Source organism: Meles meles, chromosome 4, assembly GCF_922984935.1.
Source record: "Meles meles chromosome 4, mMelMel3.1 paternal haplotype, whole genome shotgun sequence".
Classification (NCBI taxonomy): Eukaryota; Metazoa; Chordata; class Mammalia; order Carnivora; family Mustelidae; genus Meles; species Meles meles.
Window position 1 is genome coordinate 110,940,849 of NC_060069.1, and position 72,089 is coordinate 111,012,937.

The following is a 72,089-nucleotide window of genomic DNA, read 5'->3' on the forward strand; positions in this document are numbered from 1 at the left end:
CCTTGTTGTCTCTTTTAAGTTCTTACATTGCCAAAATTGTGTGTCTGATACCAGAGTTGACCAGTGTCTCCTTGGTACATTCTGTTGCCTTATGTGAGTGACACTGATTTGCTTCTATTTCCCTTTCGTATCAATCTGGTCTTAATCTGATTTCCTATTTTACTCCCTTTCTCTACCTATGGCTGAAGTATATGATTCCCTAAAGTTATTTCTATGTCTCTTTGCTCTCCTTAAAGATTACATTCCTTCTGGAATCTAATTCACTTCTATTCTTTAATTATAGTTGCTTTGATAATGGCATTCAAATGTATCCTTTTGCCCAACCACTCACAGTGCTTCAAGCATGAATTCCATTTGTTTGCCTGACTTTATGCACTACTCTCTTGCTTGATCCTCAAACACAGCAATCCAAAATGAATTCCTTATTTCCAAAAAGTTCTGTACTACCCCAGATACTGCTGCTTCTTTGTTTCTGCTTAGTTGATGGTCCACTATTCATAGCTTTAAGTCAAACTCACTCACATATTTATTCCCTCAGTAAATGTTTTGTTCCAAGTACTAATCAATGGATCACGACTGCACATGAGGGAAAAGATACCTACTGTTTATCAAGATAAAAATTGCAGTACTTAATTGTAATATACTCTATGATAGAGAGTAGAAGCATGAACAAAGAACTACTGCAGTAAAGCAAAGCCAAAGTCATTCTGAATACGCTTGTGTGAAGTAGATACACCCTTTTATTCACTTGTGCTAGACATGCTATCTCACCAGCCACACAGTCTTATCTTGCATTTCTACATATCCAACTTATTTACATGATTATTGATAATTGATACAGTCTATTTAATGTTCAGTAAATGATAAGACCCTGATAATTGCTTTATAAATAATTTCATTTAATATTCAAAACAACCTGTGGAATATGTGTCATCATTTCTAGTTTACAGATGAGGATTTGGGGATTAGAAATATTGAGTAACATGTTTTAAGATCTCTCAGGTTTTTATTAGTAAACTTAAAGAAAAAAAATCTAAATTTGTCTGACTTCAAACCCATGATCTAGTATACTAAGTTGCCTTCCTGGGTATATTGTTTCACAGATTATTTTTAAAGACAAAATTACAGATATAAGTCAAAGCAAAATTCTTTATTCCTTAACTTATAATAAATGAAACAGATTAACATACATAGACGTTAAATAAAAATAAAGTATATTCAAGTTTCTTGTATAAAAATATATTAAAATGCCATCTGAATTCAGTTCAAAATATTTAAATAAATAAATGTCTGGAAATGCACTGTTATATATTTATGATTTTAAAATGTTCCATATTGAGACAAGAAGCAACTACCAGCAATTGCTGAGTATTGAAAAATTATTTGTACCACACAAGCTGTATGATATATTGAAGTTAATACAAGGGTTTTTCCACTTCATGCTTTTAATATTTAACAAGGTATGTCAGGAAATTCACAAGTAAATATGCAAGAAAGGATTTGGAAATTAGAGACTCTATCGATATAGAGAGTTTTCAAACCTATAAGAGGATAAAATTAGAGACCATATTGATATAGAGACTTTTCAAACATACAAGAGGATAAAACAGAATGACAATTTCTACTTTACACTTAGCGTAAAGAAAACTTCATTGACCATGATCATAGAAATAGTGAAAGAAATACTGCTTGATGAAAGATACCAATGATCTACATGTTTAGTGTATAATTGATAAATATAAAACATACTATTTGTTTAGCATAGAATTTTTTGATAGTTTAAGGATGGATTGTCAAAGTTTAACGTAATCAAATGGATAAAGACTATATTATATGTACAAATTCAGGATTATATATAAAAAAAAAAATCAACTGCCCCAATTAGTTTGGTAAAGGAAATATAGTCTTGTTATAAAATTCTAGGCAACCAAACTAATTGTGGTATATAACTTTTAGTAGAAAATACAAAACTGGATAAATTTGTTGTAGAATTAAAAGCGAAAAAGTAAGTAAAACCCAGGAAATTATAACACTTCAAAAAAAAAAAAGAATAACTTTGAACCATGCAAAGCAGTTAAATATAAAAATATTACATTTTAGCACTTCAGAGAAATTGCTTTTATTGTTCTCTTCCCCAAAAGGGCAATATTTCCAACATATTTATTTACCAAATTATAGCACATGTATTTTTTCCCATCCTTGATCAATCAATAACCTAAAATCATATGATCAGAAATCATATTACATGATAAAATTCAAGTTTTAAGTAATGAGACTTGATATATTCTTAGAAGACTTTAAAATATGAAAAATAATTCAAGATTCTTATTATTACAATGTCAATTTCTAAAAGATCAAGCTTCACAGATAAGCAGACTATTTAAACCAAAGCTCTCAAGTTATAAATAAAAAAAAAACGAAGACTCCAAAATTTTAAATAAACTTTGAAGGTCATGTGATGAAATTGTTATTCTATTTGTATCAGAGCTTAAACTTTCAAACCTTTAGTAGATTGATCATTTGATCATTCCATTATACAACAGTACTCTTTCTTCTAATGCCTGAGAATTTGAGGGTTTAAGAAGGCATATTTACACATATTCATGACAAACTCAGGAGGCTTTTCTCTCATAAAAGGTTTTTATCATTTGAATGGTGAGAACATTAATTTAAATAGAGTAACATATGAACTTGAATACTAACTCTATTCAAATACAATGAAACATTTCTGTACTTGAGCTCCCCTGGTACCCTCTTTGTTGAACATACAGTGTTGAACATATGCTTGGATTTTAATAGGTCTTTCTCTTCTATTTAAAATAAGTATCCTAATGTGTGGCTTGCTGATAATTATTTCAAAGTATGTAAGAATAAAAAAAATTTAAAAATAAATTACATTGAATATTTAATAAAGATAATAGTCCAGCTTTTAATTATTATTTTAAGAAATATTATTATGCTTAATTTAATGAAAAATATATATGGTGTGATGGGGAGGATTTTTTTTTTTTTTTTTTGCATAGTAGTTTTAACATCAGATTATGAGTAGCTACCAAGCCCTCTTCTAAATCCTTTTATTGTGTCCTCTTCATTGAGAGTGAAACTGGTGGTTTTGTAGATACTGGCATAACTAGCAAAAACAAATTCTATCACAAGGAATTTCCCCTTTGACCTTCAACTTCTTCTCTCACCCCTGCTGTGATATGCAGGTCTTGCTTTAAAAAGTTCAAAATTGCATTTTAGCATCAATTTGAGAAGTATATTCCTCAAATGTATAATAGTTGATAAAGCAGCCATCTCATTGAAAAGACAAGTTTATTTCCTAAAGCAGGTGGTTAAAGAGAAGTCATTTTTCTCATGTCCAAAGTGTCATGCTACTTACAAATCGTTGGCTAAATTTCTTCTTAATATTATAATGTTTATTTTCTTTTGTACTATTTATTTTATATTCTCCTTCCTCCCTCTTCTTTTCCTTCTTTTTGGTTGGCTGGAGTTTTGTTTCTCATAAGCTCTAAATACTAATCACCACAGTAACAAAATTTTGTAAGTTTCTTGCTCTTTTTATTTTTAACAATTAGAAGCAAAGAAAAAGTGAAAGATAACTAAGTAGGTCTTAAAAGTACGAACAAAAAGAAAATCTTTATCATCTATGCTAAATATATTTTAATATCCCTCTGGCTAAACATGCCTATTTACCTTTTCAGGTCATACATACACCAATCTGATCTTAGAATTGAAACTTCACCATGTCAACTACATGAAAATTTCATGAAATTCAGAAGAAATCAAGGAATAAATTTAGATGATGGCACCACTAAATGAGTTTGCTAGAATTGTTCCGGAAAGGTAAATGGTTTATTTTCAAGATGTGAAAAAAAATAATTTCCATCAAAAGTAATACCATCAAAAGTAATACCAAAATGAAATCACTGGTCAAAATATGGTGATTTCTGCAGATAAGAAACATTAATAGGGACTGCACAGATAATGAATATACAAAGGGTATTTTTTATTAAAAAGCATCTTGAATAAATATACACATTATATATTAGATATCAGGAGAGTTGAGTTAAACTTATCCATAGATACAACCTTTTAAAATTTAGTTTTAGCTTTATTTATTTCATCTTTACTTTTGCATTTTAATATTTAATAAATTTATGTCTGTGTATGGTAGGGATGGAAGAGAGATTGCTGATTCAACTTCTTAATTCTAACTGGAAACTAAAAGAAAAATAATAAAAAAAAGGATTGTTTTCCTATATTGTTTAAAACTCTTTCAGTCATTCTTTTACAACAAAAGACCTGAAAGTGCTTAGGGACTTTGCCCTACACTGTCAATTTTCCCATAGATAGAATTAAACATAATAAATGTGTACACTGAATAATGAAATGTCTAAAATTTTGATTGATGATGGAAGCCATAGCAAATCAGAATGCAATGAAAATATATATGCATGTATGTTTATATACATGTTTAAATATGTTTATGATTGTCTTATATATATGCCTATATAAATAGATGTATATAAATATATTTTTGTTTATTTATAAAACATCTGCACTAAAATTGGATTTTAGAAGCACAATTCATTGTCTTCAAACAGAAATATTTAGTATTATAGGCAACTTATCTTTTCTCCCTGGCAAAATCCTATGATTCTTTTAAGACTACCTAAATGTCATTATTCAGTGATAACATTCTGATGATTTTCTCCTATCTTTACTCTCATAAATTGTGTCTTTCCTTTACCTGTACCTTTTTCTTTTAAAATATAAAGGCACATTGTAATTATTTATTTGTGAGTCCATCCCCTCCAAGACAGTATGGGTTGACATTCCAGAAAATGTAAGTAAGTATGCTCTTCATGTAAAGTGGAAAAAGAAATATTAGCTAATTAATAATTAAGAAAATAAAAAGATGACTAAGTTAAAAATGAATGTGCTGGTGAGGAGGTTGTGCTCAGCCTCCACAATCCCTAATTCCCACTTCAGTGAGCTTTTCCTCTGCATTCAGATGATTCAAATGACTGGGTAATAAAGATTCACTGGTATGAAGAAAAGTGAACTATTTGGACTATGAAAAATTATCTGGCTTTTAAAAAATCATTATTTCACATTTATGAAATTTTGTAAATTAAAAATTTCAACTATATTTATATAGTGAGAACTTAATTTCCACACTTTTGCTGATATTTAAATATATATTAAAATATCTATTACATATTTTCATATGTCCTAGTTTCTCACTTTTAATCTTATCAATTTTTCATTATCCTGACATTCTCATTTCTGTAATTAGCACTTTCAAATTCATTTTACATATCACAAAATTTAAAAAAATAGAAAAATATTTAAGTGGACAAAATAATATATAATATGTATATGATAAATGACAAAACAAGTGTAACATTACAATTTTACCCATAAATCGACTTCAGGAATACATTACGTTTCTGATAAATGCCTAGAAAGCTTTCTCAGATTACATTTCTTTCATGCACTCACAAAATAATCATGAGTCTAAGATCTGAGGGAAAATTTTTGCCTAAGATTTACACTTACATGTAAGCAAATTTGCTTTAGCAGAATCTTAAATTTTGTAGATTTAAAACATACATGTCTAAGTAACTTTAACCAAATTTATATATAACTTGTTTCAATCATCTCCCTGCTTTCTGATTTCTTTTCTAATTCACCATTTATAAACTTTCATACTTACTGACAGACCCTTTGAAATTAAATTTATCTGGATATTATTTTTTATTAGTTCACTGAGACATTTTACTAAAAAATTGTAACTTGATGTCAATTAATAGTATTTTTCTCTCCCTTTTATCAATCATGATCCCACATTACTCTGTTTCACTTAATTTCCTAAGCAATCCTATATAGTATTATATATTTTTCTCATATCATCATCAAAATCATGTATTCATTTCTGTGAAAGTTTTACTACTAGAACTTTTTCTGAGATTACCTCTATTTTTCTATATTTCTCCATATTTCCATAACATTTAATCATATAAGAAATTGATTTAACAGAATGAAAAATCCAGATGTTAACAAAGAATTTCACATGTGTAAAATATGGATTATATATCACATACGTTCATTCTCATATATCCTACTAGGAAAGTCACTGCCTAGGGAATTCACAAGTATAGACAAAAAAAATGTTGTGAGGATTCAGAAACTTTTGAAACCTCTAAAATTTTACCAGAGAGCTGTGACAACTCTTATCAGCACCTAGGGATACCCCAACTGTGAGCAAATAGAAAATTTAGGATTTGAGTTTCAATAACAGTTCCCTTAACATCACAAGTACAAAATACACAACATCTCCAAAGAAAACCACCCCATATGGTCTTCATTTAATTTGTGCATCAGAACATCCAAGGTCAACATATTAACACCAGCAGTCACTGAATTTCATTAAAAGGTGTACTTTCAGAAGCAACAGAAATTTTTAAAAAGGAATGCTTTGGCTCTACCCAGTAAGAGATAAAGCAAAACTTGATTTAATGTTCCCATTTAATTAAACACCCTCCATTTGATTTCATAGGATCAAATGAGAAGAATAATTTGGCTTAACCTAGAAGATACCTGAAATTAATTGGAGTATAAGTACTTTCACCTTATATTTAGGGGATAAAATCAAAGTTCAAATCCAATGTCTCATTCTGGCTTTCAATGTTCTTAGTATTATAGCTTAATATAATGACTTCATCTTTTGTTTCCAACCTTCTCTACCATTATTGTCCAGTATTAAACTCCCAATCCCGTCAGGCAGAATTCCACAGTCATTCTAAATTTGGGATTGGCACACTATGGTCTATTGGCCAAATCTGACTATTCATGAACAGTTGACTATTTATGAACACTGACTATCATAAACTGTTATAAACACTGACTATAAACTATTATAAACTATTATAAACACTATTATAAACACTGACTATTTATAAAGAGTTCCACAGCAAAAAATGCGACTTCTTTCTCTTTTCTTTTTCTTTCTTTCTTTCTTTCTTTCTTTCTTTCTCCTTCCTTCCTTCCTTCCTTTTTTATATTTTTGTATGATTAAGGGTGAGAAGGAAAATATATGACAGAAGCTATATGTGGCAGCCTACAAACTTAAAATATTTATTTCTGGAACTTTACCTAACATGTATATTTCTTTACCTTCTTTATTATTCTTCCTAGGAAGATCATGGTTCTCTCCCACATCTGCCAAGCTCTAATTACAGTCATCCTTTAAGATCAACCGCCATTCTTATCTTTAATGATGAATAAAGGGAAAACTGTAAACATTTGGCACCTATTGCATAGTTGCTAGTATTACAAAATAGCCCTCTAGTATATGTCCATCCTTTCACATATATTAGCCTTGATTCTCCAAATAAATCATATGGTCCTCATGAATTAAGACTGTGCCTGCCCCAAGCAAACAGCAATAATTTCTTGAATACTTACTGATGGGTACTCACTGACTTTTAAAACCATGACTTTGCAAACATCATATAAGCTTACTTCATATATGCCTAACCCCTATCTTGTCTACTTAAGAACTAAAAACATCCTCTCTAGCACAGGGGTCCAAAATAGGTCACCCCAAAATGTGCTACAGTAGCATACTGATAACTCTGAATTGAAGCTACTTGGGAAACAGCTGGAACAGGGATTTTCAGATTCTCCTCTGCCCCTCTTAAAGCAAGAAATACATCTCCCATACGGAAAGTACTCTCTCTGTCCTAAGAAGTACAGATATCCTGGGGCACCTGGGTGGCTCAGTGGGTTAAAGCCTCTGCCTTTGGCTCAGGTCATGATCCCAGGGTCCTGGGATGGAGACCCACAGGTCTCTCTGCTCAGCAGGGAGCCTGGACCCTTCCTCTCTCTCTCTCTGCCTACTTTTGTTCTCTGTCAAATAAATAAAATCTTAAAAAAAAAATACAGATATCCTTACTACCAGAGATAAGGACTTTAAAGCTGAGAAAGCTGTAGAAACAAACCTTCTTACTTTTTACTAATCTACTACTTCAGCCTAAATTCTGCTTAGAATTCCTTACTAATTAAAGCTCGCAAAGATCTGTTTTCTTTATCGTATCAATTTCTCACAAATTTATTATCTCTTTGTTTAAAATGTATAAAAACTGTCTACTTTCAGAGGTGGTGGGGGAATGGATTAAATAGGTGATGAGGATTAAGGAGAGCATTTGTTGTGATGAGCACAGGGGGATGCATGCAAGTGTTAAATTACTATATCGTACACCTGAAATTAATATAACACTGTATGTTAACAAACTGGAATTAAATTAAAAACTTACAAAAAAGGACAAAAACCCAACATATTTTTGTAAGAAAAAAAATTATTCTAGTGCTATGTAGTTCTTTTGTATTTATGAAACTATGCTTAAATATCTTACATTTAAATAATTAAAGCTATTATGTAAATGAAAAAAGAAACTGCTTTTTCTTGATCATTCTTGGTCTCAATTTCATTGTTAGGTCTGTGTGCACTGGTAATAAAACTTTGGTTTGTTATCCTTTTAACCCGTCTCAGGTCAATTTAATTCCTAAACTAGATGGAAGAACCTTGAGGGGGAAAAGGAATTTTTCCCTTTTCCTGCACTAGTCTAAAGACACCCGAAAACGCTAAATAGATCTCAAGAAAATGTTGAATTTGCTAGGTAGAAACTACACCTGAGCACTGGAAGAAATGCCAGCAGGCAGAATCCCAAGTTCTTTTTTTTTTTTTTTAAGATTTTATTTATTTATTTGACAGCGAGAGAGAGATCACAAGTAGGCAGAGAGGCAGGCAGAGAGAGAGAGAGAGGGAAGCAGGCTCCCTGCCGAGCAGAGAGCCCGATGCGCGACTCGATCCCAGGACCCTGAGATAATGACCTGAGCCGAAGGCAGCGGCTTAACCCACTGAGCCACCCAGGCGCCCCCAGAGTCCCAAGTTCTTGAAGGGGAATGATAGAGACATGAGCTGGAGGCAAGGAAAGTGATTTTAAAAAGTTACATATAATAAGCCCAGGTGTTCAACATCTTGACCTTATAGCTTCCAAGACTTGGGACTGACAGATCAAGAGACACAGGTGCAGAACATATGCTGTCCTCCACCACTTCTGCCCCAGGGTAACCCCTAGACTAATTATAACACGTTTGCATTTTAATACAGCTGGGCTAATGGAGAAAGGCTGCCTTGACCTTCTGGTACAAAACTTTGTAGGGCCAAAAATTCCTTCTCCCAACCTGTGGGAGGAATTTCCCAAATGATTGAAAACAGCCATGATTAGAGACCACCCCAATGTATTTCACAGCCTCTCCCAGCCCAGAGAGACCCAATAATATCCAATTTCAAAACTACCCAAGGGGTCATTCCATCTTGACTAACCTGCCCTCTCTCCCATCTTGAAAGTATATTTTTGCTTCAATAAACTAATTTGTGCTTGCTACTTTGCTTCTGGCTATCTTTATTTGAGCTCAGATATCGACCTAAATCTTGTGGGGGATCCAAAAGACCTCCATTCACCCAATGCAGACTCACACCTATAACAAATCCATCAATTCTCCTTTCCTCAAGAAAGGTATTAAGTATAATGTAATAGTTACACAGAAAATAACAGTTCATAGTTTCAACTGAGTGTATAGTTGTTTCCTGTGTGTATTAATAGAAATAAGAGATGGCATTGATGATAGACACAAATAATCCCTATTCAATCCCCAATGGTTTTTACTGCACTGGTATTATTATTATTATTATTATTATTATTTTAATTTCAAGTCATATTTTCTTCAGGATCCTGTATAGATCCTCAAGAAGGATTTGAGTAAAAGAAATCAGGAGTTATCAACTAGCAGAATTTCTTGTACACAGGTAGGTTGGGGGGTCAATATTTGAGAAATTAAAGAGGGCTTTACTCTAAAAATGAAGCGGTTTAAGATATTTTTCTCCTTGGGGGTGCATGGGTGGCTCAGTAGGTTAAGCATCTGACTCTCAATGCTCGGGGCTCATCAGCTCAGGTCTTGATCTCAGGATCATAAGTTCAAGATCCATGTTGGGCTCCATGCCGGGCATGGAGCCTACTTAAACAAACAAAACAAAGTGTTTTCCTACTTGGAAGGACTGTTAGTTTTTCTCTATACCCTTTGAGAACTGCTTCCCATTTTTGCTCTGCTTCCCATTTATGACCCAGCAGGATAAGTACTTACTTTCCATAGTGAATTGCAATTAGCCTAGAGAACATAAATCATTGCTGATGTTGAATCTCCTTCAAGAGAGAAAGGGAGACTATTGACTAATTTTAAGACTTTCTAGGTTTGACCTAGGAATTGCTACAATTAACAACAATTCTTAGCCTGTACCTTCACATGTTTCTTCAACTCAAATCTGATAAAATCTTCTTTCTATAGTTTAGGAGTTCTTCAGGTTTTATTTTAGCTGGCTTTCGTATCCTCAGGCCTTTTGTGTTTTCATGTTTGCCTTTGGATGGATAAAAAAGTAGTTTAAATTTGTGGTTGGCCATTTTGAACTGAAAATACAAATCTGAAATTTAGACCATACTGATAGAAAATGTATAAATATGATAGAAAAGGGCTAATACCAGAAGCTGATAAATAAAAAGACTATTGTGTCAACCTAATTAAGAGACAATAAGAACCTGAGGTAAGGCAAAAGTACTATGGATAAATAAAAGAAAAGCTACACTTGGGAGACATCTGGAAGAAAATCACAGGGGATAAATGATTATTTTCCAAGTTACTTGCAACTGTTGCCTATAGGTGAAATACTCTAGGCATAGAATATAGGCTTCGAATAGAGCATGAATGAGATAATTTGTTAGTGGAGAAATGTATGAGTTAATTTCTGGAATTTCTTAGGCTATGTGTGATTTTAGACATACAGACATTGCTGTCCAGCGGTTGAATATGTGATAAACTCTAGTACGGTGATGGGAGAAATGAGTTTTAGCAAAAAGAAACACACAAGGATGTTATCTAAACTAAACAATTTGGTATGGCTTCTCTGACCCTTTTTAAGCTCATCAATATAAGTATTAGCTATTATTAGCTAGTAGGATTATTAAGATTTTGTCTGTTTGAACTTTATATAAACGACATCTACATTTTGTAATCTACTATGGCTTGTTTCTTTTGCTCAAAATATACTTGTAAAATTCATCCATGTGGTTGTAGGTGATTGTAATATATTCATTTCAGTATTATACAGTGTATGAATACAACAATCCATTCTTTTGTTTGTGCACTTTTGGGCAATTTTCAGTTTTCAAATATCATGAACAGTACCGTTGCGAAATTCTTTTATATGTTGTGGGGTAAACATCAGCACACATTTCTTTCTAGGTATTAATCTATTTGTGGAATTTTTAATCATAGGGCAAGCACATGTTCAGCTCTAGTTGATACTTCCTATGACTTTTCCACTGTGGCTATAATTTACTAACACCAGCAATGTTTGAAATATCCAGTTGCTTTACATCATTATCAAACCGAGCAAACACTTCCTTAAGGGTGATTATTCCCCATTACAAAGGCAAGACACTTTTGAATAATCTACTCAATGTCTTGTGAGTTATAAAGTTGTATTAGTAAACAGGAACTATCTCTGGGCTCTTGAAACTTTTCAAACACTGGTCCTACTGATCTTTTTGGGGGGTAGTTTTCCTTGCTTTAGAACGTTCTCTCAGATATGTGTATGGTATACTGCTGAATACTCCAATAGGATCCTCTGCACATCTCCAGATTTCTCTGTGTATGTGTTCTCTCTTCTCTGGCACTCTGTTTTGTGAAGTCTTGCCATCAAGGAGTCTTGCTATCCTTGGAGACACAGCTCTTTTACTTCTATTTAAGGAGTTGGCCAAGCTCAGCCTAGGTTCATCCTTTTTCCTCAGAGCATGAAAACCTCTTCAAGGCAGTGAGCTGGGGGAGTCTTAGAACATATCAGATTTGCTTTCTGTATTTCAGAGATCACTCTGTTTCCTTGCCTGAATTGTTGTGTGATCTCAGCTTATTGACAGCTCCGCTATTGGCTAGGAGTGCCAGAAAGCACTCACCTGGACCAGGTTCCTAGGTTCCCACTTTGAGACCAATATTGTGGTTGGACTGACCCTTATGGTTCTTATTATAATTGTAAGCCTCCTTAGTTATAACTATCAGGAAACTGAAAGAAACAAGGTTTATTACTCACAAGTCCTGTAGCATACATGCATGCATAGGACCCCAAAATGAGGCTGTTGGTTGTTGGGGAAGAGAGAGCAAATGAGCTAGCCTGGGATTCTGCTTTTACTGGGGTTGGGATTGGAAGGCCTAGAGTTCATGGGTTCAAATCTTTATTGGTGAAATTAAAACGTAAGAGTGGAAACTGAAACACAGGAATAAAAGGGGGAAAGAAAGTACCTAAATGGTCAGTTATCTAAATCAACCAAAAATTGTTAAAGGAGTATCAAGGGGGCACTCTGCCTGACTCTTTAACTGTTATGTGGATGGCAATGTGTTTATTTGAGATAACTGTCTTTAAAGTGGATACCTTGGCAGTTGAAGCCTAAGTAAGACACTTGCAATACAAAAAAGAAAAATCAGGGCTTACACTACATCTGACGTTCAGCATCTTCAAAACTGTTAAAGAAGAAAAAAAAAAAAAGGAAAGAAAGAAACAGATTCTTAACAATAGAGAATAAACTGATGGTTACCAGAGGGGAGATGGGTGGGGAGATAGGTGAAATAGGTGAAGGATATTAAGAGTACACTTACCATGATGAGCACCGAGTAAAGTACAAAACTGTTAAACCACTACATTGTATATCTGAAGCTAATATAACACTGTATGTTAACTATGCTAGAATTAAAACAAAAAAAACTTAAAAAAAAACCAAAAAACTATTGTTTCACATAGCTTGCCCAGTTTCTTAGTTTTTTCCTGCAGGAGGAGAAGTACAGACCCTGTTGCTCCATTTGGCCAGAAGCAAAAATTGGATATATTTTATAGTTATTATCAAACATTCCAACGTATGTTATAATATCTGCTATGAGTTTTTAAAATCTATGTTTACTTCCAAATAATTGTTTTCAATGTGGCTTTTTCTAGTATTTTTAAATGTTATTTGTTATTTCCATTTTTTGTTCATGTGTTGTTCAGAATGTTTATATCTTTATAATTTTTAAATTACTCCTTTGATCAACTTTTGAGAGAGGGATATTAATGTCTCCAAAATGGTTGTCAATTAGCCTATTTTTCTTTTTAAGTTTTGCTTTATATATTTTTGAAGCTGTTTTTGGGATGAATACTGACCTAGAATCCTACTGATGGATTAAGTTCACTATCATTGTAAAATACCCCCTGTATTAGTCAGGATTCTCTAATATATTACAAACATAAACATATGTGTGTGTGTGTATTTATTTATTTATGTATTTATTTATTCATTTATTTCAGGAATTAACTTACATAACTATGGTGGCCAAGAAGTCCCATGATCTGCTGTCTACAAGCCTGGGATCCAAGAAAGCCAGTGGTATCATTCAGTCTGAGTCTAAAGGCCTGAGAACCAGGGGAACTGATATAAATCCTAGTTGGAGGACCCGAGACAATGAGATGAGATGTCTCAACTCAAACATGCAGGCAGGAAACAAAAACTACCCCCATCAGTTTATTCTATGCAGGCCCCCAATAGATTCAATGGTACCTACCTATGTTGGGGAGAACAAACTGCTTTATTGAGTCCACCAATTCAGATGCTAATTCCATCTAGAAACACCCTCACAGACATGTCCAGAAATAATGTTTAGTTTGATATCTGGACCCCCTATGATGCAGTCAAGTTGACACATGAAATTAACGAAGACATCCCTTTTTTTCCAGTAGTAATGTTCCTTGCCTTATATTTCAATATGCCCAATGTCCTACTGGATTAATTTTCTATTTTATCTAGCATTACTATAGCTACTATGGTTGATTCATCCAGTTACCATTTTTTTCATCTCCCTTCTTGGTCTTTCTTTTTTGAAGGATGTATTTTGCTGGTTATATAATTCTAGACTGGTGCTTTACCTAGATAATTTTTTCTCAGTTTATTCAGGTTTTCTAGTGTTTCTGGATGGAAGTCTGCCCCAAGCTACCTTACCTTACTTGTAACTAGAAAATGGACTGCAAGATTTTATTTTCAATTTATATGTACAATGAAGAGAAAAAGAAGTTTCTTTTTGTTTTGTTTTGTTTTAAAGATTTTTATTTATTTGACAGATAGAGATCACAAGTAGGCAGAGAGGCAGGCAGAGAGAGAGAGGAAGCAGGCTCTCTGCTGAGCAGAGAGCCCAATGTGGGACCCAGGACCCTGAGGACCTGAGGACCCTGAGATCATGACCTGAGCCGAAGGCAGAAGTCCAACCCACGGAGCACCCAGTTGCCCCAGAAGTCTCTTTTTTTTTGTAATTTAATCCATCATCACCTTCCTCATAATTCTTTCCCTCTGAAAGCAAAATTATCACTCTTGTTTACTGAACATACTATTTTGTTGCTCCTACTAAAATGGATGTTTTTCAATTATAAGTTCTATTTGGTTATTTTTCTATATATGAATGACAGTGACTTTATAGTTTTTATTTTGTATTTGGCCAGCTTTCTAAAACACTATTAATTTTGTGAATTTCTCTTTTTATTCCTCTTAATTTTGCAATTGCATCTATATTAGTCTGTGAAGTAATTATGTCTTTATAATTATGACTCATCTTATATCTTTATGTTTATTTAAATGTTCTTTAGATCAGACAATGTTCTTGCTAAAATTATTTTTAAGTATGTCGCAATTTTTTCCCCAAGGCTCTTATGAATATTTTAATAAGTTTTCTATGTTGGTATTATTGAAAAATAAAAAGCTGCTTAAATTTGGGGTACTTATAAATTCATCCATTTCATTCATATTTTTGCTGATTGTTTTTCATTTTAAAGGTATGTAATTATGTCATTGATAAATATAATTTATATTTGATTTAACATGATTAAATACACAGTTATTCATGTATTTTATATAGTTGCCAGTGATACAAAATTGCATTTCAGAGATTCAAATATACAAAAATGAGAACTTTTTTTCTTTTAAGTTTTTGGAAACTCAATTTGTTTTGTGAGTCACCATTCCCCTTAGATATCAAAACTTAATCCAAATCAATATTGGGCTCCATGAATATTGATCTTGTCCACAGTTTTCCAAGAGGACTAATAGAATGTCAAATTTTTATTAGGATGGTGAGTGAGGAATACTGGACTTTTCCTTTTTGCTAGGCAGTTTTCTACATTGCCATTACTTAGAAGGTCACTGTCATTATATCCTAATAGCATACCAGTATATTGCAGCTGAGTTACCTTGGTTCATAACAACACTTTCTATAAATTCAAAAGTATGCTGGTTCTTCAGTGCCATGCTTGGGCATACTGAATTCACTGGTTTTAACTCAATTGGTTTTAACTGGGGGTCAGAAAATTCTGTGGATTTAAGGGTCCTTTATACCGGAAAACTATTTCTCCCACAAAATGTTGATAAAACAAACAATCCACCCCAGGAAGTGATAGAGATGCTCCTTACTCTTAGATTCCAGAAAACTGTGACAGTTCTGCCACCATTCTCACTAACATGTTCTATTTCTCAGGGACCTCAGATTTTCTACTCCCCAGAGTGAGAAACCTCTATATATTCTTGAGATAGAGAAATTCTGATTCATTAGAATTCTTTACAATTCAATGTCTATGCTCTAGAAAACTTCCTGTTCCATTGAGGCCTTAGGCTTTTCAAGGGCAGACTGAGTCACTGGCTTTTCTATCTACTTCTGTTTTCCACCATACAATTCTTTCTCTAAAGCATTAATGAATATTTTTAAAAAATGCCCCTTCACTCATTACACATCCAAGCCTGCCTTATTTTTATTTTCTTTTCATTTTCTCTTCCATATCTATGTGCATGTGTATGTATATAGTAGGTGTGCTTTTAAAAATGTTATAGGGAAATTATAATGATCAACATTGTCATCATTATTATATTTACTGAGCACTTACTTTGCTCTAGAATTTTGAGTACTATAAAACTGTAGAATCTGAAGATTATTAATAATGATAAAATTTCACATATATTCCTGTGTGTTAACAATTAATATTCCTAATACCTTTATTTTTACCACTTCTATATTCATACATTTTTGTTTTTGTTTTATTTTCTGTTTTTTATACATTATCATTGGTTTGTTTTCTTTATTATTTGACAGGCCTAAGAGGTAAACCGTGTGCTTTTAATCCATTTTTTCTGTATTAAAAAACCCGTCTTTACCTATATTTTTTAATTAGAGTGTTCTAATCCCTCTCTACATAGGAAGGAATTTAAAAGAATTTGACTTCAGTTATTTTAAACACTGGATCATTGGAATAGTTTGGTTAATATAAGACCTTGGCTAACCATTACAGAGGGTGTTTTACTATATTTTCATTTTTTGGTAATTAAATTAAACCTTACGCCTCAACGTAAAATAATTCTTTAGATTATTGTTTATTCATGTCACTTCCTTATTTAGTAAAGGTATCATTTTTTTCGCCATACTATTTCATTCCTGGATTTGTAATTTAGTATAAGACTCAGGTCAAATACTACTTCAAAAAATATCTTGTTTTCTAAAAACAAGTTTTCATAATATTTTCCATAATTATTTTAAAATTTTGAGTTATAAACTTTGAAAATATTGCTGACAATGCCCTGCTGTCTTTAAGTATTTACCAGTACAGGTGGGATATCTTTTGTATTTATTACCTCTCTCATAATTTTGATTACTTCATTTTTTCCTCTCCAATATGAGCAAAATGTTTACTCTTACATTCTATGTTAGTTAGGATTTTCTTATCTTTGTCTTCAGCATGGACATATTACTCATGAAATTTGAGTTTTCTTATAGTCCTTTCTTATTTCCCTGACTTTTCTTTATATCTTCTTTATACTCCCTGAAGGGAATTATCTCTTAATCATCATCTCTCTGAGAGTCAGGTAGATTTCTCATTCTAGTATTTCTCCTTATGGTGTCAGCTCTAATTTTCAAAGAAGTCTTCTTGCCTTTTGCTTATTTATATCATCTATAAGGGCACCCAGATTACTTGCCAAGACTTCAATCAGTTCACCGCTGTCACAGAGTCGATCTCCCTGCTGGTGGCGTTCTCCCTTAGGGAACCAAGAAGGACACCGGCAAGCTATTTAAAGAGGAATAGCTGATGGACAAGACCAAGAACACACCTGAAGGGGCTGTCTGAGTCCTACAGCCTGTCCCTAAAAACCTGGCAGTGGCTACTGGTACCTGTACAATGACAGGCCCAGGCGTCCATGTCTACAAGGCCAAGAACAAGGGCTCTGTAACTGACGAAGGAGGCGCTGAGTGAGGGACACTGAACAAGTTCACCTGCAGCCCGCAACGAGCCTGCGTTAGCCAGAACTGCTGCCAGAGCTCCTTCCACTCTCACTTCCCGCTCCTGTGTGCACTCATAAAGAGCTACTTTGGAGGCTCGGTTTAGCATGTTCTGAAGCCTTGCGAGCGGCTATATGGTGACAAGTGGCAAAGATGGCCTTGTCACCACGGGGTCCTTCTCCAAGGGCCCTGTGGTGATCTGCACCATGGCCACTGGTCCTGAGTCAAAGCTGTGGCCTTGGTCCTTTCCTCCTTCAGGACCTAGTGGGTAGTGATGGCTACAAGTGATGAGAAGGGAGTGGACAGGAGGAGGAAGGGCTTGGAGCTATCGACCAAGACTCAGCTGCTCTGTGCTCCGCCCAAAATGGCTCTTCCACTTACCCTGCCAGCTCCAGCGTGCCAGGACGCACTGACAGGTGAGAACTCGCTGAGGATGCGCTTTCTGCTGAGGCGCAGCCGCGTGCGCAGTCCTGGGGGCCACGCTCCCAGCACACTGCGCATGGCCGCTGGTGCCTCCCTCCCTGGCTCCCAGCATGCTCTCTGTTGTGCTTGCGCAGGCCGTGAATGCAGCGGGCTGCTGAGGAGGACACTCTTTTCAATGTTTTTCTGGGCAACACCAGCCTGAGCAGTGGTGGAGGTATGCTCCGGGTGACATACCAGGGGGCCTGGTGCTCCGCAGCCCGCTGATCCTAGCCTAGGTGTGGGCACAGCGCTGTGTATCCATGAGGTGCCACAGCTGGAGGCCCTGGCATTCACCAAGATAGTCTTTTCCTGGAGGACTGTATTGTCACTGCCTGTCCTGAGGGCCTCATCTGCATTTGGACGGGGCCAAGACCTTCACAGTGAGGAAAGAGGGGGCAGACAGAAGGAAGGACGCAGATCCAGGTCACCCAGCAAGTCGGAGGTAGAGGGCATCTCCTCCCAGTCAGTAACTCTCCAGGCAACATAGTGGTGTGAGGCCATGAATGTCGGGGTCCCCACTTCATGCTTCAGCTCCGTATCCCTGATCCTACCAGTTGACCTCAGTGATCAATGTATTAACAAAACTGATTACAACCCATGAACTGCTAGAGTACCCCCCATCTCTGTGCACAAATTCAGGGAGTGGACAGAGGATTCCCAGACGGGCCCAGACAGACACTCGGCATATGCAGTGGCATTGTGGCCTCAACTTATCCTCATTCACTGCCAAGAAAAATGACCCCCCCCCCCTTTTTTTTTTTAACCATGCATCAGTGTTACCTCACTCCCTGTCCCCAGCATGTCGGTCCTGGGAAAGAAGAGCCCCAAGAGCCCAGCTCTCTGTGTGTACATCTCTCTGTCCATAGGTAGAACAGGGAGTGGTCTATTCTTTGCTCCTGCTGTCTGTGCTTCCAAAGACTATCAGATTATGGAAACCCCTGCGAGCCCTCCCCTTTCCCCACTCTCCACCTCTTATTTATAGTAAATTCTGTTTTTGAAATTGTACTCTTGATATGAATTTCCTCTGGCTTTTCAGGATGATGTGTCCTTTCCTTATGCTTCAGCCTCTCCCACATGCTTGCAATTTCAGGCACTTGCTAAGAGATTAAGGGATTGATACAGCTTTAGAAGTGCTCCTAGAAGAGTTTGGTTGTTGGTAATGTCCACTTTGCAGCTATAGAGAAGTTTTATGTGAAGCGGTCATGTGCATGTTTATAATATTTAGGAGGATTCACATAAACTAGCTCCTTAGGACAGATATGCTAAAACTTCCCTCCCATTTTCTAAACCAATGGATATAGGAGAAGGAGAGGGAGGGGTGGGGTGGCGAACAAATTATGGTATTCTAAGACTCTTCTTATAACTCCTTTCTCTCTTTTAACAAGTATTGCTTATGGAATACAGGTAAATATGTCCATTCTGAACCTTAGTTAACTTATCCATAATCCTGACATAGGATGGTTTGCCAATCTGTCATAACACCCCTGCACTTCTCACTGCTATGCATACAATAAATTTGGTCTCTGGCATCTTCTTATGTTCTTCTCCAGTTTGTTCTCTACATCAAGGTCAGTATATATTCACCTAAAGTATAAATCCATATATGTCATTTATTTGTTGAATATCCTTTATTGGCCACCTGGTAACCCAGTAAACTAATAAAAATGGCACAGGAAATGAAAAATGATTATCAATCCAGACTCCTCTCTTCTTTCTAAGTAACTGATATCTACCTATTTACACATAAGATTTGCTTATCTCTTAGGTATGTACACTATTTACACTACAGTGATAGTGCCAAGAAGTAGATGGACTTGGAGTATTAAGTTCTGTAATCTCCGTTAAACCATCCATTACAATACCCCAGAATATACAATCTATGTAAATACAGAGTAATTGCTTTGCTCAGCCAGCTTCAAAACAAATCTTACAATCCTTTCTTTCAAACCAGATCGCCAAACTCAGATAACTGGCAACCTGGGATAGTTAAATGTCACAAAAATTGGAACTCTTAGCCAATAACAAAGTTTACTAATATTTCCAAGTTTCAAAACTTACAGTAAATTTGAAACATAGGTGAATAATCATGGTGAAATACAGGACTTCCCACACATTCCCCAGATTGTTTCTTGCTGTATTGGGATGTTTTCTAGTTTGGTTTTAACATTTGTGATCACTAAATGATGCATGTAGGTCATCATTTACATGAAAGGAAACTGTTTTGTTCATGAAACATCTAAAAGTTATATCCTGCTAATTATATAGTTTATATTACATTTCTTAAGTTGTTTCATAATAGATCCTAAAATAACAAGTTTATTCTCCACAAGCAGTCTTGAACAGGTGAAGCATACCATGGAAAAACATTTCAAATCTAAAGATTCTCCTATTACCTAGTACCACATATATGTGATTATCAGAAGGGCTGTAATTTGCCTGTTTACAAAGGGATTGGACCAGGTCATTTTTCTTTTTTCTTTTTTGCAGCATCCCTTCAGGTAAAGAGACAATATGTCCTTGTTTCCAACATTTTGTTTTCCATACACTATGTCCTAGTATGTAGAAATTTCATAGCCACCATGGTTGATTGTATGATTGTTTACCTGTCCATCTCACTGCCATTAATTATGATAGCCATGAAATTCTATGGCATATAGTTTTGTATAAGTGCTTTTTAAATGTATAATTGAATGATCATTAGGATCACAGAATTTAACTAGCTGGAGTAGCTGAGGATGAATGTAGACCCTGGCATTTCTGATTTTTATAGCACTATCTGCTCTTATTTCAAGACTACTTTGGGATTTAACACAAAATGATAATAAACATTATTAAGTGCATGGATCATTTATTTGTCAGTTATATTCAAACATTTTAAAAGAGGAATTCCTATTTTAAGAGACAGCAGCTGACTTTAAACTGGTGTTATTTATAGGGATGCCTGGGTGGTTCAGTTGATTAAGCATTTGACTCTTGATTTCAGCTCTTGTCATGACCTCAGGGTCAGGAAATTGAGTGCCATGTCAGGCTCCACACTGGGCATGAAGCCTGCTTAAGATTCTCTCTCTCCCTCTCCCTCTGTTCCCCACCCCCCACGTGCATTTTCTCTCATTCTCTCTCCAAAATAAATAAATAAATAGAATAAAAAAACAACCAAAGTGGGGGAAAATGCTATAAAATGCTGTATTTCTAAGGAAACTCTCTACATGTTAATATGAAATATATATATATATTTGTTTGTTTAATGCTTATCTGCCCTGTGTTCTAGGGCTGTTTTTCTGATTTAGCTTGTGAATTGGGCAGGAATAACTTCTTTGTACTAACACCAATATCTATTTAGATCTTTTCCTTTTCCATCTTTTTTGTCTTTGATCAAAACAAACTCATGATATTTGAATATAAGTATTTTGATTGAGAGTATCTATTGTTTCAAAAAAAAACCCCATGCTCCAGGAAAACATTACTATGAGAAAGGAAACTTCCATTGATTTGGCAATTTCCTTGTTAATATAAAATAATTTGAAAAATAAATTCAAATAACTACTTTGATTTACTACCACTTTTTGAATAGTACATATGCAAAGAAGTTGTGATACTTATAAAAATATTCTGTGTTGTTTATTAATTATTCTATCCCATTTTACATAATTACTCTGTAAACTTCTATTTTTTCTTATTACATCTTGGTTCACAACTTTTCATTAAGTTAATTTGGATAGACATCTATATATGCATGTATGTATATGTGTGTATATGTAATATATTAGCATATATGTTGAATATTGAAATATGGATTTTACACTGTGAAATTTATTTCTAATATGAACTTATCAACAAAAACAATTTTATTGAGCAGGAAACCACCACTGGATTTTAATATTCAATCAAAATTCTGTCAAATTGAGTAGAACATTCTTTAGAAAGTGTTCATAAAGAAACATTGTTTTCAGGTAGAGATGTTATTTTGTTTCTGTGGTAGTTTAGAATATATAGTTTTACTTTTCGTTCACATTGATGCTTTGTAAATTTTTCCTAATTCTCATTTTTTTAAAGATTTTATTTATTTATTTGAGAGAGAGAGAGAGCCTGTGCACAAGCAGGGGAGGGGTAGAGGGAGAGTGAGAGTGAGAAGCAGACTCCCTGCTGAGCAGGGAGCTGATACAGAGCTTGATCCCAGGGTCCTGGGACTATGACCTGAGCTGAAGGCAGACATTTAAGCAACTGAGCCACCCAGGTGCTCTTTTATTCTCATTTTAAAAATGAGGGAATTTGGTTAGCTTGCAGTGAAACTTGTGTTTATTTTGATTCTCAATTTTTTTTTTTCTAGTCAGTTTGATAACGTTTAGTCTGTGTGCCTCTTTATAAAGGCACAAAGAACAGTCCCTGGAAAATAACCCAAAAGATTTATATTGAAGGGAACATGGGTGGCTCAGTTGGTTAAGGATCTGACTCTTGATTATGACTCAGGTCATGATCTCAGGGTTGTGAGAGGAAACCCTAGTCAGGCTCCATGCTCAGCACAAATCCTGCTTAAGACTCATTCTTTCCCTCTCCTTCTGGTCCTCCCCCACTTGCCTGCAGGCTATTGCTCTCTCTCTCTCTCAAATAAATAAATTAATCAATAAAATATTTTAAAATTTGTTTTGAAGCCTTACACATAAGTACTATGGCTTATCAAATGTTGAGATCCCAGTCTCCTTAATATTCTAAATGAATAAGTCAACTGATTAAATAACTAATTAAGAGTTCTTTTGTTAGGTGTCGTTAATAGTCAAGAGGGTGGGAAAAGAGGACAAAAAAACAGAGAAAGGGTGAGCGAGGGAAAGAGGAGAGGAGACATAGGAAGAGAGGAGAAGAGAGGGAAGATGAGGAGGGAATAAGACAAATGAGCACACATGAGCAAGAACAGGAGAAAAATAAAAACTTCCTGCATAATTAGTAAATAAATCCAAACTAAACCAAGACTAAAAATCTCAGAAGAAAACAAAATTCAAGGCACAATAACAAGCAAATTTCCTCTTGTCATGGCTAATTGTCCTTGCTAAGCTGATGCAAAGAAGAACTATATTTCCATGCAGAAGGCATAAAGTAAAAAAGGTAGGCAGTGTATCTAGGTGCTACATCTAAGATTTTCAACATGGAGTATATATCTTCTGAAAAGCAGTAATATATCCCTGATGCCTTCGCATAGATGATGGATGAAATCCCTTGAATCAACAAAACAGATGCACTCATCCTTTTCAAAACTTAATGCAACTTAAAAAAATGCAAGAAAATCTAACTCCTGGTAACTTAGCAGCTTAGCACACCTTTGAGATAAGACAAAACGAATGAGAAGGAAAAGGAAATTTTACAAAATTTTTTTTCACTTAAAGATAATTTATTATATAAGTATAGTTGACATATAATGTTATCTTAGTTTCAGGTGTACAACAGTGATTCCACAATTCTATACATTAGAAAATGCTCACCACATTAAGTTGTTACCATCTATTACTATACAATGTTATTACAGTATTATTGACTATATTCCTTATGCTGTACTCTTCATCTCCATGATTTACTTATTTTAAAACTGAAGTGTGTACCTGTTAATTGTCTTCACCTATTTTTTCCATCCTCCTATGTACCCCCCCACTAGCTACCATCAGTTTTCTGTATTTATGTATCTGTTTCTGTTTTTTGTTTGTTAATTTTTTTTTCTTTAGATTCCACATGGAAGTGAAATCATATAGTATTTGTCTTTCTCTGTCTTATTTCACTTAGCATAATACATATGATAATACATTTTAGAGGGCTGGGCTTTTTGTTGCTTTTGTTTTCAACCACCTAATCCTGCATTATAGCAAAACATCGATTTTGTTAAGATATCTACAATAAGCTTTTAAATTTTCCAGTGTCTTTCATCTAAAAGAATCAGGTGGTACTTTGCAGATGACAGGATGTTTGCCTTAACCACCTCTCCAGAGAAGTTATCCTTAGGTTGTACAATGTAAATTTCTTTGCCATTTATATTTCAGCACCTGCTAGTTTGAAATCACGGCAGGACTTTTACTGGATAAAATGTTATCATATATCTTGAAGTACAGCCAGAACACTGAAACTAAAATTATTTTATATACTGAAAACAGTATTGATTTATCTGACTAATGGAGTATAATTAAATATCCACTATTTCATTACTTATCAACCAAACTAGCATATTCCAAGTAGAAAAGATAAATAGGTATATTACCCACTATTATAGGAGGTGCACCTGCATCTCTTGGTTTTTTATTGTAAACATCTTTTTTTTCCTCCTTAAATATTCTTTTTTAAAATTTTTTAAAGATTTTACTTATTTATTTGACAGACAGAGATCACAAGTAGGCAGAGAGGCAGGCAGAGAGAGAGGGGGAAGCAGGCTCCCTGCTGAGCAGAGAGCCTAATGTGGGGCTCGATCCCAGGACCCTGGGATCATGACCTAAGGTGAAGGCAGAGGCTTTAACCCACTGAGCCAAACAGGTGCCTCTCTCCTTAAATATTCTTCAAACACATTTTTGTGATTGTAACTTATAAGTATCTTTTTTCATGGCAAGTATATAAAACTACTTGTTAATTTTTTTCTGAACCAGTACCAAAGTTGTTAGAGGTATATATTCAGATTTTGTAGCATAAAGACCATGACAAATAATTGAGTTTGTTTGTTTAGTCTTTTTTTAAAATTAATTTATTTGACACAGAGAGAGATAGAGAGAGAACATAAGCAGGGTGAGAGGGAGAGGGAGAAGCAGACTCCATTGAACAGGGAGCCTGATGCAGGGCTTGATCCCAGGACCCCAGGATCATGACCCCAGCTAAAGGCAGATGCTTAACTGACTGAGCCACCCAGGCATCCCTGTTTAGTCTTTTTCAGCTTGTGTCAACAGACGAAAATTTGGTCATCTAACATTCAGAGTTATTTATGCCTTATAGTTTACCTTATAAATTAAGTAGAGAATAATATAAGAATGGTGTTTTTCGTTATCATGGTGTCCTGTCTCTCCAAGTAACTTTTAATTGAAGTCTAAATAAGACCTGTTTTCTTTACATTTGTAGATCACTAGAACCTTAATATATAATGAGTGTGCAACATGGAAAGGCATATCTGAGAAATAGAGAGGATTAGCTAAATTAACATATGTTGAATCCAACTTCTTTTTATCTGCATTTATTAAATACCACATTTTCTTTCACTTATATTAAGCCTATTAACATTTCAGCACCAGTAATCCACGGACACATCTTTCACATTAAATTATCTATAACATCTTAACATTAAGATTACTTCCCTCCCTACCTAAGCAATTAAAATGAACATTTTTCTAGTGATAAGATTTTTTACTCTTACTATGTTGGAATACAGTTTGATATTTATTATCCATGAGACAAGAGTGAGTCTTAGACTAGATAGAACATGTTTTTCTCTTTTTGTTTAAAAAAAAAAGGGTTTTTTTTACAGTTTTCTACTTCCTGTGTTCATATTGCAGAATATATACCAAACCACATTCTGTTCAGTTATGTTATGATTACTAGATTTTTCTTATACATGTCCATTAAGTTTATTTCCTCTTTAATATATATTATAATGTGATCACAACAGGTATTCATGGTGTTTTCAGATTATATAACTATTGTTTAATGAAATATTCTGATTCCCCAAATTTGATAGAATGTTTCTGACAGTATCACACTCACATCAAACCAGTAGAAAGCCACATGTATGCTGTTCCCATAGAAGCGGTATCATTTATGCTAGTTCTTACAGAGACATCAGACATTTCTGCCCATAATGAACTAGGAGCAGTAGTTGATGATTGCTCATTGACATGAATGAGACAGCCCTCCCGGAAGCCATTTTGGTTTCCTTGCTTCCTTTTGTGTGGACAGAAAAATCTAATTTAAGACCTAGAAGTAAATGAGTCCTTGTCATTTTATTTCCTGATTCATCATCTTATATTAGATAGACTTGGAGTTATATTCAAAATGATATTATGTAACTCAATGAAGCACAGCATAACCTGTCATATCCTAATATAATAAGATATGATGTATTGGAAATCATTTAAAGCAATCACTTCATTTCAGGTTGGGTACCTACTATTGATTCATGTGAATTCTTATCCTGAATTAATTTTGATAAGAGTGAAACAATGCTATTAGGATAAAAACTCATCTCAAGTCTTTGTAAATTGACTGAATGTTTTCATGTATTTGCTACAGCTTTATTATTCCCTTGAGTGGATGTAAACACCCACTTTAATAATAGATGTATCTTGTATATATCCTTCCTTGTCACCTTTTCTTCTTGTTTGCTATACATCTTTCTTTATTTTAATTTTCTCTAGAGACATTTGAATGAACATGGCAAAAATTCAGTAAAGAGAACAATGAGGTCATGTCATATATAAATATTACTTAAAGATTATTTTTTAAAGTACTGCCGTCTTATTGGATTTATGATGATATGAGGAAACATATTAATCTGCAGTAATGGCTAAATTATAAATAGTAAATCCCTTTTTTTTAAAAAAAAGAGCTAGCCCAATGCAATTCTCCTGGCTTAATTTATGTAAATACATTATAAACAATCAAGTATTACCTTGCATTTCCCATGTGGAACAAAGGTGCAGAAGAGTGCTTAAAGGATAATAATATTTCTCAAAGATTATTTTTTTGTTTGATTTTGGTTTGTTTATTTTTCTTTTTTCTTCATGAAGGGAAGACAGGAGACTCTTCTGCACATGACATATTTCTGTACGAAGATTGATATTTCCAGAATTTCTACCACTAACCACGAAAAATGTAGGTCCTCAATCATAGTCTTGTAGTCTTGTTGCTACTTTTCAGTTGTTTTCTTCTGAAGTCTTTGAAGATAAACTTGTATGCTGAAAAAGCATGACTCCTAAAGTAGCACTGTGTATATTTGGGAATAATAGAAATATTATGAGGTGTTTTTTGTTTGTTTGTTTTTTAGACAGATAAACATATTCTGTGGTCTTTATACATTGTTTTTTATCCAATGAAATGATATCATCAAAATAGATACATGTCCTGAGGTAAATTTAACTCTTCCTAAGTGATCTCATTAGCATCAACTATCTAGGGACTCACTATAGGCTAGTTTTTTAACATAAACTATCAAGTATGGTCCCTGGGAACCCACTGTGAATAACAAAGATAACTCTGGAAATTTCTGGAAATTTCACTCCATTTCCTTCTGGAAATTTCAAGGTTTAGAAGCTTTGTCCCAAAAACAAGGGACAAAGACCAGTCAATATTTCTTTCAATTGTGCAATAAATATTTACTACCTTCTATAAATTGGGAAAGATTTAACTTTTGTTCCTCAGTTTCATCACTTTTAATATGGTGGTAATATTAGTACTTCTACCAAGGAGCTATTGTACTTCTGTAAAGGAGCTATTACAATTTAGATAATACATATAATATAATAATTATAATATAATTAATATATGTAAAACATTTAGAATGGTGCCTGGTATATATAAACCCTATTAAAATATATCAATAATTATACTAATCATTGTATTTATTTAATAATAATGAATATTATTGTCATTTCCTAGAATGAAGGGATTTTTCTCCATAGTCAAATGACATGCAAATAACATGAAAACATCAAGACTTCTCTTTTAAAGCAAGTGAATTTGGATAAATGAAATATCCTGTTGGGGCTCAATTGGTTAAGCATGGGACTCTTGATTTCTGCCTTGGTCATGATCTTGGGGTCCTGGGATAGAGCCCTGCCTCAGGCTCCTGCTCAGTGGGGAGTCTGCTTGGAATTCTCTCTCTCCCACTCTGTCTCCTCACCCCACACTTTCTCTCTAAATAAATAAATAAAATCTTAAAAAAAAAAGAAACCCTTAAAAAAAAAGAAATATCCTGTAAGGAACTTATAATTTGTATTCATTAGAAAAAGAAATCACCATAAGCCCTTTAAATAGTGAGTTAATACATATATTTGTATTAACATATACATTAATATTATCCATCTTTATGGATGCATATATTAACATGCGCATCCAGGCTACCTATCTCTGTGCGTGTAAAAATCCCATCCCAGATGCACAATATCATTACAAATTGTACCATAGAGGAAAGGTCTTACATCTAGATCAGATGACTGGTTTTGAAGACTGTTTAAAGCTATCATTTTATGCTATTCTTTTGTGGCTTTGTTTAGAGGTAAATGGTAAGGATATTGTCAATTGTTGCATTTTTAACTGAAGTAAGTATTCATAACAGTCAGTTATAGTTCATTCAAAAGGTACTATTTTTATGATCTTTATTTTATAAAGCAACATTTTATTTTTCTTTCATTTTAAACATTTTCTTTTTTTTTGTTTGAGCATTTTTAAAAGGATATGGAAGCTTCCAATATATGTTACAATAACTGATTTCTGATATCCATACCATCTTATTAAAATACTCATGAAAACACGTAGTTTTGAGAGATTTAACTGCCCAGAAATATAGGTATATCAGTCAATTTTATGTTAGAAACAACAAGAAAAACTTTATTCAGGGAATAGGAAGCTGTGGGCCCTGGCAGAAAAGTGATGGAATCCAAGCAATATTGTATAGAAAATTTTAAGTCTTCCCACTTTCATTTATCACCATTATATCAAAGAGATGATGCTTTTCCTACTGAAAGAAGCTGTGGATTTTCACTAATGTTCACAGTTAGACTTCCAGGTAATTAGGGCTTTTTCACCCTGCACTATAATCCATTATTACCTCTCTTCTACAACAAATATGTAAGTGTAAATTTTAGACATATTATCTAAGCAGTTATGGAAGTGAATAATGAGTGAAGTTGCACATGGGGAGAAGCTAGCAAAAGTAAAGTACTAACCTTTAAAGAGCCATTAGATTATCAGAGGGACGTATCTTGCCCTACATTTGTTCTCTACATATTGAAATACTGGGCACAAGCTACTTCAAATTATAGGCCTTATAATATCATGCAAATGGAAAGTAAGTATCTGCTTAAGTCATCACATTTCTGGGACCTAAGTGATTTAAAACAAAACAAACAAAAAAAAATCCCAAGAAACTTGGCTAGGGAATGTGCATAAAATTGAGCATTCTCGTGGAAGATGTGAGAGGATGATTCTAATGATAAAAAAGTAAACAAGAAAGAAAGACTAAAGAAAATCCACTTCGTTCTTTAGCAATAAATTGGAGGCCTGATTAACTATACACTCATTTCAGGACCAGTAACATTCATGAAATATTCCTAACTTAAAAAGTAGAACACAGTACCACTTCCAACCAGAGATAGCTTACTTTTCACAAATGCATCATCTAGAAATTAGCAGAATGTGGATAATTTGTAGGCTAAATAACAGAAAAGCATATTGCAGCACATATTTTAGTTAAAAACCTCTGTAATGGATGTTATAGAGCACTACCAGATTGCCCCTTCAGGAGGGAGGCACTCATTACCCCACCTTCCAGGAATGTTGTCTACTGATAGCCCACAGCTATGTCTCTCCCTAGGACATAGCTCAAAGAATCTGCTTCTCCCGAAGATGCACCACCTGCAGGGGAGCAGCCCACATTTAATGACTGATCCATGTAAGAATACAGAGATTCCTCCTGTTTGCCTTGGTTGCAACAATCCTGAAGGGACCTCTTAGATTCAGAAATCTCTGTAGGATCAAATGAGGTCTTTATGCAATTCATCCCTTGCCTTTTCTGCTTCTCTGACTTCATTACAGATGTTGTTTCTGAATTCTTTCATCATTAAACTTCACGGACACAAATCTCCTTCTCACAGTCTGGCTCCTGGGGAGCCAGACCTATGAGAGATGGTGTCAGCAGTGGTCTGAGGAAGCACACTGTAAAATGGGGTTTTGAAGCTGAATTACCTCCTGGTTGCACGGCAAAATAGCAATGCAGTTGTTAGAAGTTTTAAAGGTGTTAGGTTGAGATGGCATACTAGTAAAAGTGAATGTGCCTTGGAGATGAAATGTATCAGACTCCAGAATTATGAGGGAAAGATATTATAGGGGTCATAGAATTAGGTGATTATTGTTAGGGGCAATAGATGCTTTAGCAAAAGAAAAGAAAAGTCTGAGGGTGATTATTAACCAGCTAAGGGCTAAGTGTGAAGTTGCTTTAGGGAGACCAAGTAAATGCAACAAAAAGAGACAGAAGTTACCTCTGATACACAGGAAAAATATTTTTGAAAATCTATTTTTGAGGGTTTTGTGAATAAAATAAATTGAACATATTTGTAGGCTAACAGTGTCCTTTACAATATACTTGGTTTATATTCATGAATAATTGGCATATGTTTAACTGAAGATATGACATCTTTGAACACAACTGCATTTAGAAAAATTTTCCTAAAATACTAAATATGAATTTATTGAAAAATGGTTAATGTATTTAATAATTTTTCTTGAATTTGCAGTTATTTTAATTATCCTAATAACCATGTTCTAAATTCTCCAAATGCTGGCTTATAGGGAAAAGGTGACTAATTCATCTGTATACTGTTTTTGCTGAGGCAAATTCTTCTGCCACATTCTATTCACCACAGTTATCTGCGATGTGAGAGGGAGTTGCTCCCACTGCATATAGTTGTAAGAATTACTGTAATGAACCTATGTAGTATAATGTTGTGGCAATTTTTGTTTCAAATACCCTGATAAAAATGTCACACTTGCTTTGTTGCCTCCTATTCTTTGCAATTGTTTTGAGAACATACGTGGTGATATCAAACTAAAGTATGCTATTAAATAATGTGGAAATAATGTCTGCTCATCATCCCTGAATATTATTGAATTTGGTAAGTGGTAGAACCTCTTTTTCATAAAACGTTGATAGTTTTGCAAATGATTCTGGCCATAAAAATAAATGCAATTATGTGCAAATCCAAATAGAGCAGTGAATTTTAAGACTTCAAAAAAGCAGTCCAATCATTATCCAAGTTTTTTCTTTTGAAAATGTCTTTGCTCAAATTCCAAATAAAGAACTTATTTTAAATGGGGAAAAGATAAAGCAGTCTATAAAAAAGAATCTGGGAAGAAGACTAACTAGATGTGTAATTTATCAAACAAATTGATCACCAGGACTGATAGGGATGAATGTAACTTTAGGAGAGATACAAATTATATGAAAACATTATTAATGTGGTGGGTATTTGAATGAAGCAGAAGCTGAGTATGTTAATCCAAACATATGAAGAAATCTGAAAAATAAATGATTTAGTCAATGACATTAAATATCTCTCCTGAATGATAATAATGAATAATGAATAGTATTTCTACTTGAATGATATAAAGCACATACACTGAAAACCAGAGCTACAGGAATATACTGACAATAAAAGACAGCCCAAAGAGAGATGTGAGCTTTTGGATATACATTTCTGGGTTTATATCCAACATTTTGGAAATAACATGTACAATAGCATAGTGGAAAGGGATCATTTCACTATTATAAATCTTTCGTTTCCCAGAGCATTGTTTGTAGTTTTTAAAGAAACAAGATTATTTTTCCAAGTTAAATCAGTGATTATATGCTGGTAACGAAATGTTTTCTCTAGGAAAGTAATGTAAGTCTTATTTGATGGGACAGCATAATGTGTCAAAAGTCATGGGGCTCTTTAAGGTATTAATTAGTTTACTGCTTCTATAAATATATTTTTGCTGGCAGGTGTTCTGTGAGCCATATGTTATGTTGACTGCTCCAATGCAATTGCAAAGCCACCTTCAAAGGAAGTGTAATTATTTATTTTATTGAGAAAAAAAGATAATCTTCACTGTTTCCATTTTAAATTGACCTGTCAAGAATATAGTTTGACATTTTAATTAGTTGGAGTTTATTTATTCCAACAAATAAATTACTTAAAGTAATATATTAAATTTACTCTTATAATAAATATAAGAAAATATCCTCACTTAAAATTGGTAATGCTATAATTTCTTAATCTACATTATATAAATCTAAAGTTAAATTTAGATGTTTTTTCTGAGTTTTGATTTACATAAATATGAGCACAGCTTTTATTTATCTTTTAAGTTTTATTTAAACTCCAGTTAGTTAACATACAGTATAATGTTAGTTTCAGGTGTACAATATAATGAACATAGCTTTTAAATATCTATAACATTAAGATCATTAATATGGTTTTTAAGATATGGTATATACATCAAATTTGGGGTCTTTAAATACATGTTACATTGGATTTGCCTTACACTTACATTTTTTTTAAAGATTTTATTTATTTATTTGACAGACAGAGATCACAAGTAGGCAGAGAGGCAGGCAGAGAGAGAGGAGGAAGCAGGCTTCCTGCTGAGCAGAGAGCCCCATGTGGGGCTCGATCCCAGGACTCTGAGTTCATGACCTGAGCCGAAGGCAGAGGCTTTAACCCACTAAGCCACCCAGGCGCCCTCTACTTACATTTATATGAATTAGATTTAACAATATTTTTTGCTGCCAAAATACATAAGAAGATGGAAAGATAGGAGGGAAGACTTAAAAATACTGTCAAGTCTATTTTAGTGAGTTTATGCTTATAGTAATAGATTAACCCAGGTTAGAATAATCAGTATAGGAAGCTAAAACTTGATCGACTTGATTAAAGCTTTGTGCAGTGTTGACTAAGAAGAGAAATGCATTGTTCAGATTGCCAAGCAAATATGAACTGTTAGCACCCTTAACTTTGGTGAGGAAAAAATAAATATTGATTGAAAGCCAACGAAAAACAGTAACAAGGAATTGAGAGGTTGATATAATATGTCCATAGACTTGAATGCAAAATTTACCCGGATCTAAAACGTGTTTGTTCCACAAGTAATAAACTAATGTCCTATTTATATTACCCGGATCTAAAACGTGTTTGTTCCACAAGTAATAAACTAATGTCCTATTTATAATGTCAGCTTTCCACTTTAAACAACTAGACACCAGGGTGTTGCCTGGTGCTCTAAGGTATGGTACTATAAAAAGGATTCATGCTTTTTTGCTGCTGCTCTCAAGATGGAACAGAAGTATAACTTAAATCCTTGCCACCATTGTTACATAAAGAAAATTCAGCTGAGTAAATTTTAAAGACCTGATTGGTTTTATTAAAGATTCATGAGCATCCCATCTAACAAATTGAAAGGAGCTCCATTGAGGTGCAGTAAAGGAAATGTTTTTATAGCGGAGATGGAGTGGGAGAAAAGGAAATTATTAGCAGTGAATGCATTGTTTTAGGCATCAGCCTCCTAAGGGGAATGAAAAGGGTCTTTTGGAAAGCACATACTTTCTAGTACTAACTGGGAAATTCCAGTTTGACTGGTTAGAGAAGCTGAAGCTGCAGTTGGTTACTTATTAAGTCTTGGTGAGGTTTAGCCTAAGGGACTCCATTTTGGGCTTGCTGTTTCCTTTTAAACACTGAGGACAGTTTATCTGTTTGCTCCATGAGGATGAAACAGGCTTATTGTGAAAGAGGATGATTGATGTTTCAAGTATACAATATTATCTGCTGGGTTGGTTTTCAGTTATACGCAGATAGAAGGAAGAATAACATACTGCCATGAACCCAAGTCTCTAATGATCAATATTTTGACAGTCATATTTCATCTAGGCCTTTGAGCAAAAATATTATATGTATATACATATATACAGTTTTGCTTAGAACTTTTTAAAAAAGATTTTATTTATTTATTTGTCAGAGAGAGGTCACAAGCAGGGGGAGCAGCAGACAGAGGGAGAGGGTGAAGCAGACTCCCTGCCAAGCAAGGAGTCCAATGTGGAACTCAATCCCAGGACCCTGGGATCATGACCTGATCCAAAGGCAGATGCTTGACTGACTAAGCCACCCAGACATCCCTGGAACTATTTGAGGCAAAACAGAACATGTTGGTGTAATATTTGAAAATCAGTCTGTATGATTCAGCACATTAACAGAATAAAAGAAAAAAAGTAATAAGATCAATTCAATGGATACAGAAAAATGTCTTTGCAAAATATAATGCCCTATTGGATCCAGGCAAAGAAAATAACCATGGAACCGCAAAGAACAAATGAGATGATAACAAAAAATGTGGAATCAATGAGTAGATAAAAGAAAAAAGGAAAAAAAGCTGGTATAATTAGTTGCTGAAAAAATAAGATAAAGTAATTTCTGAAAAGACTAATCAGAAATAAAGCTGAGAGGGAAATAACACAATAAACAAAACATAGAAAAAAATCATCATTAAAGTATTGAAATTATTTAACAAATACAATCTTTATATTTAAAAATCCAAATTCTGATAAAGTAGAAAAATATATTACAAAATTGGTCCAAGATGAAATGTAAATCATAAATAGAAAAAAAAACCATAAATAACTGACATGGCAATTTTTTAAACTACCCATGAGAATCCTATGTCCAGGCAGTTTAGTCCAATTGTACCAAACATTTAAGAATACATAATTCTATTCCACACTTCCTGAAAATAAAAACAGAAAGAAAAGTGCTGACAAAATTATATGACATAAGTATAATCTTGATAACAAAACCTGAAAAGTAAAATACAAGAAAATGAATTTACAATTTCAAATATGGACATAAATGTAAAAAAGTCTAAATAGAATAATTGAGGTCACTTGCATGTAAAAAATGACAATATATCATATGAAGTAGTGTTTGTCACAGTATAACATGAGAAAAATCTTTCATTTCAATTTATTACAACTTTGGTCCTAATGAAATGTGATGCCTGAAAATTTATAAACTCCCAACTCTGGGGGCACCTGGGTGGCTCAGTGGGTTAAAGCCTCTGCCTTCGACTCAGGTCATGATTCCGGGGTCCTGGGATTGAGCCCTGCATTGGGCTTTCTGCTCAGCAGGGAGCCTGCTTCCTCCTCTCTCTCTCTCTGCCTGCCTCTCTGCCTAGTTGTGATTTCTCTCTGCCAAATAAATAAAAAATAAAAAATAAATAAAAATAAAAAAATAAAATAAACTCCCAACTCTGATACCCATTTAAAACAAAAGCTCTAAAAATTGCTCTAAAGAAAACAGAGCATCTTCATGAACCTAGGACAGGCAAAGATATATTAAATAGGGCAGAAAAGGTAATAATAAAAGGGAAAAAATTACACATTGGATTAAGAGCAAGAACTAAATAAACATCATAAGACTTTACTAAAAGATTGAAAAGCAAGAGAAGCACAAAGCAATAGAGTTCATTGCAGATAAGCATCCAAAAAAGAAGTTTACATGTAGAGACTTACAAATCAACAGGGGAAAACAAAACAAACAAACAAAAAAAGATAATAAAAAAAATGGTCAAATGACCTAAAATGATAGCTTTACAGAGGATATCTATATGGCTGGAAAATGTATGAAAATGATTTCAACTATTTAGGAAAAACAAATTAAAACCACAACGTGAAATTACTGTTCTATTAGCAAAAGAGCTAAAATGAAAAATATATAAAACTATTAGAACTATAAAATAACCAGTTTGACAAATACAAGACAAACATGAAAAAAATCAGCATCCATTATTAGAAAATAAATACTAGAAAATATAAGAAATGGTATTCTCAAGAGCAATAAAAATTACATAACAGGATGCCTGGGTGTCTCAGTAGGTTGAGTAACTGACTCTTGGTGCCAACCGAGGTCATGATCTCACAGTTGTGAAAGCAAGCCCTTCCCTTGCTGGGTCCACACTCAGTGGGGAGTCTACTTGAAATTCTCTCCCTGCTCCTCCTCCAGCTTGCATGTTCGTAATAAATAAATAAATAAATAAATAATGCATAATTTTTTTAAAAGAATTACATAACAAATATAATCTATAAGACCATTATTGAAAAGCAAGGTAAAGTCTATTAAAACAATTAAAAGACATGGACAGAGAGATACATCTTTAGTATCAATACATTCTAATTTTAAAAATTCAGCAAAAGTTCACCTAACGATTCTAAAATACAAGTGAGCATATGTAGTCTATGGATACATAAGACATTTTTATAAAAGAATAACAAGACATATTACTTAGACATATTAATTAAAATACTGGATTATCAGCAGACCTGGCACTTGTTAAAATACACATATCCTAATTCTGTAATAATTCTCAATATGTAGTTTCCAGGGCAGCAGTATCTCTGGAGAATTTGTTGTGTAAGTAAAGACTTGTGTCTCACCCTGACCTGGCCAATCAGAAAGTTTGATGTTGCACTCCAACAATCTCCATGAAACAAGCTGTGGTGTCTTTGTAAGGTGTGAACTTCACTCGGTTGAAGTAATTTCCCAGAATACTCTTTTCTATATGTACGTGATTAGGGAGCGCCGAAACAGAGATTTTTGTATGAGATATGTAGGGTGGAACTGGAGCAGCAGCCGTTTTGCAGCTCATACCTCTCACGAGCTTACCTCTCATGAGGTAAGAGCATACCTCTTAACCTGCTGGCTCACCTCACTGGCCTGAAGCAGTATGTGTGTCTGCAGCAGCTCTCCCTCTCCCTCCCCTGGATTATCCTTCCGCTTCAACTCCAGCCAAGGTGTGTGTGTAATTTTAGTACCCACTCCATCACGGTGAAAGGCAACAAGACTTGTTACGGTTTCACTGCCTCCCTGTGATCTCCAGTTTGTGCTTGGGGGATCTAGTTTGTTCTCAGTCTCTTTTACTTTACATAGAACTTTATTTCTGATTATCTGCTCTGTGGACTTCAAGCTTCAACATCAGACACAGAGACATTAGGCTTCCAAGCTGCTTAACCAGCTTCTACAACTATGTAAGGTCAAGTTCCTGTGACAAATCCCACTTTTCTGACTGAACCCTAGCTGGTGATTCTGACGCATGCTAAGATTGAGGACCGCAACTATAGTAATATTACAAAGTATGAGAGATTATTTAATAAAATGTGTTCAAGTGAATTGGCTTATGTTTAGGGTGAAAAGCCACTGCAATGTCACACCATAAGCAAAACACTTTGGGTAATTTAAAGTCTTAATGTAAAAAGTGAAACTAATACCAATGTGCATAATATAAAACCATTTCCTCATAACAATGGACTGATAGTTTTTTTGAAGAAGAATCTAAAAGCACAAATTTTAAAGGAATAAATGGCATATTTGACTTCATAAAACTTAAAAATTCTGTTCAGTGATGGGCACAATAGACAAGATTAGCAGATAGGTGAAAGACTTCTTAGTATTTCTAGTTGCTGAAAAATATACAAAAATAAAGACATAAGAAAGTCTTACAAATGTGTATGATAAGGGAGGAAAACCCAATTGGCAGCACATATGAACCAGTCATTTATGAAGGTGAAACATGAATGTGTAATTGTTTGAATATATTCATAACCTCAGAAATAGAGTACAAATTAAAAGTAATAACTGGGTGGCTCAGTTGGTTAAGCGACTGCCTTCGGCTCAGGTCATGATCCTGCAGTCCTGGGATCAAGTACCACATCAGGCTACCTGCTCAGCAGGGAGTCTGCTTCTCTCACTGACCTCTCTCCTCTCATGCTCTGTCTCATTCTCTCTCTCTCAAATAAATAAATAAAATCTTTTTTAAAAAGTAATAATGGTGGAGCACTGGGTGTTGTGCAAAAAGAATGAATACTGTTACGCTGAAAAAATAAATAAAATGGGGAAAAAAAAGTAATAATGGGATATTACTTGGATTGGCATTTTATTGCTCTCATAATAAAATACCACAAGCCTCATAGCTTAAAGCAACATATACCATCTCACAGTGATGTCAGTCAAAACTTGGGGTTGGCTCAACTGGCTTTTCTGCTCTGGGTTTCACAGGCCAAAATAATCAAGGTGTTGGCAGGTTGGGATTTTATGGGGACGCGGTGTAGACATATGCCTTCAAGCTCATTCAGATTATTGGCTGAGGTCAGTTATTTGTGAATGAGAACTGAAGTCCCTCTTTCCTTGCTGGCTGTCTACCAGGGGGCTGCTTTCAGCTTCAAAAGGTCACATGGATTCCTTGGCTCCTGATTTCCTTCTTCTATCTTTAAAGCCAGCAGTAACAGGTGGAGGCCTTCTTATACTCTGAATCTCTTATAATTTCACTTCTGCCTCCTCTTTCCTCCTACTTCTCAGTCTCAAACTTTTGCCTTCTGCTGCTATTGAGAGTTCATATGATTACATTAGCCTTGTACAGAAAATCCAGGGTAATTTTCCTTCTTTAAAGCTAACTATAAGCAACCTTAACTTTATCTGAAAAGTCACATCACAGCAGTACCTAGATTAGTGTTTGAATGCCATGGGGACCTTGGGGGAAGGGACATCTTTATAACATGAGAATTAACATGAGAAAGTGTTTTTGCTGGGAATGTGAATTGTTGTATTCATATTATTTTTTTAGAAAGAGAAGAAGAGAGAGAATCTTAAGTAGGTTCCACACCCCTTGTGGAGCTTATGGTAGGGTCAATCTCACAACCCTGGGATGATGACCTAAACTGAAATCAAGAAGCAGATGCTTAACTGACTAAGCCACCCAGGTGGGTGCAATCTTGCATGTCTTTTAAAAATCATTTCAATATCTTGTGTTTTTCTTGTATGCATATATGAATGTATATACCTAATTATATCTATATATAGACATAAAGATATACACACACAGTATGTGTGTATGTATTGAAAATAAATTTGGAAGACATACATTAAATATATAATGTGTATAGTGGGTGAAGGAAGAAGAAAATAAATAAAATATAGTAAATGATATAAATAAAACAAAACAGGAAGGACATGACATGATTACAAAAGTGTGCCTTAGAGGCACCTGGTTGGCTCAGTGGGTTAAAGCCTCTGTCTTTGGGTTAGGTCATGATCTCAGGGTCCTTGGATCGAGCCCAGCATTGGCCTCTCTGCTTGCCAAGGAGCCTGCTTCTCCCTCTCTCTCTGCCTGCCTCTCTGCCTACTTATGATCTATTTCTCTGTCAAATAAATAAATAAATAAAAATCTTAAAAAAATAAATTTTGGGGAAAAAGTGTGCCTTAAACTGAGAACTATAGTCAAAATGATCCTGTGCATATAAAGGAAACAAAGAATCACATAAAGAAACACTAACAAACTTTTCTGAGAACACAAGATAGCTAGGAATAAAATGCAGCAATATACCAAAATATCATTCTTTAAATTTTTACCTCTATTTCTTGTTCTTTCTTTTTCTTTTCCCCAATTCAAACATATATTTTTTTTTTGTGCGCACAGGTATGAAACAGATGGAAATCAGAAATTTATAGCAAACATTCTGTCTTTTGTCTTTTAAATGCCAAAACATTTTTTTTTTGGAGGAAATGAATGAAAGTGGAGCCAGGTACCAAAAGGGGTCAGAGTTGGGGATCTAGGAGCATAGACTGAATTCCTTGAAAAAAATAGGAGGAGCTATTTTCCATTAATCTTCAAATTTTCCCCCCATAGGTTTGCAAGAGTTAAAAAGGGGAAGGAAAATAGAAATAATTGGAGAAGAGAGTTCCCAAGATCTTTCATAGCAGTATCAAAGGATCCCTGGTACATATTGCAACCAGTCATGTGAGAGCTTCAATAGCCTTACAACTGAGATAGAAAAATCAGGGAGACACTAGACTTGAGAGAGCCCTGTGAACATGGACTAAGTCCATCACAGAAACAACCCATGTGGTTTCTTATTAAGGAATAGTTGGGACATCAAATCCCCCAAATGCCTTGTGATTACATGAGAGCACACATTCACAATTCAAGGGTATAAAAATCCTCATAAAGGATAACAGTGGTTACATTGTTCACTGGTATGATGAAATGAGGTCCAGAAGTCAACTAAAGATGCCATTAATAGAAAACAAAGTTACATAATTATGCATATAGATTTTTGAATTGGTATTCATCATCACCACAGACGTTTTAAGAACAACAGTGTGACCAAAAGTGTCAAACTCAATATTCATTGAATTTTACAATGTGGCCATTGGGTATTTTGGTGACAGCTAAAATAGATACACTGTTAAGTAAGAAGGAGGTGAGAAAATGAAATTCAGGATAACTATCTCTCTAAACAATATTGTGTCCAAAGCACAGAAGAGAAATTGGACAATGGCTGGAAAATGATTGAGGACTGAAGTATCAGATCTCATCTACAACTAATGTATGTCAATGTTAAATCCTAAATCTCTTTCACACCTATTGCTTTTCTCACTTGCTTTCATATCAATGAAAGCCTTATAAAATCTACAGTATTCTGTCATCTAGAGTATAAGCAGTATCTTCTTAGTCTAAAAGTTCCTTAAAAATATAAAACAAGAAAAGATAAAGATGGGAGACTCAGACTCTGAATGCAATTTATAGCATAGGAAGTAGTGCACAGAATTCTACTTTTCCCAAAATATTACCCACACTTAAATACCTAATAGAATCACATTATGTCCTATTATACAAATATGAAGAACATATATATAGGGCTCTCAAGAACTTCCAGCTTTGCAGTGACTATGAAACAAATGCCTAATACTAGGTGAATTAGCAGGGAAAAGAAAGGGGGGAATTTGAAGTAAATGAATTCTTTAATAAAAGGGAAGCAAGAAGCCTAGAAAATGAGTGCAGCATTCAGAAAGCAATAATATACTGGACAAGGGTAAAACAAATACAAGAGAATAAAATAAAGATAGTTGGACATGGGGTTTCATCATAAATTTTGAAGAAACTTGCAAGAGGTAGAGAAACCTGTACTTAATTTAGTTAGAAATAAGGGGGTTTCAAAGATTATTACAGGGAAGAGCCACAAAAGTATTACACATTGGCAAGATTATTCTAGCATTACTCTGTATGATTACTCTGCTGGATGATCACTGGAAAGTTATAGCCAAAGCCCAGCTATACCTTAATTATATATAAATTAGGGTGGAAGGACTTAAAGGAAGAATAGGATTCAAGAAAACAAGAAATGTTGAAAAATAAGTGATGCAATCCAGAGAAAAAGGATTTAAACAGTTAAGTAAAATAATAAGTAGTATGCAAAGTTAAAACCCTTTCTGTTAACAAATTTTATTTGACCAAGAACTGTAATGAATAATTTATAAATAAAATATTTTATATATACATATATATCAGTTATGTTTACCTTATTAATGATATCATTTATGTCTTACAAGATGTTAGGGTCTTGTTTGTTTTACCATTGGATTAGCTGAGAAAGATAAATTTGTCTTCATAATATGTTTTCCACAATTCTCCTTACATCTCATTCAATTTCTGATTTATGATTGTTTGCTGCTAGGATAATTTGTGCATGAATATTCACAACTGTTATATCTTCATTTTATGAATTAAACCCTTTAACATTCTGAAGTGGCCTTCTTTGTTTTATTCAATGCTTTCGTTTGATTTTGATTTCTACTTTGCTGGTATAATTTTGTTGTTTTACTTTTGTCTTTAATTTCACACTTCTATATACTTTTTTTTTTCTTCCCTTTTTATTTATTTATTTTTTTTTTCAGCGTAACAGTATTCATTCTTTTTGCACAACACCCAGTGCTCCATGCAAAACGTGCCCTCCCCATCACCCACCACCTGTTCCCCCAACCTCCCACCCCTGACCCTTCAAAACCCTCAGGTTGTTTTTCAGAGTCCATAGTCTCTTATGGTTCGCCTCCCCTCCCCAATGTCCATAGCCCACTCCCCCTCTCCCAATCCCACCTCCTGTAAGCAAACTACAGTTAGATCTTGCTTTGTGGTTTAATGTAAGATGAAAATCATTTTCTGTTAATAAGACATTTAGCTATTTATGTTTTAAATGACATATACTTGGGGGGTGGCTCAGTGGGTTAAAACCGCTGCCTTCGGCTCAGGTCATGGTCTCAGGGTCCTGGGATCGAGCCCCGCATCGGGCTCCCTGCTCAGTGGGGAGCCTGTTTCCTCTTCTCTCTCTCTGCCTGCCTCTCTGCCTACTTGTGATCTCTTGCTGTCAAATAAATCATTAAAAAATCTTTAAAAAAAAAAAAGACTATGGACTCTGGAAAAACAACCAGAGGGTTTTGAAGGGGCGGGGGGGGGGGGGTGGGAGGTTGAGGGACCAGGTGGTGGGTAATAGGGAGGGCACGTACTGCATGGAGCACTGGGTGTGGTGACAAAACAATGAACACTGTTATGCTGTAAATAAACAAACAAAAATAAATAAATAAATAAATAAAATGACATATACTTGGTTTAGTTCTCTTAAAATGTATTTTGTCTCTTCATAGTATTTTAAATGTCTGGTTTCTTTGCTATTTGCATATGTGTTATTTCAATATTTGGAAGAGCATCCATTTTTGTTGTACTAATTGCTCTTATAAGGGTCTTTAATCCTATATTTTCTTAATTTGCTGTGAAGGTGAGTGGCAAAATAGCACATTTTTTCTCCCCTAACCCCACCTTCTTTTTGTAATATATAATATTAACCAATAATGTGATCATTTTGTGATAAACTTGGTACTGCTAAATATGCTTATTCTTCTACTACTTTCGTTCTCATTTAAAGTTATGGTTTGACACTCAAGTATTACAATGAAATCAGAAAATTTACTCTACCCAATACCATCTTTTTGCTTTCCTTCACAGTTTTTGTTCATTGAACCAATACAATGCTTTTATCCTATGCCCACATTTTTTAAGAATCCATACTTTCATTTATCATTTAGTGTTTACCACCCATCATTTTGCCCTGTTTCCTTAGAAAAATTCTGCTTACTTGGAGTTTATTCCTTCATAGTTTTAATCATTTTCCCCCCATGGCTCTTGGTATAACATTTTGTTATAGAAATTCAGTATATAAATATACATTTGATATATAAATTGTTCACAAAAATAATATCCATTTGAATTGTATCTTTAATATTAAATTAGTTTCATTGCCAAATAATAGTTTCAAGTAAGTTTTTATTTTTAGGGACTACTATTTGTGGGTATTGGATATCCTTTGCCTGCTTTCTCAATAATTTTCTCAATTTTTTTTTCAGTTCCTACTTCATTTAATTTACTCTTCTGGTGTCTTTAATGGCTTTATCTCTATTTGACTTTTCCATGTTTGTTATTTGACTTTATTTCTCTGTTTTTGGAATGTTTCTTCTTGCTCAAATTTGGATGACTCAAGTTTTACCTCTTCCTTTTTTTTGTCTAGCTATCTTAGGAGTTCTTATATGGCCTTACCTTATAAAGGCACATATGCCATATTTTTGGTGCTTTTTTTAAAAAACTATTTTTTTTATTTATTTGACAGAGAGAGAGAGAGAGATCACAAGTAGGCAGAGAGGCAAGCAGAGAGAGAGAGGAGGAAGCAGGCTCCCTGTGGAGCAGAGAGCCCGATGTGGGGCTCAATCCCAGGACCCTGAGATCATGACCTGAGCTGAAGGCAGTGGCTTAATCCACTGAGCCACCCAGGCACCCCCATATTTTTGGTTTTTAATTCATGATAAAATATTCAGTCATTGACTCTCTAAAGGCAGCATTTTTTGACTTTTTACAAATTTAAATTCCATTAACATATAACATATTATTGGTTTCAGAGGTAGAAGTCAGTGATTCATCAGTCTTACGTAAGACTGAGAGTCAGCGCTCATTACGTCACATGCACTCTTAATGTCCATCACCCAGTTACCCCATCCCTCCACCCTTCTCCCCTCCAGCAGCATTTTTTTAATGGTTATCTTTCACTGTAAGCAAGTTGGGCTGAGTTCCCATGTTGCTTTTCCATGTAGCACCTTTATATCAATATTGTATGTGTTTTTTTGCTGTTGTTGTTAACCATTTAATAATTTGCACTTCTTCTGCCTGCAGATTGGGGGAGTGGGAGCGCAAAGGTTTTGGAGAAAATCACACCCATGAAAGAAGAGGGGAGGAAGCAGGATTGGGCAGGGAACATTCAAATCCAAATGCAGACTTAATTCTGCCTGCCCATCAGAGTGCTCTAGAGCAAAGCCCATCTTTTAGAGGAGTTCTGTGTTTTTACGTGTGTGTGTGGCAGGGTAAAGGATAGTACGTGGGATAGCTAGAACTTTATACCACCCCCTTGCTGAAGCATTGATTAAAGGCTGTTAACACTTAGTGTAGTTGAATAATGAGCTCTTTATTGCAGGGGCCCTGGCAATATCTGTCTTGTTGAACCAGAACCAGATATTTATTTGTAAAAAACTCCCTGGCATGCATGCAATGTACTCTTCCTAACTCAGAAACTAAAATACTTTCTTCTTGATGTTCCAGAGACAATGATGCTCAATATATCAATACAGTCCCTGTCTGCCCAATGCTGAGTTCTAGCAAATATTATTGGAAAATGATAAGTTTTGTACTTCAAAATTAACCATTCCTTTTTTTTTTTCCTTCCTGGTGTTTTCTAAAAATTCTCACCATGATCCCTTTTTGCATTTGTCTACTTCTTTACTTTGTCCAGTGGGGTTTTAAGACTTCAGTCATTTTGGGTAACCTTCATATGTACTGCAGTCTAATGATCATGTTTATCTTCCAAAAGTGATTTTAAAAAAAAGAGTTTGATTCTTTTTTCTTCGTGCTTTATTTTTTCTTATGGCACAAGAGGAAAAGAGACCAATACAAAACATTAAAAAAAAAATGCCAGCTGATGTATCTGTATTTTAAAATAATTTCTTGAATATTGTTTTGGAGTATTTTCTATTATTTTTCATTACAGTCCTTCCTTTAAATAAAACAAAAAGAAAGCGTGGAGATTTTGGAAGCAAGAATATAGATGACTTGTTACTACCAGTTAAATGTAGAAAAAGAGAAAGGAGTTAAGAATGAGATTGTTAAAGAAAGAAACCATGAGAAGGTATCATTTTGATCTTGAGAAAGTTTTCTCATCAAACAGGATAAATCCAACAGTGGCATGGATCAGATCTCACATAAATCAATATATAATCAAAAGAGTAGGAGTAGCACAATGTAACTAATCAGATATTTAGCACAAGCATCTTTGGTAAATGGCAGTTACATAAACAAGTTTGTCGTTGTCAAGATACTTGACTAAGATTTCCTAAGCAGAAAAACAGGAATTATGGTTAGAAGTGCTTAGGTACTTGAATTATGTATATAGTTAACCATTGTTATTAGAGTATTGTGTCTCTTTGAATGGATAACAGCAATTGTGATGCCCACCATTTGAAAAAGTACAAATGAAAGTTTAGTTAAGTAGTGCATTACCCAAAGATGCACTACCAAAAGGAGTGATATTTAAAGTTTCATAAGCCACTTTTAGCAATATATTTTTACATTTCTAAGAAGTTAAGCCAAATTATTAGTTCTTTGTGTTCTCAAATACCAGGTAGGAAAAAAAAAATAAGGCCAACTTATTTTAAATTGAATCTGAGTATTGTTCATGTAAATGTGTACACTCATACTTTTTGTGCCCTATTCAACTTAATCATTACTAACAATTATTCATGATTTTGGAAACTTTTTCAGCTTAACCTTGAGACTTTTTAATTCTACTTTTTAAGAATTATGTGTTTTACTGTTTTCTATCTAGAATAATGGCTTAGTTTTTCCTAAAATACATAGATACTTTATTGAGCAGCCATTATCCTGCAACACTAGAGTTAATTTATAATTTTTTTAAATATCAAATTTTATGATATAATTTTAGTAAAGGTTGCTATATCTATATAACTGTCACTGTTTCCCCTTCCTGGTAGAATTTTTCATTATTCCTTATTGCTCTCATTGTGATTTCTTAAATTTTTTTTCATATTAATGCATTGCTTTGATGAGAGGAAGATACATATGATATCATATATGTTAAGTGATATGTATGTTAGGTGATATCATATGTGTGTATCTCTGTGTGTATGTGTATATATAAAAATACATAAACATAAAAGTAAATGCTGTGGTAGTTGTTTTGTATGACTGTGGCTCCAGCCCTATAATTTGTGTCTTAGGCTGCTTTAAGCCAACCCTATAGGGGACAGAATAAAGGGTAAGAGTTTCATCCATTGTAATCTCATAAATACAAAAGAGAAGAAAATTGAGATATTAAGTTGAATCAATAGGAGTTGTTGATTTTTTTCTTCTTTCCTCCAGTTACTTTGAATTCCATTTTCTCTTTGTAGTTATATTCTTACCTTCTTTCAATGGTTTATTAAGAAAAGTCTGAACATACATTTCTAACTGGTACAGGTTAGGAAACCTCTTTTTGTTCTGACACTTAACAGATTTGCTGAGGTTTCATACATAATTATATTTTTGTCACCATCTCCCACGGCCTTCTTCAAAAATGTGACATCTTTCATCAAGGTATTATTTTTGCCTCTTCACTTAATGTGTGGAAGCTCATGTGGTATAGAACTGTAGTTATTTTAAGCGCTTCCTAGTTTATGAATCATACATATGATCCTCACTATTACTCCCTATCCATCAAGCAATGAAGTAAAGAAAGTGGGTGTGTCTTCCAGTGACATTATTGAGATTTATATGGCTAAGTAGTTCTCTAGTTAATAAGATGGGCACAGCAGAGCTGCCAGATGAAATCAAGTTGAAATAATACAGTGTACCTATCCTATTTTCCAATTGCTGGCTGGGTCTGGCAATGGAATTAAATCATGTTAAAAGAATCTGTATTCTACAAGTTGAGACCAGAACTCAGACAGTCTGACTTTTCCTCTAGTTATCTCTTGACCCATTGATTTATTTCTTTTACCTTGACCCAGGTGAACATCAAGAATGACCACAAAGAAACCAAAACAAAACAAAACAAAAAAGAAACAAAAAAATAGTTTTGAATGACAAAGAGACAAAGGCTTTTAAACAAATGTTTATTTAAATTCACTCTCTTTTAAATTTACACATTCACAACTGAAATATTTATTTCTTTTCAATTATAGCTGTTATCGTCTTACATTGTACTGGTGAGAAGGGAGAGTTATATTTTCTCTTTTTTACAGAAGGACACACAAACATTCTAAGTTCCATTCTACTTTTATTTTTCCCTTTAAAATGGAGAAAACTAAGTTATTCTGTAGGAAAATGTCAAATAAAAAAGAAGGCACAAAATTGGTTTTTGAAGCTGTAGCACCAATACCTTTAGTCATTCCCTAAAAATATTTCAATGTTATTAGGAGAGAAGTCTTGAACCTTGTCAATCTAACTTAAAAATTTTAAATAGCAAGTTATAAATATTTAATTACTTGAGAAGTAATGCCCATGTCTTTTTTAAACTTGCTGACAAGATCCATGTAGACATTTTAGGTGACATAAAACAGTATTGTTTATGCATTTAAAGATAAAGAGCATAGAACAGGAGACAGAGAAGTCTAGTAGTTTAAGTTACCTCATATCCCCAAAACATTTTATCTCCTCTTCACTCCTACATGATGACCTTGCTTCTGGTTTTATTGAGAAAATAGAAGCAACTGTTTTTTTTTTATTTTATTAACATATAATTTGTATTATTTGTCCCAGAGGTACAGGTCTGTGAATCATCAGACTTACACATTTCACAGCACTCACCATCGCACACATACCCTCCCCAATGTTCATAACCCAGCCACCCTATCCCTCTCCCCCAACCCCCAGCAATCCTCTGTTTTGTGAGATTAAGTTTCTCCTATGGTTTGTCTCCCTCCTGATCCCATCTTGTTTCATTTTTTCCCTCCCTACCCCTCATGACCCTCCCGCCCTGCCTCTCAAATTCCTCATATCAGAAAGATCATATGATAATTGTCTTTCTCTGATTGACTTATTTCATTCAGCATAATACCCTCTAGTTCCATCCATGTCGTTGCAAATGGCAAGATTTCGTGTGTGTTTTTGTTTGTTTTTGTTTTTGTTTTTTGATGGCTGGATTATATTCCATTGTATATGTAGACCACATCTTCTTTTTCCAGTCATCTGTTGGTGGACATCTAGTTTCTTTCCATAGTTTGGCTATTGTAGACATTGCTGCTATAAACATTCAGGTGCACGTGCCCCTTCAGATCACTACATTTGTATCTTTAGGGTAAATCCCAGTATGCAATTGCTGGGTCATAGGGTAGCTTTATTTTCAATTTTTTGAGGAACCTCATGCTGTTTTCCAGAGTGGCTGCAGCAGTTTGCATTCCCACCAACAGTGTAGGAGGGTTCCCCTTACTCCACATCCTTGCCAACATCTGTCGTTTCCTGACTTGTTCATTTTAGCCATTCTGACCGGTGTGAGGTGGTATCTCATTGTGGTTTTGATTTGTATTTCCTTAATGCCGAGTGATGCTGAGCACTTTTTCATGTGTCTGTTGGCCATTTGGATGTCTTCTTTGCAGAAATGACTGTTCATGTCCTCTGCCCATTTCTTGATTGGGTGGGTTATTTATTCTTTGAGTGTTGAGTTTGATAAGTTCTTTATAGATTTTGAATACTAGCCCTTCATCCGATATGTCATTTGCAAATATCTTCTCCCACTCTGTTGGTTGTCTTTTGGTTTTGTGGACTGTTTCCTTTGCTGTGCAAAACTTTTGATCTTGATGAAGTTCCAGTGGTTCATTTTTCCCTTGCTTTCCCTGCTTTTGGTCCTGTTTATAAGAATAAATTGCTATGGCTGATGACAAAGATATTGCTGCCTGTGTTCTTCTCAAGGTTTTTGATGAATTCCTTTCTCACATTGAGTTTCTTCATCCATTTTGAGTCTTTTTGTGTTTTTGGTGTAAGGAAATGGACCAGTTTCATTCTTCTGCATGTGGCTGTCCAATTTTCCCAAAACCATCTGTTGAAGAGAGTGTTGTTTTTTTATTGTCCCCCCATTGGACATTCTTTTCTGCTTTGTTGAAGATTAGTTGACCAGAGAGCTGAGGACCCATTTCTGGGGTCTCTATTCTGTTCCATTGATCTATGTGTCTGTTTTTGTGCCAGCACCATACTATCTTGATGATGACAGTTTTGTAATAGAGCTTGAAGTCTGGAATTGTGATGCCACCAAATTTGGCTTTCTTCTCAACATTTCTCTGGCTATTTGAAGTCTTTTCTGTTTCCATAAAAATTTTAGGATTATTTGTTCCATTTCTTTGAAAAAAATTAATGGTATTTTGATAGGGATTGCATTAAATGTGTAGATTGCTTTAGGTAGCATAGACATTTTCACAATATTTGCTATTTTTTTTAAAAGATTTTATTTATTTATTCGACAGACAGAGATCACAAGTAGGCAGAAAGGCAGGCAGAGAGAGAGGAAGGGAAGCAGGTTCCCTGCTGAGCAGAGAACCCAATGTGGGGCTCAATCCTAGGACCCTGAGATCATGACCTGAGCCAAAGGCAGAGGCTTAACCCACTGAGCCACCCAGGTGCCCCACAATATTTGTTCTTCCAATCCATGAACATGGAACGTTTTTCCATTTCTTTGCATCTTCCTCAACTTCTTTCATGATACTTTATAATTTTCTGCATACAGATTCTTTGCCTCTTTGGTTAGGTTTATTTCTAGGTATCTTAAGGTTTTGGGTGCAATTTTAAATGGGAATGACTCCTTAGTTTCTATTTCTTCTGTCTTGCTGTTGGTGTATAGAAATGCAACTGATTTCTGTGCATTGATTTTATATCCTGATACTTTACTGAATTTCCCTATGAGTTCTAGCAGTTTTGGAGTAGAGCCTTTTGGGTTTTCCACAGACATATTTTGCAATTTCATGACTGACCTCTTTAATTTTGTGTGTAACTCATTCACTCTTTTTTTCCCCTAGGTTTTCATCTCCAACATCATCAAACAGGTGAGAACCTCTCACACCAGTGGGGCTGGAAGTAAGGTCACAGATGCGAGCATAATCTAAAAACAAGTTACATTCTTAAAAACAGTCACAACTGTGAACAGAGAAGCAATGCAGACCCTTTCTTGAGCTAAACTACTTTACTTGGATACATGCGAGAAGATTCTGTATTTCCTGCCAGATCATATTCAGAGAGTTACAAGGCAGGCAGCATCCTAAAACATTTCTACTAATGACTGCATAGCATTTAAAATCCCCTTTTTTTATTAAAAAAATAAAATAAAATAATTGGAAATAATAAAATAAAATAATTGATCCAAAAATTTCCTTATTCTTCCCTCCTTTTTTTGTAAGATTGCTGTCATTCATTTCACTTATATATAAGTATATGTGAGCATGTGTGTACATATGAGTGTGTGTGTGGCATATAACTTAGAAGACATTGTTGGTATTATTTTGAATAGATTTCTCTTTTGGATCAGTTAAGAATAAGAAAAAATAAAATTTTTAATTTTGCCTCACTTAATTTATTCTCCAGTGTGCCTGTGTTCTTTATGTCGATCTGGCTTTCTTTCTTTTTTTTTTTTTTAAAGATTTTTATTTATTTATTTGACAGAGAGAGATCACAAGTAGGCAGAGAGGCAGGCAGAGAGAGTGAGAGAGAAGCAGGCTCCCTGCCGAGCAGAGAGCCCGATGTGGGACTCGATCCCAGGACCCTGAGATCATGACCTGAGCCAAAGGCAGCGGCTTAAACCACTGAGCCACCCAGGCGCCCTCAATCTGGCTTTCTAAACTTGTATTATTTTACTTCTCTTTGAAGAACAACTTTTAACATTTCTTGCAAGGAAGTCTACTGGCAACAAATTTCCTCAATTTTTTTCTGAGAAAGTCTTTATTTTTCCTTTGCTTTTGAAAAATAATTTCATGGGTGCAGAATTCCAGGTTGATGTTTTGTTTCATTTCTCTCTACACTTTGTGTGTTTTAGTACATTCTCTCCATGGTTCTGAGATGTAGGACATATTTCTTATGTTAGTCTTCTGTAGGTGAAGTGTTGTTTTCCCTTGACTTCTTTCAAGATTTTTTTTCAGTATTTTTGAGTTTTTGCAGTTTGACTATAATATGCCTAGTCATAGATTTTTGGGATTTATCCTTCTTGCTATCCTCTGAGTTTCCTGGATCTCTGGTTTTGTGTCTGAGATTCATTTGCAAAAATTCTCATTTATGATTACTTCAAATATTTTTTCTATCCCTTTCTCTTTCTTACCCCTTCTGATATTCCCATTATGGATATATTATAATGTTTATAGTTGTCCCACAGTTTTTGGATATTCTATTCTTTATTTTTTAGTCTCTTTCTCTTTGTGTCTTAGTTTTAATAGTGTTCATTGTCATATCCTTAAACTCAGAGAATCTTCCCTTAATTATATCAGTATACTAATGAATCCATCAAAGACCTTCATTTTTGTTAAGGTATTTAATACCTAGAATTTTTCCCACATCTGAGTCTGATTATAGTGTTTGCTTAATTATTTCAAACTGTAGCTCTTTTAATTTTTGCTTTGTTTTTGATTTTGCTTTGTTTTGCCTTTTAATATGCTTTGTAATTTTTACTCAATAGCTAAACATAATCTACCTGGCAAAAAAAAGGACGATAAATAGGTCCCATTACTAATGTGCTGGTAAGGTGTTGGGGCAGGGGAAGTGTTATATAGTTCTTTGAATAGGTTCTCAATCTTTTAGTGATACTGGGCCCCTAGACTGTTACTTCACAAGTGAATGTCAATTCCCCCCCCCCCCCACTTTAGGCAAGACAGGATGTCTGCAGCATGGATGGAGAGGTGGATAGTGTGTTTCTTCCTTTACATAAAAAGTTAGAGGAAGCTGAAGTTGAGTATTTTCTTTTCCCCAATGTCATTAAGGGTCTTATAAAGCCTCATAAGGTTCATCTCTGATAAAATAATTTCTCTTGAGGGCAGGCCTTATAAAATGCTCTAGTGTATTTCAGAATGTTTTCTTTTCCTCTCCTCCTCCTGGAAGACAAAGGGGATGAAATTTTTCTCTGTTCTTCAGTGTGGGGACCTGATTGAGCTTCTGGGAGTAAAACTCAAAGAAGTGTGTGGACCTCCTATAATTAGGCCCCACTAGAGTTTTTAAATCTTAGATTTGTCCACCCTGAGCCTCCAGGAATTCATCAGTTACAGTTCAGGTTTCCCTACCCCCTACTGGTTCCCATGGAGGGTTCTGCTTCAGTTGTGTTTTTCTGAATCTGCCTGGCTGTCTCTTCAGTTTTGGGAGACAGTGATGTGCCCTGTGACCTCACTGCTCTGACAAATTAAAAAGTCTTTTTTTTTATTTTTTAGTTTCTTTAGTTTTTTACGTATTGTTAGGATGGAGTAACAATTTCCAAGCTCTTTATATGAAAAACTGGAAACTGGAAGTTCTACCTTAAGTTTTTTTTTTTTTTTTTAAGATTTTATTTATTTATTTGACAGAGAGAGAGATCACAAGTAGGCAGAGAGGCAGGCAGAGAGAGAGGAGGAAGCAGGCTCCCTGCGGAGCAGAGAGCCCGATGTGGGGCTCGATCCCAGGACCCTGAGATCATGACCTGAGCTGAAGGCAGTGGCCTAATTCACTGAGCCACCCAGGTGCCCCTCTACCTCAAGTTTTTAAAGTATATTTTGACATTTGAAAGTAATTGTTCCTTGACTAATATGAAGAACATGTCTGCCTGCTTTTCACTATCTAGTAGCTTACAATATACATGACATGAATACTTAAAAAGCAATCTTGTATTTGGGAACAATGTATTTAAAGGATTCTTCTTAAAATAACTGTTTGCATCTTCTTTAAAAGACTCCTTTTCACAGTAGAATATATAGGCAACTTCAGAAAGACTACCACTAGAAGCTAGTTAACTGGGCAAGAGAGTGCTGCCAAACATTAGATTAAATTGAAACACCGGAAGATAAAATACTTTTTTTTTTTTTTAGTGTGTTTTCTCTCATACCAGCTCAGCGCCTTTCTCACCATGTTACCAGTAGGGGCCTCTATTACTGAACATTGAGTAATGACTTGGTGACACTTATTATATAAATTAACTGGTATGCTATCCTTCTGTAATCTCTTATAAAACAGTTAAACAAAACACACACACACACACACACACACACACACACACAGCCTATTAACTCAATTGATGGTCAGTTTCAAAGCTTACCTTTCAGAATAGAGTTGAGACTAATAGTTTCATTGGGTTATGTTCACTTTCTCAGGAGCCATCAGTTTCTTTCAGAGTTGATATTAGAGATTAAGAATGTACATTTAGGGGGCACTTGGGTGGCTTAGTCAGTTAAGCTTCTGACTTGATTTTGGCTCAGGTCATGATCTCAGGTTTGTGAGATGGAGTCCTGAATTGAGACTCCATGCTCGGCATGGGACCTGCTTACGATTCCCTCTCTGTCCCTCCCTATCCCCTCTTCCGTCTTCTCTCTCTCTCCCCCTCTCAAATAAACAAACAAACAAAAAGAATGTGCATTTAGGATTTCATGTAATTCCTAAGTTCTTCATTCTTTTCAAGGAAAACTCATTTCTCTATATAATTATTGAAAGTAAAACACATTTCAAAATCCTTGTCCCCTCTAGGGAACATTAGTTGATTTGTTCTTAAAAAAGAGTATGTACCAGGACCCGTGGGTGGCTCAATCATTAAGCATCTGCCTTCAACTCAGGTCATAATCCCAGGGTCCTGGGATTAATTGAGCCCATGTTGAGCGCCCTGCTCTTTGGGGAGCCTCCTTCTCCCTCTCCCACTCCCTCTGCTGTGTTCCCTCTCTTGCTGTGTCTCTCTCTGGCAAATAAATAAGATCTTTAAAAAAAAAAAAAGAGAGAGAGAGAGAGATTTCTTTTCGCAAAGTGAACTCAAATATCCCTGATACTTACGTAATATTTTTGTCCTCTACAAGAAGAAAAAAGTGAACCAAAAGGGGAGCTTTTCAATAGAGGCAAGAAAAGCATGTATTAAATCAGAAACATGTATCTTGATTTACAGGGTTAAAATGTTTATATTACTGATATCCATTTTCAGATTTGTTCATTTATGGGAAAGATCATTTAAAATATATACCATCTAGGTGGTTGTGGAAAATAAAATGTATTTAGTATAGTTTTTTTGCCAGAATTATCAGCTAATTCTAGTATATGCCAGTTATAAACAAACCACATTTGAATATAATAACAGTGCTCTTTCTTATACTTACCAATTCAAGGTGGCTTAACTTTAAAAAATTTGGTGACTGCCACAAAAAACTTAATGAGTTTCAAGCAAATCTAATTTCATTCTTTCCATTCTTAATATTGATTTGTTTTAGTCTATGCTAGCATTTTCACTGTCAGTAATGTTTGATGATTCTCTATGATTCTCTGAGAGAGACAAAAATCTGATTGCTTCTTGATTAAAACCAAAAAAAAAGAAAAACAGATTTTGACACCAAATTGTACAGAATTTATGTGAATGTCAGAAATGATGATTTGTTGGGTTTGGGGAAGTTGCAATGTCACAATTCAGTCTAGTTCTTCTTTTCCTTATATGCCAATACCATTAAAAGTAGCTCTCAAGTGCAATCTAAGTGCAACTAAACCCTACCAAAGGATTTCAGAATAATGTTTTGACTTCTTGCCATGCTGGTCTTCAAATGTGGTTAGGACAAAAATGATATTTTGACTTTCCATAAATAATCTGAAATTGTTCATAGAATTATGAATAGTCAGATACATGAAGAAATTTAGGAAAATATTGTAAGAAACATGTTTCCCATAACCAACTATTTCAGAAATTTCCTAATAGGAATATCATCCTGTCAACCTACAGAAAAACAAAACAAAACAACCTCCCCCCCAAAAAAACCCCTTATGTAGTTTATTGGATAGATTGGAATCATTCAAAAAATGGCAGTTTAAAGGGGCGTATCATGAGAGAAAACATTTCTGTATTTGTTTGTTTGTTTCATTATTATAGAAGCTCATAGATATAGAGCTCCTTTGCTCATAGAGGAAAGGGTTGAGTATGGATCCAAGCTCAAATTGAACACTAATACCAAGAAAGAGTTTACCACATTGTAAACTCTGTGATATTGAAAGCTATACTTAAAAAAAAATCTGTATACAGACTCATGGTGTGGATTTTCCATGGTTGCTTTCTAAAAAGGATTCATGGATAAAATTACTGGTGAGACTGATTATATGATTTTCTTATCAGTCATTTACCTGGCATGGAAGGAATAATGTATTGTTTCACACTATTATATATGTATAATATTACCTTATATTTTAGTTATAAAAATATGTTATATAATCTGGGGCAAATACATGACTTCAAAGTACATTAACACTACCATTTACAAAGAAAATTGTTCAACACTGTACAGCTAACAGATGGGAGCAAATTTTGGGAGATACTGATTGGTGCTTCGAGGATTAATTTGAAACTAACAGATCTTGGCATTGGCAGTTTTCCTTCAAATTTTTTAATATTTTTGAAACAAAGATCTTTGAAGAGGGCATTAAGTCTGTCAAAACTTTATAAAAGTCTCTAGATATTAGATGAATATTTACAGATTACACACAGCACATATATATGCAAATTTCTGTTTCATATGATACTTGATTACATGCTTGTAAAATAAGTTTTCGTTATATGATCAGTTAAAGTGAGAATTAATGTTTGGATTGAGTGATTATCTCAACTCCCAGTTTGTTGGGAAGGACTTGGCACATGTTTCCTCTCCAAATAAAAACATAACTGAGGGAGGGAAGATAAGACTCCAAAACAGATAAACAAAGTTTCAGCTAAAATTAGAAATATTGTAGCTACCCTTATTTGAAAATTGTCACTTTGGTTACAGTCTTGTAGTTCTAGAAGCCCCTATTGCAAAAGACCTCAATTCTGGTTTTTTGCTTCAAGTCTTATACCCTTATACCTTACTCCTTACTTATCTCAGTCTGCATCGTTTTTCTAAAAAAAGAAAAAAAAGTCTTAAAGAGTCATGCATCTCCCTTTCTTGAAGTTCATTGAGGCCCTCCATTTGTTTTCAAGTAATGTTGAAGACCATCCCCCCGCCCCCATGGTATGGGATACAGTAGTATCATGTCAAGTGGACACTGGGTTACCTGAATCTTACTACTTGATAGGAAAACAGAAAGAACACTGATATTGTCAATGCTATTCTTCAATACAATGAGGTGAAATGGAGCTTCAAAATATAAATTGTTAGGTTTAAATAATTAATATGTATCAGCAAAATCTATACCTATGTGTTTATGGACATTGATGAAGAAAATTTCATATTCAGGTGATCAAACAAGTATATGATGATGACTTCTTTAACAGTCTTGAGAGAAATAACTGAAGAATCAACTTAGGAGCTTTGAAAACTTAGAAGTGTAGATTTGTCTACATAAGACAATATAAGTACAAAATAGGAAAAAAAAAAAGCTAGTTAGAATCCTCAGTAGTTTGTTGAAATATTCCAAGGGAAAAACACTTGAAATACTTAAATTCAATGTACCCTTCCATGAAATTATATCGTCTAAATTACTGGATTCATTATACAGGGATACTCACATGTTCCTAAGTTGGACTACCTAAAACAATGGCTATGTATTTTATGGTTCATTGGAGAGATTTTTAGAAGGATGTTTGGACTATTTTTATTTTCTCTTTATCTGTTAGCTTTAAGAACAATTTACCCATGAAAGAAGAAAACTCAATATTCAGTCTTTCCTTGCCTCTTCTTTCTTAAATACTGGGTCTGCTGGCCTTCTTTTGCATATTTTTTAAAACACTGAAACTCTCAATGCCTAAAAAAAATTAAGTGTAATTTCTCCTTGAAAAGGTTATGGGACTTCTGGGACTAGGGCTAGACTAAGTAAACGTATTTGAAACCCATTTCTCTCCAATTCTTACTGAATGAACAGTGCATCTGCTAAAAAAAAGGAAAAAAAAAAAGAATGACTCCATAACAATGTGGAGAACCTAGGAAAGAGAACAACAAAGCAATAATGCTAATAAAACTTGTTAGAATAGTGATATATTGGTATTTTTATTGGGAACAACTCTAAGCTCAGAGTAAAGAGTGTGAACCTGAATTAGTATAGCAGTCACTTTCTAGAAATTTATTGTTAAACACTGTTTTTTTAATTTGTGCTTTCTGAAAAAACTATATATGTGTAAAATAAAAATGTTTTTAAAAATGATGTTAAAACTATATAATATGAACAATGAACACTGTTATGCTGTAAATAAATAAAAAACTATATAATCTGATACTTTTTCTAAACTCTAATTAATCATTTATGCTAACCACAGGATTATGAGACTTATTTTGTAGATTATAAGATTACAGAGAACAGTGAGGAATAGTTAATTCAAGGACTATACTTTGGTGTTCAGTTTATTTCTCTGCTTGCTATCTGCAAAGCAGGGGTTGCCAATTGGTGTGATCTCGTCATGCTTAACAGAACTTCATTCCTAAGGGAAGGGCTCTTTGGAAAGAGAGCTACACAATAACAGAGGAATCCCAGGCCTGTATTCACAAACCTAGTTAAACTCCCATTTACACATGTAGTTGGATTGATAGGTACACTGAACATTGAGGAAAATCAACAGAAAGTGCTAGATGAAAACACATAATAGATGTCAGAATAATGAAACAGAAATCAAAGAAGAGAAGATGATCTTTTAAAATTTTATCATTGGAGTGGCACCTGGGTGGTTCAGCCAGTTAAGCGTCTACCTTTGGTTCAGATCATGATCCCAGGGTCTTGCAATTGAGCCTTGCATTAGGCTCCCTGCTCAGCAATAAGTCTGCTTTTCCCTTTGTCCTTCACCCTACTCATTCTCACTCTCTGACTCTCTGTCAAATAAGGAAATAGAATCTTTAAGAAATTTTTTTTTAAAAAGTTAGATCACTGGAATTTGAAGGAAAAAAACAAAACAAAACAGCTAAGTCATTCACACTTGATCTTAGCCAAAAGGCCAAGAAGTGATTTAGCTAAGTCATTCAAAATGCAAGAAAAGTTGATATAAATATGAGACACCGTATAATAGAAGAGTTGTTAGCAATAAAAATATAATTGCTTAATGAAAAAATAAAAGACTAAAAAGTGAAGTTGAACTAAGAAAAAAGACTAAAAAATGAAGTAAGACGTGATTCTTACAATGATAGGCTGAAAGCATGCTATTTTCTCTCAAAGAGAAGAAAAAAAAATTAGAAATCAGTAAAGGACCAAATATAAAGAAAATTAAGTAAGTTCTAATTTAGAGCAACTGTTGAATTTTTCATGAGAAATCCATTTACTTCAATACTTGGAACATTTTCCTTAACACAATAGTTTAAGGATTTCTCTTATTCTTATACACATTACTTGTTTTTGGTCTTAAAAAAATTAATCACATTGTTTCTTGTTTTGCAATTATAGTTAAAATGTGGTGGTTTGTTTAAATAAACTGATTATGTATGTACATGTGAATGTCTCAGCTATGATAATGTTCTAATATAATGGACAGCAAATGGATTCAGAACCAGAGAAAACTGGGTGAGAGTAGCATGATTGACATGTTTGTTCTACTATGGATAATCAAGATTTAGAGTAATACATTTGTAATTAAAGGATAAAATAGAGATTGACTATATATTTTAGAATTATAAAGACAAAATATCTGAGAAGTAGGTATAATTTTAAAATATTGGCAGGAGACTAAGAAATAGATGTGAGGTATAAGATTAATTAGGTAATTCTCAAACTTCAGATAGGAGAGCTCATAAATAATATATAAAATTAGTAAATCAGTAAAGGGAAGTATCTACTTGAAAACCCCAAATCAAAAAAGATTGAAAGTGTTTAATTTGTAGATTAGGACTGAGAGTCCAAGATGACATGGTTGGTAGTAGAATTGGCTACTTTTATGCTTTTATTTTTTCGCTTTTTTGAAACACTGAATTTTTTGAAATTCTGCATTCTTGTATTAACTTTAGAATAATTTTTAAATTAAAATTTGTGTGACCCCTGACTTAAGAACATTGTGGAGGGACGAGAGTGGAGTGTGGAGTGGGAGAAAGGATAGTTTTCCATTCCATATTGTTTGTATTTTTTTAATTAAGGGGAAAATAGGAATATCATAAAGTAATAGTTTTAACATTTAAAATACAAGATTCCATATCAATATATTTAAGATCCCCCCCCCCCCGTTTCACAATTTCTCTGTTTCTACTCTCATTTCCAATGTCAAAATACTCATATATGCCTTCAAATACCAGCATACTTGGCATTTAATTTTCAGGACAAGTAGTTACCCAATAGCTCTTTAAAGAAGACAGTGCACAAGAGAAAGACAATAATGTTACAGAAGTGAGACAAGCAGGAAATGTTCTATGTTGAAATCCTACTGTGTGGGATTTCCTAGGAGATGGTTAGTAACAATTTCAGAAATAGTGCTGCCCTCTTACTTGCCTCTTTATTTTATTTTATTTTATTTTATTTTTTCTTTCAGAATAAATGCTACACTCAAAATATGCCCCTTTGGGAAACTGTACGTAAAGTTTGATCAAAAGTCATTATCAGGAAAACCACTTTCCATTTTATTAGCTGAGCCAGTGTGACTCAGGTAAATAGCTCTCACTTTTTTTTTTCTTTCCCCATTTTATTTATTTTTTCAGCGTAACAGTATTCATTGTTTTTGCACAATAGCTCTCACTTTTACACAGAATTGCTTTTGCTGCCCCAATTATACTCCCATAGATGCTTCTCATGTTTGAAACCAAAACTGTTATTATTTAAACATTTGAAAAATTAGTAATACTTTTAGCCTAAAATGATTGCTATAAACACAGAGAAGAGGAAACCCAAAAGCTTGGGAATTAAATTAGGATGATCATTTGATAGGAAGAAAGAAAAGAAAGCTCAAAATTTTTTTTAATCTTTTTTATATAGAAGTTATTTGAAACTTGGAGTATGACTTATATAACATACACAAATTTGGGATTGCAAACCATGGGACCATATTCGTGTCCCATGTATGTCATCATCATGTAAACAACCTTACACTCTTCACTTCTTTATGTCCCTTTTTTTACTTTTCTGGAAAAAAAAAAGAAACTAAAGCATGTGTGTGATTTTAGAAAAAGAATCATATAAAACACTATGACTTCTTTTCTGTGCAAATAATTCCCAGGGCCACTCCAACTTCCCTCAAATTATTTTAAGGTGAAATAATGCATTTATATTTCTATTAATAGAAACTTCAACTACAAAGATGCTGATAGTCCAAACAAAAAACACAGAAAAGTGTGCATGTACATTACCTCCCGTTTTTTCCCATATACCCAACTCTTGATTTTATTATATATTTTAGTTCTCTTAAGGTTCTTTTCATTATTACAGTTCACTTTTCTTCCTCTTTATACCTTTTGATTTTCCTTAGTTATATTTTCACATTGTCATGGTTTATAATAGTATATTACCTTTTAGCGTTATGGGTAATATGGTCCTCCTTTTAATTGTGTAACATGTGTTGTAGTTTTTCCCAGCCCTGTGCAAATCCCTTCTGTCCATCTGGAAGTTCATCTGTTGCTGCAGTGAAAATTTTCTATGTATGCTGAAGGAATGTGCATCTCTCTCCTCTTCTTCCTGAGAGCTTTCTCCTGAGCCATGGAGCCTTAGTCAGCCCATAGAGAAGATAGCACTGAAGTGCTGGGATTTAACATCCCCAGGAACAACCCTCTGTCAATAAAATTGGGAGTTGGTAGATAAATTATTCAAGGAACTTATCCTTAAGGAAACAAATCTGAAATGTGTTCTACACCATTCCTCTGAGGGTTTCTAGAGGGGTTACACTTCCAGGTGGTCATAGTAGTGACATTTTCAATAAGCCTCCTTGAGTATCTTTTCTCCTTTCACTGTCTCACTTTTCCAACTCTCTCATTTACGCTCCTTGGGATCATGTCCTGCATAAACTACCTTCAACCAGTTTTGTGCCAGGGTCTATTTTCCAAGATAGTTAAACAAGAAAGAATGTTTTTAATAAAAGCTTTGCCTCTAAATTAGCTCCAAATATTGAAAACAAAATGCATATTCAACCAGAAATTAACAGTTAGTAAGGACCAAATATTACTTATTGTTTATTATTGAAGTTTTAAGTTAGGAAATAAAATCTATTGAATAAAATAAATTTGATAATTTTTAATACCTAAAGTGTCATGAATACCTTTGAACTATCTCTTATTTCCTTCAAGCTACAACATTCTATTAATCTTTTATATGATATATTTAAAATAAGGAGAATCCAATATATTAAATACTTTGCCTAAGGTCATCTAAAAGGTAACTAATGAAACCAAGAAGTAGATTACACCAAGTCTCTGACAGCTTGTCCAGAGTTGTTTATGTTTTCTTTTCCTTTCCTTTTCTTCCTTTCTTTCCTCCTTTTTTTTTTAATTTTTGTTTTTGGTTTTCATTTAACTTATTTTGAGACACAAAGTTATAGTAACTTCTAATTCTGGATTTTAACTAATTTATGGTTTTGTGGAAGGGTGTATGTAGTCAGTTATAAATTCTTTCTTTCTTTTTTTTTTTTTTTTGCCTGTGAAGAAGTATTTATTCTTTTTTTTTTTTTTTTTGGTCAGGTTTTTTTTTTTTTTAATTTATTTATTTTTTCAGCATAACAGTATTCACTGTTTTTGCACAACACCCAGTGCTCCATGCAAAACGTGCCCTCCCTATTACCCACCACCTGTTTCCCCAACCTCCCACCCCTAACCCTTCAAAACCCTCAGGTTGTTTTTCAGAGTCCCCCTCCTCCTCCTCCAATTTTTCACCTCCCCCTCCAATTTTTTTTTTTTTTATAAACATATAATGTATTTTTATCCCCAGGGGTACTTTCTTTCTATTAACATATAATGTATAATTTGTTTCGGGGACACGGGTCTGTGATTCAACAGTATTCCATAATTCACAGCAGTCATCATAGCACATACCTTCACCAATGTCCATCATGCAGCCACCCCATCCCTCCCACTCCCCTCCACTCCAGCAACCCACAGTCTGTTTCCTATGATTGAAGGTCTCCTGTGGGTTGTCTCTGTTTTTTGTCAACCTCTCTGGTTTTTGCCTTCTTTCATTTTTCCTTCTCTTCCCCTATGAGCCTTTGTCTTGTTTTTCAAATTCCTCATATCAGTGAGACCATATAATAGTTGTCTTTCTCTGACTGACTTACTTCACTTAGCCTAATACCCTATATTTCCATCCATGTCATTGCATTTGGCAAGATTTCCTTTTTTTTTAAATGGCTGGATAATATTCCATTGTATTTATGTACTACATCTTCTTTATCCATTCATCTGTTGATGGAAATCTAGGCTCTTTCCATAGTTTGACAATTATGGACTCTACTGCTATAAACATTGGGATGCATATGTCCCATCTGATCACTACATTTGTATCTTTGGGCAAATGCCCAGTAGAGCCATTGCTGGATTGTAGGGTATATCTATTTTCATATTTTTGAGGAATTTCTTTACTCTTTTCAGAGTAGCTACACCAGCTTGCATTCCCACCAACAGTGTTGGAGGGTTCCCCTTTCTCCCCATCCTTGCCAACATCTGTCATTTCATGACTTGTTAACTTTAGCAATCCTGACTCATGTGAGGTGGTATTTCATTAAGGTTTAGATTTGTATTTCCCTGGTGTTGATTGTTATTGAGCATTTTTTCATCTGTCTGCTGGCCATTGGATGTCTTCTTTGCAGAAATGTCTGTTCATGTCTTCTGCCCATTTCTTGATTGGATTATTTGTTTTTTGGGTTTGGGGTTGTTAAGTTTTTTATAGATTTTGGATACTAGTCCTTGATCTGATATGTCATTTGCAAATATATTTTCCCATTCTGATGGTTGTTTTTTGGTTTTGTTGACTGTTTCCTTTGCTGTGCAAAAGCTTTTGATCTTGATGAAGTTCCAGTGGTTCATTTTTTCTCTTGCTTGCCTTGCTTTTGGTCCTGTTTATAAGAATAAATTGCTATGGCTGACGACAAAGATATTGCTGCCTGTGTTCTCCTCAAGGATTTTGATGGATTCCTGTCTCACATTGAGGTCCTTTATCCATTTTGAGTCTTTTTTTGTGTGTGGTGTAAGGAAGTGGACCAGTTTCATTCTTCTGCATGTGGCTGTCCAATTTTCCCAACACCATTTGTTGAAGAGACTGAATTTTTTCCATTAGACATTCTTTTCTGCTTTGTCAAAGATTAGTTGACCCTAGAGTTGAGGACCCATTTCTGGGGTCTCTATTCTGTCCCATTGATCTATGTGTCTTTTTTGTGTGTGTCAGTGTCATACTGTATTGATCATTGTACTAGCTTTGGCTTTCTTTTTCAACATTCCTCTGTCTATTTGGGATCTTTTCTGGTTCCATGAAAATTTTAGGATTCTTTGTTCCATTTCTTTGAAAAAAGTTGATGATATTTTCATGGGGATTGCATTAAATGTGGAGATTGCTTTAGGTAGCATAGAGATTTTCACAATATTTGTTCTTCCAATCCATGAGCATGGAACCTTTTTCCATTTCTTTGTGTCTTCCTCAATTTCTTTCATGAGTGTGCTATAGTTGTCTGAGTATAGATTCTTTGCCTGTTTGGTTAGGTTTATTCCTAGGTATCTTATGGTTTGGGGTTCAATTGTAAGTGGAATCAATTCCTTAATTTCTCTTTCTTCTGTCTTGTTGTTGGTGTATAGAAATGCAACTGATTTCTGTGCTTTGATTTAATATCCTGACAATTTACTGAATTCCTCTATGAGTTCTAGTAGATTTGGAGTGGAGTGTTTTGGGTTTTCCACATAAATTATCATATCATCTGCAAAGAGGGAGAGTTTGACTTCTTCTTTGCTGATTTGGATACCTTTTATTTCTTTTTGTTGTCTGATTGCTGAGGTTAGGACTTCTAGTACTATGTTGAGTAGCAGTGGTGATAGTGGACATCCATGCTGTGTTCCTGACCTTAGGGGAAAAGCTTTCAGTTTTTCCCCATTGAGAATGATATTCACTATGGTTTTTCATAGATGGCTTTTGTGATATTGAAATATGTACCTTGTATTCCTACACTGTGAAAAGTTTTGATCAAGAAAGGATGCTGTACTTTGTCAAAGGCTTTTTCTGAATCTCTTGAGAGGATCATATGGTTCTTGTTCTTTCTTTTACTAATGTATAACATTGATTGATTTGCAGATGTTGATCCAATATTGCAGCTAGGAATAAAACCCACTTGGTTGTGGTGAATAATCCTTTTAATGTACTGTTGGATCTTACTGGCTATTATTTTGGTGATAATTTTTGCATCCATGTTCATCAGGGATATTTGTCTGTAATTCTCCTTTTTGATGGTGTCTTTGTCTGGTTTTTGGCATCAAGGGAATGCTGGTCTCATAAAATGAGTTTGGAAGTTTTCTTTCCATTTTATTTTTTTTGGAACAGTTTCAGAAGAATAGGTATTAATTCTTCTTTAATTTTTGATAGATTAAAACCTAGAGAACCCATCTGACCCTGGACTCTTATTTTTTGGGAGATTTTTGATTATTGCTTCATTTTCCTTACTGATTATGGGTCTGTTCAGGTTTTCTACTTCTTTCTGGTTAAGTTTTGGTAGTTTAATATGGTCTGTAGGAGTGCATCCATTTCTTCCAGATTGTCTAATTTGCTGGTGTATAGTTGCTCATAATATGTTCTTATAATTGTTTGTATTTCTTTGGTGTTGGTTGTCATCTCTTCTCTCTCATTCATGATTTTATTAATTTGAGTCCTTTCTCTTTTCTTTTTGATAAGTCTGACCAGGGATTTATCAATCTTATTAATTCTTTCAAATAACCAGCTCCTAGTTCATTGATTTGTTCTACTGTTCTTTTGGTTTCTATTTCATTCATTTCTGCTTGATCTTATTATTTCTCTTCTCCTGCTGGTTTTGGGTATTATTTGTCATTTTCTCTCCAGCTCCTTTAGGTGTAGAGTTAGGTTGTACATTTGAGACCTGTCTTGTCTCCTGAGAAAGGCTTTATTGCTATATACTTTCCTCTTAGAACCACCTTTGCTGCATCCCAATGATTTTGAATAGTTGTATTTTCATTTTCATTTTTTTCCATGAATTTTTTTTTAAAATTTTTCTTTAATTTCCTGGTCGACCCGTTCATTCTTCAGTAGGATGCTCTTTAGCCTCCATGTATCTGAGTTCTTTCCAACTTTCCCCTTTTAAGATTGAGTTCCAGTTTCAAATCATTGTGGTCTGAAAATATGCAGAGAATGATTACAATCTTTTGGTACCAGTTGAGACCTGATTTGTGACCCAGGATATGATCTATTCTGGAGATGTTCCATGTACAGTAGAGGAGAATGTGTATTCTGTTGCTTTGGGATGAAATGTTCTGAATATATCTGTGATGTCCCTCTGGTCCAGTGTGTCATTTAAGGCCTTTATTTCCTTGTTGATCTTTTGCTTAGATGATCTGTCCATTTCAGTGATGGGGTGTTAAAGTCCCGTACTATTATTGTATTATTACCAATGTGTTTCTTCAGCTTTGTTATTAATTGGCTTATATAACTGACTGCTCCCATGTTAGGGGCATAGATATTTAAAATTGTTACATCTTCATGTTGGACAGAACTTTAAGTATGATATAGTGTCCTTCCTCATCTTTTTGTATAGTCTTTGTTCTAAAATCTACTTTGTCTGATATAAGGATTGCCACTCCAGCTTTCTTTTGATATCCATTAGAATGGTAAATTGTTTTCCACCCCCCTCACTTTAAATATGGAGTGTCTTTGGATCTAAAATGAGTCTCTTGCAGACAGCATATTGATGGGTCTTGTTTTTGTTTGTTTGTTTGTTTTTGTTTTTGTTTTTTGTTTGTTTGAATCCAGTTTGATACCTGTGTCTTTTGATTGGGGCATTTAGCCCATTTACATTCAATGTAACTTTTGAAAGATGTGAATTTATTGCCATCGTATTGTCTGTAAGGTGACTTACTGTATATTGTCTCTGTTCCTTTTTGGTTTATATTATTTTTAGACTCTTTCTTTGCTTAGAGGACCCCTTTCAATATTTCCTATAGGGCTGGTTTGGTGTTTGCAAATTGTTTTAGTTTTTGTTTGTGCTGGAAGTTTTTTTATCTCTTCTTCTTTTTTCAATGAAGCCTAGCTGGATGTAGTAATCTTGGCTACATATTCTTGTTTAGAGAATATGCCAGTCCTTTTTGGCCTGCTAGATCTCTGTGGCTAGGTCTGCTGCCAATCTAACGTTTCTACTGTTGTAGGTTACAGACTTCTTTTCCTGAGCTGCTTTCAGGATTTTCTCTTTGTCTCTGAGACTTGTAAGTTTTACTATTAGATGATGGAGTGTTGACATATATCTACTAATTCTGAGGGGAATTCTCTGTGTCTCTTTGATTTTGATGCCTGTTTACTTCCCGAAATTTCTCTGATATAATTTGCTCCAGTATATCTTCTGCTCTTCACTCTCTTTCTTTTTCTTCTGGGATCCCAAATATTCTAATATTGTTTTGTCTTATGGTATCACTTATCCCTCAAATTCTCCCCTCATGATCCCATAGTTGTTTATCCCTCTTTTTCTCAACTTCTTTATTCTCCATCATTTGGTCTTCTATAGCACTAATTCTCTCTTCTGCCTCATTTTTCCCAGGAGCTAGAGCCTCCATTTTTTTTTTTTTAAAGATTTTATTTATTTATTTGACACACAGAGAGAGATCACAAGTAGGCAGAGAGGCAGGCAGAGAGAGAGAGGAGGAAGCAGGCTTCCCGCTAAGCAGAGAGCCCGATGCGGGGCTCAATCCCAGGACTCTGAGATCATGACCTGAGCCGAAGGCAGCGGCTTAACCCACTGAGCCACCCAGGAGCCCCGAGCCTCCATTTTTTTAGTGTACCTCGTAATAGCCTTTTTTTTTTTTAAGATTTTATTTATTTATTTGACAGACAGAGATCACAAGTGGGCAGAGGCAGGCAGAGAGAGAGAGGAAGAGAAGCAGCCTCCCCATCAAGCAGAGAGCCCGATGCGGGGCTCGATCCCAGGAATCTGGGATCATGACCTGAGCCGAAGGCAGCGGTTTTAACCCACTGAGCCACCCAGGCGCCCCCGTAATAACCTTTTTGATTATGTCTTGGTTAGATTTTAGTTCTTTTATTTCTCCAGAAAGAGATTCTCTAGTATCTTTTATCCTTTTTTCAAACCCAGCTAGTATCTTTATAATCATCATTCTGAACTCTAGTTCTGACATCTTACTAATGTCTATATTGATAGGTCCTTGACAGTTAGTACTACCTCTTGTTCTTTTCTTTTTTTTTTTTTTTGAGATGATTTTTTTCTGTTTTGCCATTTTGTCCAGAGAAGAATAGATGAATGAGTGAAATAAATGCTAAAAGGGTAATAACAACCCCTAGAAATATATACACTAAATAAATTTTTAAAGAACAAAAAACTTATTCATATACAAAGAGAAGGTTAAATATAATGAAGGGATAGAATATGACTGTAAAAAGGAAAATTAAGAAATGATATGAGAAAGGAATTGATATGACAAGATGTTGGTTGAAAAAAGAAAGAAGAAATTTTTTAAAAAATTGAAAAAAGAGTGAAGGAAAGTAAAAAGAAAATTAACTTTGAAAGACTAAAGAATCATGGGAATAAAGCCATGAATTCTATTGCTGTATTCCCCTACTGCTGGAGTTTAGCAGTTCTCCTTGATGGGTAAACTTTATCTTGCTTGGATGTTCTTGCTGATCTTCTGGGGGAGGGGCCTGTTGCAGTGATTCTTAAATGTCTTTGTCTGAGGTGGAATGGCAACATTATTGCCAAGGGCCGGTCTAAGTAATCTGCTTGGGTTTGCTCTTGGTAGCTCTTGTTCCATGAAAGCTTTCCAGACAGCTTTGGAAGATGAGAATGAAAACAGCAGCCTCCCAGTCTCCAGCCCTGAAGGAGCCAAGAACTGGGGTCCCACTCCTCAGTGAGCCCTTACAGAAAAACAGTTGATCACTCCTGTCCTCCTGGTCTCTGGCTACACTCTGTGCTAGACCTGTGACCCAGCATTTCTATCTTTGGCATGTGACCCCATTTGGATTTTCCAAACCCAGTAGATTCCTTCAGCGTGCTCCCGCACCACTCCTCCTGGTGGATAAAGTGAGGGGTCTCCCTGGATCAACCACTTGTGGGGGCCCTGCTCAAAGAGTAGTGGTTCAGCTGTGCCACAGGTCATGGTTTATGACAACCCCGAGATGAGACCCCACTCCTTGGCTCCGTCTTTGCAGCCTGCTTCCTCTCTCTGATACCTGGAGCATCTGGAGATGTCAGGTACCCTCCATCTTTCTGTGACTATCAGGGTTCTGAGACCACACTATCCTAGTGAGGGCTCCACCTCCCACTTAGCCACTGGAGTGACATCCCTCAGTGGAGCAGACTTCTAAAAGTTCTGTTTTTGTGTTCCACTGCTCTATCCCTTGCTTAGTAGCTGGCTGACAGAAACTCCCTCCCCCATGGTCTCTCTTTCCAAATATAACCTTGGATTCTCTCCTCTGCCTGGCCTACCTTCCAGAAAGCGGTCACTTTTCTGTTCATAGAATTGCTGCTATTTTTTTCTTTGATCTCCTGTTGAGTTTGTAGGTGTTCAGAATGATTTGATAATTATCTAGCCGAATTCCTGGGACCAGACAAAATTTATGTCTCCTACTCCTCCACGATCTTGCTTCCACCCTAATTCATGATTTAAATCAGATTTGGAAACAACTTTCTGACCAGTTTCAAATTAGTGTAATTCTTTTTTTTTTTCCTATGTTTAGTTAGCCAACATAAAGTAAGTACATTATTAACTTTTGATGTAGTGTTCAGCAATTCATTAGTTGTGTATAAGAAGACAGGGAACAACTAATGAGTGTAATTCTTACTCTTTATTTGGAAAACACCAAGATATCTTCCTGACCTAAGAAGAAGGGGAAAAGAAATTTAGATGTAAAACATGACAGACAGCTATAGACATAGTTCTACTCTCACAGTATACATGGCTGCACATTTTGTTAAACGATTTGCTGCTAAAGCAGAGAAAAGTAGCAGGTCATGTGCAGGTTGATCCACTGTCTCATGTGTTGGTGCATGGGACTTTAATCTAGGCAGACTTTACCACTGTTTCAAATGTTCTTATTGTTACATTCATGCTAACATTTAGGACATACAGATATATCTCTGCACTTCTGTTGATACCCACCCCCATGCTTCTGTTGATACTACATCTATCTCAATCATGCTTTTATCTTACCTCTGACTAGAAATACTTCCATCCATTGTTATGTTATTTTAAAGGAAAAATTAAAAATAACCAAATAATTTGGGAACTTAGGGTCTGATTTTACATTCAAAAGAAAATTTATCTAAAAGAATCTTGCAAAGTATTATAGTGGGCTGTTAGCCAGATTTCAGTCACTTACCACCAACACTACTAGAAATGATCTGACCTGTGCTTTGACTTACTTGCTTGAATTATACCCAAAGATATATTTCCTCCTCCTGAAAGAATAGAGACATTCTTTAAACTCACTAGGTCTTTGAGCACATCTGAGTGATCCTAAAGCAACTAAAAACAGTCTCCTTACAAGACCACTGCACATGCAGTAAATAACAAAGTGCTGAAATATATACCCAGACCTCTGAATATTTATCCTAGCATTCATGATATTTAATTTTTTCTTCAGTTAAATTCATTGTAATAGAGTAGATAGATGATAGACAACATAGATATTAAAGAAATCTGAGTAACAATCATATTCTAAGTTATTTTTGCTACTATCATGATTGTGTTATAGTTAGAGAATGAAGAATCTGAAAAAATAGAGCATAAATCTAATGACTTTAACAGAGAATATAAGCTATCTTAAATTTCTGGGTTCCATGGGGCATCTAGTTGGCTTAGTTGTTACGTGTCTGCCTTCAGCTCAGGTCATGATCCCAGGTTCCTGGGATCGAGCCCTTCATTGGGCTCCCTGCTTGGTGGGAAGCCTGCTTCTCCATCTCCCACACCCCCTGCTTCTGTTTCCTCTCTCGCTGTGTCTCTCTCTGTTAAGTAAATAAAATCTTAAAAAAAAAAAAAAAATTCTAGGTTCCTCTAGGCAAGTGTGTAATTATTGAGTTATTTTAGTCCTTTATTAGAAAAGCAGAAATATTGCTTTAGCTGGTGATATATGGCTTATAGACATTCAAAACAAACTAAAAACCAAACCAAACCAAACAAAACTGTGTTTTTCTAGTCCTAAGGCTTTTCTATAATGTTGGCACTTTGTAGAAATCAAAAGCAAAATTATTTTTAAACATTGAAACTGAAATTATATCAGAGGAAAGCCCTAATCCTATCTTTAATCCTATCTTTGTGGTAGGATAATATGTTGGGGTCGATGGAGAAGGAGTATAAAAGCTTGTGTGATGAGTCTTGTCTGCAGAATGAAGATCTACATACTGCACCCATGATTCTAAGTGAGAAATAGTATCCCAAGTCATTAGAGTCTCAGTTGACAAGGGAAAACAGCTGTGTCTTATTTATTAAGAAATAAGATTACAAATGATAAAAATAACAACACTGAAGTAGTTGCCAGCATTGGGTTTGGTCACATTATTTTTCTGGTCTCTTTGTCAGATTAGCCAGAAGGCCACCTCCAGCATCAGGAGGCAAAGTGATATTGTACATACCTCAAAAAAGAGACAGTGGAGACAAGGAAGCCTCTGTGGTATTTGGCTAAGTAGCATTCATGTAATTGGATCTGGGGACTGACAACACTAATGCACTCAATGACAGGAGGTTATGGCGGCCCATCTGTGCTGGCCTACTGAGTTGATCAGATCAAGGAAACTGCTGGTCAGTTTTCTGAGAGTGACTCAGAGCCAAAAATTAGGTTGCTGAAAATTTCCATCCATCTAATATGAAGACAGAAGGAAATCTGCTGCTGTATGAATGAAAATAAGTGTATTAAGTGTATTGAGTCTGTCTTAAATTACACGTAATTTTCAACTTACTGTTTTGTCAAAAATATATTCTCTACCTAAAATTTTTGAAATGTACTTATTTATTCACTTTTGGATGAATTCTTTTCATATTCTGATTCTACAATCTTTTGTCTTTTTAATGAGACACCGTAGCAAAGTTACAGTTTAAGCTACAGTTTAAGCCCACAACCAGACAGCCTAGACTTACATCACTTATAGTGGCCCCTTCTCTGTGCCACAGTGTCATCTTTGAAACAGGGATCATAAAATTTTTTGCATTAAAAACTGTATGTGTATGTCCTATTAAACACTTTGTAGCATTTCAGGCACATATTAGAATTTTCATTCACACAAATGCAAACATTGTTATTAGTTTACCAGTGTTAGGAGAAAAAAAAAAAATGTCAGACCTGATTTTGTCCCATCTAGCTTCTATTATCTTTCTGATGAAGTTATGTAAAGAAATATGGATGAATACTCACGATCCCCTTCATACAAATAGATGAGTTCAGTGACATTTTCTGAGCTAGTGAGCTCATCAGGAACAATTTTAGTACATGTGCTGCCGAAATGAGCACAGGAATAATTATCATTAGCTAAGGAACAGTGTTAGTTCTTTATACTCTCTTCTCTGTGTAATTTTTATTTGTCCTGTTGTTACTGCCTTATACACCTTTTTCTTAAGTCCTCATGCTGTCTTTCTTCTTTATCTTTCCTTGAAACCTACTCTCAAAACTTTAAATTATCCTAAATTAGATATGACCAATGACAGTTTAAATTTCACAAAGTTACTGGCCCTTTAAGACTGTATAAAGGGTCAAACTGAAAGGATGCAACTGAAGGACAGAGTCAGGTGTCTATTATAGGATGTCACAAATTCTTCAGTGTATAAGACTGCTCTCCCTCCACTGCTTGCCTCTGAGGTACTACTGGGACTGCACCAACTAGTTAGGCAGCATTGTGTGAACAGATTAGAAGATTCTCCTTGCTATAGGGTGTAGAGTTGGCTAATTCTTAAGAATAAAGGTTAAAGAGAGATTGTTTCTTTACTCCTTTTATAGTGATACGCTTTGCTAACTCCTTCAGAGATCTGAGGGGATATTTATAATCATATACCACGTTGCTCATTTAATTTTAACCCTTTATCATCCTTTTGTGTAATAGCTACTTTTGAGAGGTAAGGCTTATTATTTTCCATAGTTTATTTTCACTCTCTCATTCCTGGCCACAATTTGATAACGCTAACTTAGTTCAGAATATCTGTTTTCTTACCAGTGAATACAAATAATTCAATAGATGGGAACAGATATTTGTGGATCTTCTTCCATCTGCCCTTCAACTTTCCCTGAAAAACTCTCATTATAAGCTCAGGCCAATGTGGGAATTTCTTCATGCTCAAGCTACCTGGGTG